At 36.1% G+C, this 72,089-nt stretch overlaps 2 protein-coding genes across 2 annotated transcripts; both read right to left on the bottom strand.

Annotated features, from left to right (window-relative positions):
• Nucleotides 1-14,105: 14,105 nt before the first annotated feature.
• Nucleotides 14,106-24,189, bottom strand: LOC145765334 (tyrosine-protein kinase-like). The gene is made up of 5 exons (XM_082577138.1): nucleotides 24,013-24,189; nucleotides 23,053-23,214; nucleotides 21,918-22,099; nucleotides 21,686-21,845; nucleotides 14,106-15,345 (listed from the first exon to the last, which is right to left on the bottom strand). The coding sequence occupies exons 1-5, from the start codon at nucleotides 24,041-24,043 to the stop codon at nucleotides 15,134-15,136; spliced, it is 747 nt and encodes a 248-aa protein (XP_082433264.1). The 5' UTR covers nucleotides 24,044-24,189; the 3' UTR covers nucleotides 14,106-15,133.
• A 6,878-nt stretch (nucleotides 24,190-31,067) lies between these two features.
• On the bottom strand, nucleotides 31,068-71,836 carry LOC145788362 (uncharacterized). Its single transcript, XM_082600136.1, has 6 exons — nucleotides 71,647-71,836; nucleotides 66,037-66,177; nucleotides 33,883-34,056; nucleotides 33,534-33,663; nucleotides 33,064-33,182; nucleotides 31,068-31,207 (listed from the first exon to the last, which is right to left on the bottom strand). The coding sequence occupies exons 1-6, from the start codon at nucleotides 71,834-71,836 to the stop codon at nucleotides 31,068-31,070; spliced, it is 894 nt and encodes a 297-aa protein (XP_082456262.1).
• Between the last annotated feature and the right edge of the window lie 253 nt (nucleotides 71,837-72,089).

The following is a 72,089-nucleotide window of genomic DNA, read 5'->3' as shown; positions in this document are numbered from 1 at the left end:
AAAATATGTTTTTTCATTCAACGTCACAATTACGTTTAGATAGATATAGGTTATATTAAAAATCTCTTATTAAAATTTGCTTTGACCAGTGTTACGCTTCATTCGATCAAAATCCAACCTCTTTTGTCAATCTTGCAAACCTTGTGGTTGGAAGCCTCCGTGAGTAGCCCATCCGAAACTGGGAGGAAAACTTTTCAGAGGTGTTTCAGTTTGAGGATAAAGATTCAAACATAACAATATTACCCAACGATTTTTTAATTGGATGAAATTAGCCAAATACAAAGTGTGACTCTTAGTTAGGTGAAAATACAGAATATTAATGAACAAAATACGCAAAAGCGACAAAAACAAGGTAAAAATTTCCAAAGTCTTCAATGGAGCAAGCTTCCCAGACCCCTTGACAGCTTTATAAAATAAAATCTTCTGCTTTCGTTTTATTATCGCTAAATATCAAGGCACAAGTCTGATAACTACTGCTTGGTGTCATCGTCAATGAAAATTAGACTTCCACAGCATGGTGAGATCTATCAGCGTCCAATTCGTGATTACATGGTCTGATTATATTAGATTGGATAACATATTTACATGGTTCATTTCGCTTGAAATTTTTATGTTATTGCAATTTTGATGCTCTTCAATTTTTTTTTTGTAGATACGCTATTACTTCAGTCCAAACCCTACCTAAGTTGTTTTTTTTGTTGCTTTAAGTGCTGAATGGCGAGTATGTAATAACAAATGTACCATGTATGATCAGAAGCTTATAAAAATTCCCATGCTTCAACAAATCAACAAAAATCAACTTCTCTGGTTGGGATTTAGAATACGACATCCAATAAACTCAGTTTACAATGAAACTCTACTATTATCAAAACTGATTTTCAAAACTATTTTCAAAATAAAGGCAAACAAAACCATGGAAGACCAGCACAAACTTTTATGCGAATGGTTCGATCCTTCACAGAGCACAGCCCGAAAGAACTTCGACAGTTGGCTTAAATTCCACAATGCTGGAGACTTTAATTGACGCCATTTGGCACCCAACTGGTGTAAAACAAACTATTATTAATTAAAGATGTAAACATGGTTAACATACTTTTATTTTATTTTTTTCATATACATTTACTTTATGCACAATATTCGTTTTCTAGAATTTTCTGGGGAAGATATTTTGCTTCGGTTGCTTGACGGCTATAAAATGCCTAAACAGCTAATGTCCCTGTGCCCTGACCGTTTATATAATCTCATGCTAAAGTGCTGGAACAAGCATCCAAGCGACCGTCCAACGTTTGCAGAACTATTTCTTGACCTTGAGAATTTTTGTATCACTGATACAGCTGATGCGTCACCACTTGTGCAAAATCCCACAGGCGATAGATACGATAACAGTTTAAATTCTGAACGTTCATAAGTAACTGGGAAGTTAATCACAACGAAGTCTACTTTCAAATTAACCTCTAATTTCTAGAGAAAACAAAAGCTAAGGAGCCATTGCAAAATGTAATCGTTCAGTCTCCAAATTAAAACTTTAAACAATAACAATGAGCGTGGTGTGAATAAAAAGTAAACCAGAAGAAGACATCTGCTGAGCTGTGTTTAATGTCTTCGGTTTAAAGTAAAATTAAAACTTATGCAAAAATCCATGCACTCAGGAAAAACTCACATCGTAAATAAAATTGTGGTAAATATATATTTCAAGTGTAAAGATTATGTTTATGGCTGCAACCTCCAAATTGCATCTGTCGTCTTCTAACTGTTGTTATCAACGTTCGTGCTATTCTTGTCAAGTCTATAAATTCGTTACTAATTTTCTTTTTAGTCCATGACATCCTCAACATTCTTATGGTAAATCATGTCTCACCAGCCTCTAGTCCTTTAGCCTATTCATATCGTTACTTATTGTTCAGCATGCGCACCCGTAGTTTAGACTTGATTACACGCATGATTGTAAGACGTTTATTTTGTTTTTGATTGTCATATTTCGATTCACTAGGCTCATTTGCTAAAAGTGTCCTTTGTCACAGCAATTCTCTTCTTATTTTCAGTGAAGCTTTATTTGGTAAATGTTATAGTGTACCAAACGTATTCAATTTTTTCAACATATTTTACTGTAATCCACAATATTTGAAATCATTATTCTGAAACCAATGAACCAATCGTAATTTGCTGTGGTGCATTTGTTCTTTCTAAGCTTACTATAATTGTTTCGTTGGGAATATTTTGTCTATCATTTAACTCAGTTTTATGGCATCTATTTATCCTCTTCAACTTGCAACACTGGATAAGACGATTTTTAAAACGACATAGCAGTTCTGTCACCCTTCAGAAAGGCGGCATACAGAGGTGGGCGGGAACGCGTTACTTTTTTTTCAATGTAGTGGTAGTGGATAAACGTTACGTTTACTTCTGTGGTAGCCTTTCGCTACCGGCTACTTTCAAATTAAAGTGAAAAATAAATCGTTTTTAGAAATTTTAGAAATCGTTAATGTAAAATTGACTCAGTGGTTATATTTTGAAATGCTAGTATTTTTAAAGGATGCATAAAAATAAAAGTTCATGTAGAACGTGTTTTTCATAACGACGTTGGAATGACAGTGCAAGCAAATGTGGTACTAAAACGTGATATCATCCGTTTTCAAAGTCTTTTCAACTTTACGAAGTACTAGAATATAGCTATCCAGTTCAAGACAAAAGTAGCGCATAGACGTAAAGGAAGCGCGCGCTACTTTTAAAGTAGTAGATGCCTACCTCTGCTGACATATGATTTGTAAACAACTCTTTTGGTGAGATACTTTTTGTTAAGACAATTTATTATTTTATGAGATCTTTTTCTAATTAGGCTATATTACTTTTCTATTTCACTATACAGTATATGCATTTGTAAATAAGTAAATATAAGCGATTAAGATTAAGGCCTAATTTCCATCGATGACGACACCAGGCAGTGGCCAACCAACGGATGCCCTGACATATAGCGACAATACGAGAGAAGAAGAAGAAGAAGAAGAAGCTTATAAAAATTCCCATGGTTCCACAAATCAACAAAAATCAACTTCTCTGGTTGGGATTTAGAATACGACATCCAATAAACTCAGTTTACAATGAAACTCTACTATTATCAAAACTGATTTTCAAAACTACTTTCAAAATAAAGGCAAACAAAACCAAGGAAGACCAGCACAAACTTTTATGCAAAGGGTTCGATCCTTCACAGAGCACAGCCCGGAAGAACTTTGACAGTTGGCAAATCCACAATGCTGGAGACTTTAATTGACGCCATTTGGCACCCAACTGGTGTAAAACAAACTATTATTAATTAAAGATGTAAACATGGTTAACATACTTTTATTTTATTTTTTTCATATACATTTACTTTGTGCATAATATTTGTTTCTAGAATTTTCTGGGGAAGATATTTTGCTTCGGTTGCTTGACGGCTATAAAATGCCTAAACAGCTAATGTCCCAGCAGTGCCCTGACCGTTTATATAATCTCATGCTAAAATGCTGGAACCAGCAACCAAGCGACCGTCCAACGTTTGCAGAACTATTTCTTGACCTTGAGAATTTTTGTATCACTGATACAGCTGATGCGTCACCACTTGTGCAAAATCCCACAGGCGATAGATACGATAACAGTTTAAATTCTGAACGTTCATAAGTAACTGGGAAGTTAATCACAACGAAGTCTACTTTCAAATTAACCTCTAATTTCTAGAGAAAACAAAAGCTAAGGAGCCATTGCAAAATGTAATCGTTCAGTCTCCAAATTAAAACTTTAAACAATAACAATGAGCGTGGTGTGAATAAAAAGTAAACCAGAAGAAGACATCTGCTGAGCTGTGTTTAATGTCTTCGGTTTAAAGTAAAATTAAAACTTATGCAAAAATCCATGCACTCAGGAAAAACTCACATCGTAAATAAAATTGTGGTAAATATATATTTCAAGTGTAAAGATTATGTTTATGGCTGCAACCTCCAAATTGCATCTGTCGTCTTCTAACTGTTGTTATCAACGTTCGTGCTATTCTTGTCAAGTCTATAAATTCGTTACTAATTTTCTTTTTAGTCCATGACATCCTCAACATTCTTATGGTAAATCATGTCTCACCAGCCTCTAGTCCTTAGCCTATTCATATCGTTACTTATTGTTCAGCATGTGCACCCGTAGTTTAGACTTGATTACACGCATGATTGTAAGACGTTTATTTTATTTTTGATTGTCATATTTCGATTCACTAGGCTCATTTGCTAAAAGTGTCATTTGTCACAGCAATTTTCTTCTTATTTTCAGTGAAGCTTTATTTGGTAAATGTTATAGTGTACCAAACGTATTCAATTTTTTCAACATATTTTTCAACATATTTACATAATTTTCCCACAGATGACATGCATACATTGGAGTACAATAAGAACGGAATAGAACATTTTTAATATCACTGGAGCACTTGTAAAATTTTGATTTTAATTTGTTGGCAGAACAGTAGATTGATCGCACTTGTCGATTTATATCCTTGTCGTCACACATTGCCGTGTCAAGAAAAACACCCAAATATTTGACACTGTCTACGAATTTGATCTCACTTCCATTGAGCCGTACAATTGGATTCAAATTTAACTTTAAGTGTTTGGTTTGGAAGTACATAGCAAATGACTTATTGCAGTTAAAAATGACATCGTTAGAAAGCGCATAATCTTCACACACATTCAAGATACTCTGCAGACCATGAACACTTGGAGAAATACAACAAATATCATCAGCAAACAAATAGATACGCCACTAAATGTTTTCCAGATAGAGCACGATCATTAAGAACTCTGAAGACATTTTCAGTGCCACCACACATCGGTTGATACGTTGTACTGTATCTCTTGCTTGCAAATACTTTCCTTTCATTATGCAGTGTACAACATTGTACAGAAAGTTCTATGTCTTATGGATGCAATTGCTCCTCTCTTTATGAGCCTTTGAGGTCGAGGGTCTACCCTTTTACCTCCATCCCCCCCAAGTTGTAAAATCAAAAGATTTCAAAGGTGCTATAAAAGTAGGAAACTTGAAACAAAAGAAAAAAAAATGGAATAGTTATTCTTAAAAAGTTATTCGTTAGCCTGCATATTATTTATTCTTTAGACTTAGTCTTGAAAACTAAAATTACTACGGTGTCTTATATTAGAACACCGGTCATGGTAGTTTAGTCTGTAATTGTTTGAAGTTTTTACTTGCGCCATTATACTCTTTAATTGTTCCTAAAACTTACTCTAGATCAGTGGTTCTCAACCTTTTTGTTGTCACGGACCCCTTTAGACAAACTATTAATTCTGCGGACCCCTACCTAAATTTTGCCTGAAACTCAATTAACATACTATTGACTATTGTAATAATTATGCTTCTCAACTACTGTACTGTGTCATATTGCATTGCGGCTATGACTCCTGCTGCAAATATCAGGTTAAACAATTGCTCAAATAAGAAAATGAATGAATTGTTCAAGAAATGTCACCAGTATTTGGATATTAAGGTGACCCAAAGTGGCATGCCGTAACGTTTTCAATGTAAGCAAATTTAATAAAAGAAATGAAAGTAAAACGATCGTTTTTCGTTTTTTTTTCTTCTAAAATTTATCAAGGTAATCACGGACCCCCAAATGCTTTCTCACGGACCCCCAAGGGGTCCGCGGACCCCAGGTTGGGAACCACTGCTATAGATGCTTTATCATAAAAAAATTGAACATTTTTAAATTCTTTGTTAGCGGTTTTGACCTCGTAGACTTTCTCTATTTTTACCAAGTCGTCTAAATGGCCATCTACCATTTCAGCTGCCCAACAAGGATGATTGTGAAGTGTAACATTCTCGGTTTAGTTTTATAAAGTGTTACAACTTATAGCTTCGTTTGTTTGATTGCCTAAATTATACTCAATTCCCAAAAACTTTTTTGAAATGTTGTTAGCACTTGTTTTTGTAATTTAATGATTATGTAAACTACAAATAAGTAATCAGGTTAGCGAAATAAGTTGAAAAGCAGTTGGCAATGTTACTTCTGACTGATACCACTTGCATTTGCATATAGCATAGCTTACAGTATGGTTGAAAAATAGTTTCAGTCAATAGTCTTATTATATGTTTGTGCGCTTTCACCAGAGAAAATTTTAAGTTCATCAAATAAAACTTTCAGGGTAGGTGCAGCTACAAGCAGCGGAATTACAGTAAGAGTGAAGTGGTAAGATTTTAAAAATTAAAAATAAATAAAGATTTAGAAGCAGTAGAACAATATAGAAGATCTACCGGTTCTAATATATAATTATATCATTTGTATTTATTGCATACCACTGGATGTGAAATTTGGACATGCAAAAAACGTGACATTAAAAAGTTAAAAAGTTTTGAAACGTGGTGTCACAGAAGACTATTACGCATCAGCTGGATGGAAAGAAAAACAAATGAATTTGTTTCCCAACAAATAAACGATAAATGGAGTCTGATTAATAACATTAACCTTAGAAAATTGAGATATTTCGGACACATAGCAAGAAGCAACTCGTTGGAAAATTCAATGTTGACTGGGATGGTGCAAGGCAAACGAACAAAAGGACGACAAAAAATGAAATATTTTGACAATATCAAGCAAATTACAGGAATAAAAACAAAGGACAGAACAAAATGGAGGCAGTTCATAAGGGAGATCACAGCTGATCAAACATGATCAATCTGTTGAAGAAGAAGAAGAACATTAAATTTTTCTTAAAAAAACAGTTCAATTTCTATATACCGAAGGTTTGCTTTTCTTATGAAAATAGCGGCTGTAAGGCAAACGATGGATGACGTAGTCCTTTGTATTTCTGTCTAAGACACTGATGATGAACTATCTGATGAAGAAAATGCAAAGCTATTTCAACCTGATGAAATGGCAAGTACTGTGAAAACAACAGTCAATATAATCATAGCTTTGATGATAGTTGAGATAATGAAAGTGATACTATGTCAAACTCAATTGAAAGGACAACTAGCTGGAGATTTATTAAGTAAAAGAAAAATTTTCATCCCAAAAAAGTCTCTTCCAAGTCAGAGTGAAAGTATGTTTTTAATGTGTTTACTGCAACTCTAAGAGTGTCTCGTGTTGTATCTAATAGCAACCCAACGCCGTATGGTGCGTGAAAGCATATGATTCATGAAACTATATCTTAACAATTGCAAAATACACAGCTGGAAAAGCTGGCACGGCAATATGATAATGATTTTTCACTGAGTGTATAGATGTGGTGGAAAGTATTATGGGACTTCAATTTATATGAGAAAAATCACTCTGCAAGATTTTTGCAGAAAAAAAAATTGGTAGCTTATGTTTAGTTTTCAAAAAGCATTGTTTTGCCACGTAACCAAATGACAAAAATTCTAAATAATTTGCTTTACGATGACAAGCCAATCAGAGGGTTTACTATAGTAGTATAAATTCTAGTAGGCCTACGCTCTTTTGGCATAATTCTAGTTGATTGTTGTGATCAAATGGCTTGCTTATACACCACAAAGTCATCTTTTTGCATGTAGCCTCTTGTTGTACAGTAGTATGTTGAATTGTTGGATATTGTTGTCGGAGAAACGTTCTGTATATTGCTGCAACCAACGCTCACATATTGATTTTGAATTCAACAGGGACTACAATAGAACGACGCAAATTTATTTTGCGGTTGATTGAATGCCTATGTGGACAGGCACATACGTGTAGGCCTATTTTCTAGCGTGACCTTGGTATCCATGAAAATCAAAATTTCCTCAATTCCAGCTCTTTTAAACAGAGGTGATGCAATCGTATTGTGAACTAATTTCGCCTTTTTCAATCAGCTTTTATTTTAATCCGCTTGTTCAATCCGATTCTTTATGTGCCGGAAGCTTGATGATTTGAAGTTTCCGGCATTGTTTTTTCTAATTTCACTAAATAGTTGATATAAAGATAAAAGCATAAGTTTTGACACAAAAAATGGAAACGAATGTGTAGGGGAGATGCAGGAGAGTTGAGCCACCACCTCTAGCAGAAATTCTAACATAATTGCACTCTACTGTCACTAGTGGTATGAAAAAACGTTGTTACAGCTTCACTGTTATAAAGAAGGCTTCGCGATATTGCCACGGAAAGTTAGCTTTGAAAATGCAAACAACGTATCAAAAAGTAGATTCGAAAAATTTCAGCATTTGCTTAAATATCTCTAGATATATAATATAATAATAATAATAATAATAATAATGTTAGTTTTTATATAGCGCTGTATCCAACGCAGAATGCATTGTTCCTCAGCGCTTTACAAAGCAGACAGTGTCAATGCAGCCGTATAGAGGCGCAACTGAGTACATTATTACCCGAATCCACTCCATTGCTCAGTGCCAAGCAGGAATTAGATTCAGTACCATTTTTAAAAAGTCTTTGGTATGACCCAAAATAGATCTAATATAGATCTATATAGATCAAAATAGATCTAGATCAAAATAGATAGATCAAAATAGATCAAAATAGAACAAAATAGATCAAAATAGATCAAAATAGATCAAAATAGATCTATAAAATATATTCAAATTACAAATATAGTGCAGGGTACCTTTGGAAAAGATGATTGTATGCAACAATTACCACGCAGCTTCTTAAAAGAGTTTTGAAGAAATCCGGGCTAAATTCAAAATGGCTACGATTAGGAGAGTTGAACCACCTGGATCAACTCTCCCTTTTATATAATAGATAAAAAAAAATTTCTCAAATCTACAATTCTAGCGTGTAAATTGTTGTTTTATGCTTAAAAACGATAGGCCTATACTTGCTTGAAACAGTTAATTGAAGCAAAAAGATCGAAGCAACTGGACTTTTGCTTCAACCCATTTGTTAAAACAGTTTAGCCAATCATGCAAATGTTTCAGGCATTGTGGTGAGTTCTATAAAAGAACTCGAGATATCTTTGCTGAATTATTTGTTATACTGTGATTGAATAGCTAACCTAACGGCTTATCTATTACAAGGGTCATCAATAATTAACGTTACAAGAGATCCAATTCAAAAACTGGCAAACAAGGCGAACTTGGCCTATGGAACCATGTTCACAGTTCTCAAGAAGGATTTGAAGATGAGCCCATTTAAACACATGAAGAAACCGTTGCTAAATGCCAATACCACTGAGGAACGTCTCTTCAGAGCCAGAATTCTGCTCTCACGTATTGAAAAAGGCACGCTGCCAAACCTTGTGTTCAGCGATGAGAAGAAATTTGATCTCTAGCATCATTTTAACAGTCAGAATGATCGTATTTGGTCAAGAAATGGTGACATGGAACCCTGGGTAGTCACTCGGAGACAAGGGGCGGCATCAGAAGTGATGGTGTGGGTCGCAGTTAACGAATCAGCAGGAGTCCATTGATTTTTGTGGACCAAGGAGTGAAATTAAACCAAGAATAGGCTACTACCGAAATGATATTCTTGAGGGTTCATTATTGCCTTAAGCAAAGAAACACTTCAAAAAACATAATTGGTCATTCCAACAAGATTCTGTCCCTTCACATGGAGCTAAGAGAACGCAAAACTGGCTTTCCGCTTATGTGCCGTTCTACATTTCCAAGGAAGAATGGCCTCCTTCATCCGCAGACCTGAACCCCCAGGGCCCAGACTTTATTGGCATCTGGTGTTACCTGGAGAACAAGGTTTCGACTAAACAGAACCAAAGTTTGGAAGCGCTGAAGGCTAATCTGAAAAAAGAATGTCCCTAAATACCTCAAAGAGTTATTTGTGACTTTTGCAGGTCCTTTTCGAAGAGTCTCCGACTTGGCATCGACGGACACATTGCGGACACATTGAGTAAAACTTGTTTTTCCTAAATACAGTAGTCTATATGTCTTGTGGCTGGAAATGATAGCGATCTATTACAGTTGCAAGATTATCGAAGAAGGTAGCCTACCAACAGTGTACGGTATCTATTAAAGCTGTTGCGCTTACTAATTATGTCGCTTCAGGAGTAGCCTAGGCTACGCATCGACAACTTTTGGAGACCTTCGAATCCCAACCAGAAGCTTTGTCCTGCTTTCTTGTCCTCTTTCCAGCTATTGGCAATAACAACGTTATTTCTCAGAGAAAATTTGTAGGCAAGCATGCGACATTTGTCGTTTGATATAAGCCGTGTAGAGGCCAAGTCTTTCATGTGATTGGCTAGCTCAGTTTCCATTTCCCTTGTGACATTGCCATCTGACATTTCTACTCCTTCCAAACCTCCTCCTACGGTCAGAAGAAAGAAGAACCAGTCGAGATCCACTCTTCAACTGCCCTCTCAGTCGTCCTCGGTGATAGGGATGACTGATTGCAGCGGTGGGTCTCACTAGCACAGTACGGTCGTAGATCATCTTTGAAGAATTTTAGACAGCCAAGGGCGTAACAACCCACCTTTAACCCGTCCCTCTCACTCATCTGCAACGGCCTGATGCCGGAAGAGTGATTGCAGCGGGAGATCTTTAACCGTCCCTCTCCGTTGTCCCACTCGCTCTGGGATGACAGGATTGCAGCGGCCCATTCCAAGACGACTCTGGGGTCAGCGAAAGCTACCCTCCCTCTGGCATCTCCGCCAAATGAGGTGTCAGACTGCAGTGGCCCGTTTCCCACAAGCAGGTGCCCTTCTTCAAGCGGGCAACAAGAAGATACACACACACAAACAAACTCAAATAAAATTTAAAAATTAATTATCTACCAAAACGCGCTAGTTCTCATGCTTGACCCGCCATCTCCTTATAGTCTGCTCAAGATCAGCAAGAGGAAAGTCGAGACAGGCAGATCATCTTGAGGCAGCCACTAACCAAATATTTACATCCACAGATTACCATCTACCGCGGTGGGTCCCTTCGGTCGTAGTGAGTCCCTCGCCTCCCTGGTAGGTATCTTCCATGTAAGTATGGTGTGCCTGCTGAGTGTTTGGGTGTGTGGACGGCTCCCGGAGCGGACGCACTAATGATGAGACAGGAAACAAATCCATTCCATATAGACAATTTGTAAACCTGCAAGATGTAGTGGTATCCATCTTGAACTCTGAGCGTTGCGCGAAGAGTAACGAAAAAAAAAAAAATTTCCCTTGTAAATATCATATAAGCTGTTTTACATTTCTTGTATCCAAAATTGTCATGACGTTTTTCTTTGCGTTTCTTAATATATCGCTCTAAAGTGGACCTGTTGTGGACCCCAAATTCGTTTGCAGCTGGTCGAATCCAGGTGCCACGTTCATTTGCTTCAGCAGCACGCTGGAGATTTTCTTCAGAGCTACTATGAGTAGAAATCCGAGTGTATTTTGTGGCATAGGCCTACTGCTTACAAGAATGATGTTTTCTTTTAAAAGAGTCTACACTCATAAAATTCTGTGGTGCATAAATATACAGTACTTTAGGCTTACAGATAGCTTACTATTCAACAGAAAAAGTCATTCTTAACTGCGCTGATTGTTTGTCGAAAGCAAAAATTATAACTCGCAAGGTTTATGAGGCTTTTGCAGAACATGCTTAGATCTATGCTACTCTAACTTTGAACATCTACATTACATGGATCAACTCTCCTTATCCGGTTCAACTCTCCTTAACACTATGATCAACTCTCCTGTAGGTGGAGGAGAGTTGAGCCATTTGGCAAAACTTTTTTAAAGTTAAATTCTGAAAATACTTTTGATATTGACTAACATTTAATCAGAGCGATTGGAATCCAATTGGTTCTACTGTACTTCAACATAAGCACACAATATTTGGATCAGCAATCATACAATCGGAAATATGGACTCAAAAGCAAAAGTTGGCTCAACTCTCCTGCATCTCCCCCACAACTTAAAATACGTACAGAAGAATAAGATCTTGATCAACGTTATGTAAATACTTTTAAATAAAAGTTCATATCAAATATTTTAAATGGTCACACCATGGCCACCTAAAGATGTAGTCTGATTTGTCACATTTTGCAGAAATTTCCAGGTTTTTCTAACTTTGGGCGAACGTTACAATAATTTTTCTTAAAAATTAGATTTTTACGCTTTCTTTTCTCTTTTTCCTAGATGACACAATAGGTTTTAACATCCTCACATTTTGAAAAACAAAGAAAATTTGATTTCGAAGATTCTAGTCAGACTGTTAATTTTTCAATAACAGTCTGATTTAGCGTTTTTCAACTTATTTTTTCTCATTTGCTACTGCTTCCCCAAGACAACAAAAAAGTTTTCTGTCATTAGGAAACCGCAAAAAGTAAAAACAGCTCAAAAAATGTCAGTCAAGCTCTAGCAGTAGCTGTAATCAAAATCTGCAAAATATGACAAATCGGCCGCATCTCCAGGTGGCCATGGTCACACCTTTCTCAAACATCAATACTTTAATCAAATTACAATATCAAATAGCTAAAACTGAAATAGAGTTTTCAACGCAAAAATGGAACAGAATGTCTGGAGTATATTGGATGGAAGGCATGATATTCTTCTGCACTATGTGGCAACAGATTCTTTGCTTAACGTTGGAAAATACAATCGATTGATTAAAAAATACGACATGCATGACGTATGACGTACGTACAGTGAATACTTTTCAGATCAAAAATGACTTAAAAGTATAACTAGTTGCTTTTTAACATGTTCAGTTCAGTTTATTTTTTGTTTTGTTAGCGAAAAAGAAAGACACAAAAAGCAAAAACACAATAAACACAAATCATTCGCACAACAAGGATGGCAGCGAAAGACCAAAAGGTCACCAAAGTCAGCTGCCACCCAAACATTTAAACAAAAGACCCAAAATTAAGAACATTAACACATACGGTATATAATATATAGCACAATACCAGCACTTTAATTTGTAAAAATTAACAATGGAATTAACAATACATTAACAATGGAATAACACAGGGCAACATAAAAAAAACATTGTGTAGAGAAATAAGCGGATGATACGTTTCAGGAGTGATCATTGTACAAATTCTTTAATAAACATTTATATTTAAATTTAAAAACATTGTAAGACTTTTCTTTTATTTCTTTTGGTACTTGATTCCATAGTTTCACTCCATTAAAACATAGCATCTTCTTACCAGAGTTTGACGTTGTAGAAGGCAAATATAAATCATTTTTTGGGTTCTGACTGGTTTTATGATGGTGAATTTCATTTACAAAAATAAAGCAGCCAGCAAAGGCTGGGGCAGCATTTTGTGCACATATTTGTACATAAATTTTGCAGTTTCTAATTTAATAATATCGTCAATTCTGAGCACATTAAATTGGTGATAAAGAACAGTTGTATTTGTTGACCTCGGTAAAAATAAGCAGGATCGAATGAACTTGTTTTGTAACACTTGTAGTGGAGCAAGCAATGTAGAGTTTGCTCTACCCAATTTATAATCGAGTATTGGATCTTGGATTGAAACAAAGCATAATATAAAGCCCGTAATACTGTTAAAGGGGCAATGTATCTCAGCTTAAATGCTATGCCGCAGACCTTTGCAAGCTGCTTTCTAAGATTAGTAATATGACTATCCCATGTCAATCGCTCATCCAAAGTTACACCTAGATAGTTTATAGGCCTACATTTTTCCTTTCGATGGATCGGCCACTGATGGACAGACTAAAATTTTCTGCTGCACTTTTTTTGTTGCAGAGGATCATATAAGTAGTTTTACTATAATTTAATGAAAGTTTATTGGATTTCATCCACACATCAATTTTTTCTATTTCTCTATTGACATTTTTTTGGAGAGATGACAGGCATTTATCTGACATATAAAAGTTTGAGTCATCAGCAAAAAGTGTAGTTGAAAAAGAAGATGCATTTGGAAGATCATTCACATAAAGAAGAAAAAGCAATGGACCAAGGATTGACCCCTGTGGGACACCACATTTAACAACATTAAAATTAGAATTCTTACCGTTAATTATTGTACTTTGCACTCTATTTGTTAGATAAGATGTTAAAACGTTTAAAAACTTTCCACGAAAGCCATAATGGTGAAGTTTTTTTTAAAAGTATGCCATGATCAACTGTATCGAAAGCTTTACTTAAATCAACAAAAACCGAGCATGTGTATTTATGATGATTCAAGTTAGAAAGTAAATCATCATAAATTTTTGTCAATGCTAAGCTTGTTGAATCATTTTCACGAAAACCATGTTGAGCTGGGGTTAAAATATTATATTTGTCAATAAAATTCATCGTCCGTTTATATAGAATTTTTTCGAAAATTTTGGCAAAAGTTGGCAATAACGAAATTGGTCGCAAATCTGTAAAGTGTAAAGGTGAACTAACTTTTTGTACAGATATTATCAGACTCTTTTTGAGTACATCAGGAAAGATTTCTTGCAAGGCACATTTATTCAGTACTTTTGTTTATGTTTCCGACTGATGTTTTTTATTTTACCTACATAACGCAAAAACTAAAAAAATTCTATCTTTTTAACGCCTCTTCACGTGTTTGAGCAAGAGAATGTTGATAGCATTTAACCATAATAGATAAAGTGCTTGAAAATAAGTGATAGCTAGATCAAAACAATTTAAATAATTGCAATCTGTTTACACACAGTGACCGATTACACAGAACCATGGATGACAATGCTTTTGATGTGTGGCGACATAAATTGTTTATTTGTGCCTTGCACACTCTTCTATCGCTTTTTCTTAGACTAATTTTTTAAGAAAAAAATGTGGCAATTTCAAAACTAAGAAATAGAACAAGCATTGAACCATCGTTGAAGATCAGATTATTGGGGCAAGCAAATCTACACTTTTGTTCGTGCTGGTATTGATGTTGATTAAAAGTTGTTCTAGTCATCCACTTGGAACACTGATCATGTCATAAGATTCTCAGCTGCCTAAACCGAGAATCAAACCACCGTTCTAGGATCTTGAATTTTTGCTCAAAATCGATCTTCAACGTTTTATGAAATAATAAAAATAAAGAAGATTAAAAGTTCTCAACAACAATCAATATACAGCGCTTGATAATTTTACATTCTTTGTTCACTAGCAGCAGGCTACAAGAGAAAACATATGAAATATTGCAACATATAGTCAACAAGAAAAGAAGCGGCGTGACTTTGTTCATGTATTTTAAATGGCTTTCACTAATTTCATCAACTACTTGATTTCGCACAGAATTCACTTTTTTTTTATTTCATATTCAATTTGAATTGAATGAATCATATCCGTTGGTTCCATAAAAGTTTTCCATTTTCTCAAATAAATCTGCAAAGGAAGGACGAAGCTTCGGATTCCCATTCCAACAATCTTGCATAATCTTGTACAATTTGCTTGGGCAAGTTGGCATTAGTTCTTTAGGCATTCTATAGCCTCGAAGCAACATAGGCAAAATTTCGTGGTTGTTTGCAATTTCTGTAAAGTGCAATTTTTAGAAAGTAAGTAAACGCATTTTCATTTTTATGCAACGAGTAACCTTGCCCTAGAGTCAGGGCATAGCCAGCAAAAAAATTCTAGTAGGCCTACATGTTGGTGATCCGGTTTAAGAATACTTTCAGCCTAATTCAGTAGTTTTCCTGGTTGCTTTTCCGACTTAATCAAATTCGGAATGCGACGTCATATTTGCCCAGCTTTATATCGTAACCACCTATGAAGCTTGGCAGTGCCAACGGATGATTTAATAAAAAAGCCGGTAACAGCAAAGTTGTGGTGTTGTCTAAAATGTAAACGCTGCATAAATTTGATTATAAAAATATTTCATTTAATAAACTTTTGTACAATTTTCCAATAGCAATATAACAAATTATTTCGTTGGCTCTTTTGCTCTCCCTCACCCCCCCCCCCCCCCCCCTAGACTACACCCTTGCCTAGAGTATATGTTTTTATTTTGCAAAGCCTTATAAAAAAGTTACTAATAAAAGTCAGTCTGCTGAGGGAAAGCTATTGTACCTTTAAATAACCGCAGTGCATATAAAATGTTAGAAATGATTTATTTACATGGCTACATTTTAAAAATTAAAACGCTTTCTGGCCTGTTTTCCTTTTGATAACTGTTTGAACTACAGAGCGTCAATCTTGCAAAACAGTTTATCTAATCCCAAATTTTGCCTGATTGCAGAAGTCCAGGTCCTACTCAAAAAAATCTCAACTCATGAACCAGCTGCTGCAAATTTAGACGCAAAGCATAAATCAGCGTGATAGATCATCTGAATGCTATCTATAAAACCCTTTCAGTGCCACGCTTTTTTTGATAAAATTTTTAGGATTTAGCTTGAGCAAAGGCTTTGATTTTGAACTGCTGTATTTTGAGAACCGTAACTGCTAGAAAAACAATCAAAACATGAAAGTTGTTGCATTTTCAACAGTCTTTTACAGTATGTTTACAAATTTTGTGTATTTTCTTTTTAAAATGCTAAAATTTCTGACAAACTACAAAAATTTTGTGTTTTTTTGACTTTTTTTCGCTTCCGTTTAGATATCGGAAAAAAATTTTCAAACTGCGATAAACTTCACCGGTAGATGTCAGGCAAGTACTACGCTTGTCACACAAAGGTTGTCACGGAGGTATTGAAGCGTTTGCGAAGAAAGAACTGGATATACCTCACTTTACACAAAAAATGACAGTTTTTTGTAAATAATTGATAATTGCAGAAAAAATTTAAATACAAACCTTGTAATTTCTTTCAACTTTTAGACAATACAAGTCTTCCTCTTTCTAAAACAGTCAGACTCATGCAGTTTGGCAAACAAAAAGACCAGATTTATCTATTTTTCAAATGACCAGTACGGTCCAGGGGTGACCGCGTGTATACGCGCGGTCGGCACTGGTAGTTGGCGAATCAAATATACTGTAGTTACTATTCACCTAAAAACCTGTTTCACCCTTATTGGGGTCACTAAAATGTTCTTATTCAAACAGAATCTTTTAAACTGAAAATAATTTCTATTAGGCTAAATAAATTCTAGTGCGTGTATAAAAACTAATGATCCCAATAAGGGCCAAAAAGACTGTTAAGGTATTTATGTGTATGTAGCGTCCTGCGGTCTTGTGTGTTTTCTATGTCTTGTTACCGTCATGAAACCTGTTTAGGACATTGTGTCGCTCAGATGTATGAAACGTTAGCTGGGAATTCTTCAAGCTTCTAATACGTACTATATTTGTTCAATTTTGTTCATTTCTTCAAGTATTTGTGCTTTAGGAGTTTAAGACGTGGTTAAGTACTTGTGTGCTTCTTTTAGAAGTTTAGAATGCCAATAAGTTAAGCGGATTCTTGAACCGGTAATTTAACACTTACGTATACGTAATTTTACGTCTCTTTAACGTCGTATCCCACACGTTGAATGCCACAGCGCTTACAGTATGTAGGCTATATCGATTGCGAGCACCGCTCTGGCATTCCTAGCAACTTTGAAAGCCTTTAACCGTATTAAGACTGGGGCTGGTATAATGTGCCCGCGCCAATTTCAAACGATTGTATTTTAATGGGCATACGTGCTACTAAGCTGAAATTCCTAAATATTACTTGGCTAAACGTATTTAAAGTTTCGTGGCTATACCTGATTCGGTTTGGGAGATATTTTGCCGTTTTTAGCATGTACCTTGACATTGATTTGCTCCTGGAGTGAGAGCAGATTGCGCCTGGTTGGTTTCTTTTATAGAAAGAGTGACAGATTAACGATTGTTTATTCAAAGCTGCCAAGCCGAGTCGCCTAATGAGCTTATCGCGCGTGTAATTTGATTAGTTGTGAAGAAGACACTGCACTGCATGATATCAATTACTGATTTGCGTCTGGCGTAAATTGCATACAGTTGCTTCCAGGGCCGTAGCCAGACCGCAGAGCAAGGGGGGGCCGACTTTTCGTTAGGGGAGGCCGAAAAAATTTGAATGATTTTGGCATTTTAACCTCTTAAACACCGGTATCCACAAAAATTGCATTATGTCAGTTTAGTGTTAAGACCAGCAGCGTAGCCAGAAATTTTGAGAGGTTTTGACGACCGGCGGGCGAAGCCCGACGGCGTGTTCGCCTAAGACGACACCCAGCGACGGGGGGTCTGGGGAGCCTCCCCCAGAAAATTTTGAAAAATTACTTTGAATTTAGTGCATTCTGAGAGCATTTTCAACAAAAATGTGGGTATGAATATTCCTGTAAAATGGTGCTGTCAGGTGGCATAGCAAAAGGATAAGATCATGTTTTCTTCAGCATTTTTCTGAAATAAAGCTAAGTCTCTATGTTTTCTTGTTGCTAATTCCTGGCTGAGATGTTTGAATGTTAGGTATTGGCACAACTCGCTCTTTTAATGCAGTTTTGTTTAAAATTAGGCAAATTTTTTTAGACTGAAAACATCATGCTCAAGCATAAAGAGACTGAAAGCATCATTTTCAATATCGTGACGTCACACGCGTGCCAAAGAGGGGGAGGTTGTAACCCCCCCTCCCCCTTTGGCTACGCCACTGGTTAAGACCAACACTGGTCTCTTATCACGGCAACCATATTACAATGACCAACATAACAAAGCAATTGTTGACTTGTTGTATAAATAGCGGTACTTGTTACGAGCAAAAACTTTAACTGGCTCGAAGAAGCTAGTGCCGAGGATTTTGATATATATGATTACATTCCGCCTATACAACCGTGAGCTAGTCTATTGCAATTGCAGTCGCGGATGTTTGGATGCAAGCCGTCTCACAAACAAGTCTAAATCGATAGATTTCGATACAGAATGTTCAAAGGCCATAAGCACTAAGTTTGCCTGTCTTGGTTGTAACATGCTCCGTCTAGTGGAGCGTCAGCCCTTGTTAACACTGAGAATCTACACTCACAAACGGCAGTGCTAGATTCAAATGTAGCAATATCTGCTGCAAGGTTGAACACTTCACAGATCAGAAAACTAGAAACAAAATTTATTTACACTGATTGGATTGAAGAAAAAAAAATAAACACTGCTTAACTGCACAAATTTGGTTTATCACTGCACAGATTGGTTATCACTGACCCTTAGAATTAAGTATGGTAAGTAATGGGTATGAATTAAGTATGAATTAAGTATGAATTAAGTATGGTAAGAATTTAAGAATGGTAAGAATTAAGTATAGCCTAATTTGTACCGGTTTGTAGGCCTGCTGGAAATCCATTCCCTCTTTGTTAGGTTATCATTCTTTCCCAAAACATTTTTATTTTACACAGTTTCTGACAATTTTTTTACCAACCTAACACGTGTTGGCCTTGGTTGAATTGAACCTGTTGAGGTTGCCAAAAGAGGAGTTAGGGGGAGGGGGGCGAAATTGTTTAATCATCATAGCTGTTAACTAAACATAACAATTGTAGTTAATTGGGCCAGTTGGAGCTGTGCAACGGGAAAATGGGCAAAAATCATTATAATTGCAGCTGTTGCTCAAGAATGTTGGGATTTTGCCAGGAGGGGAAAATTTTTTTCAGGGGGGGGCGAGGCCCCCCCTGGCCCCCGGCTGGCTACGGGCCTGGTTGCTTCTGTCCGTGACTGAAACAAAACCATTTATTTTACGCTGATCGAAATAATTGCACAATAAATCAACGCAAAAATTGTAGCATTACAAGCTGGGAACAGAGTAGATTGATTGATTACATGGAGAAAACTGGATAGTCAAAATTGATGATATTTTTGATAGTAAAATTGTTTCATTTCGCAATCGGTCAACTTTAAAAGTCGAATATTTATAAGTCGAATTTTGATGTGTTTTTTTCTCCACAATTTATACAGCATCCGCAACCATTTTTATTCAGTAATTTTCTAGCCGACAAAACTGCGCTGTTAATTCGTCGATTCAACGATGAGCGACAGCTATTTGGTGTAAAAACATGAAGATCGGTTGACGGATGTCATCAGTGACTAAGCATTGCGGCATTGTCAAGCTGCAAGCAAATACAATTTATTATTCCAGTTTATTGGGACTTGATTCTAGGTGGCAGGTAATGCTCAACATTGCCAGATTTCAATGTCCTCAGTTATTCAACTTACGTAAATATAACTGATTTTGTCGGCGGACATATTCTTCCTACAATAACCTACTTCAAAGTTTGGTTGCTTTGTCTATATCAGTTTTTCGTCTTTAGATGTACCTCTAATTTGAAATTGCGAAAATGAAGCAAATATTGACAGAAATCTGCCTACATCTCAAGCAACAGCTTTTTCCGATCTTCGCATCTTTCCAAACAAACTGAAGTCAAATAAACAATTTTCACGTCTAAGCACTGTGGTCAAACGTTGAGTTGATATAATATTGGCGCACTTTTGCCTGCTGGAAAATAACAGAATAAATAGATTCTAGGCAGTTGATGAGCCGTTACGGTTGTTAGTGTGAGAGACAGAACGCAAAGTGTGACGCGGGATTACAGTGACGTCATTATCTCAAGCAGAGCAAGCTTTGTTTCTTTATTATAATTTACATCTAACTTTAGCGATTTGACTGCTGTCTAATAAATCTATTACAGCTATAGATATACACATGATTCGAAGACAAGTTTGAATTTGTTGGAAAGTCAGATAAATTTTCTTTCACTTTGTAAAATATGTAAGTGACAGCATGCATATCAAAGGCGTAACAAACGTTCAAAAAAACGCGGGCGCTTTATGCTCCCCCCAACTCAAGGAATCCCTTGAGAACCCAGTCTGAATACGGTTAAGCAGACTCGTCTAGCGTCGAGCCCCTCAGAAAGAGAACAAAAACAGAAAGAGAGAAATATTTTCCAGTATTGTTTTTTTTTTTGGCTCGGTCTCTCATCGGCCCAATCTTTCCAATACTATTTTTGTCAATCGTTCAGTTCTTTTGAAATTCAAGCCATGATTCTAGACTAGTAATGGTGACGAGTTTAATTTATGATTTGAGTTGCGTTTTATTCTTGGAAAGATGGTTGCAACTTGCACTCCTTTAAGTTTAATGTGATGACTTGAAAGATTCATTTCTACAATAAATCCATACGTATACCCAAGAAGTCTAGACATTGTTCTTTGTTCATTCCGCCGCACTACCGCGCTCGGAATGTTGCTGTAGGACACATATTCACAAATAGGTATGGGCCGATAGTCAAAGCTATAGGACGTCCGCTACACTATACATTAACTATATTTGATAGAAGTTGCCCTGCTTGTCTGTTTTGCTGGACTTTGAGCATATTTGTGTAGTAGGCTATTGGTAGTATTTATTGTGTAATCATTGCTGTAGCCTATAGGCTATAGATGAATTTGATGAGGCACCAAGGCGTAACAGTCTGCCACTGTCTGTAAATAGGCAAATAGATAAACATATAGTCTAGATAAGCACAGCAAAGAGAAAGGATAAGAAGTTGTTGGCCTGTGTTATTAGTTAAAATCTGCTGCATTAAAAACTGGATATCATGAAGTCGACAAATTCAATCAGTACCGTTGGAAGGGGATTCTATTGGGGACTTTGTAGTATCCCCTCCAGCGATGAAATTAAGGGCTTGCAACTTTTCCAAGGATTCCAGAAATTTGAAGAAATCACGCATATTTTTGGATATAAAGCATTCTTAAAAGTGTTTTGATTTTGGGCCGAAGGTTTCATTGGTACCGGGAACAAAGTATTCTCAACAGTGCTGAATCCAATACTTTGGTTTCAAGAACTGATGTCTATCACACCTTTGAGTACTACGTACTCAATTTTCCATACTTTATGCTAAAAGTTGAACACTAGAAATTCTTCACCTAGGCACAACAATGAAGCAACCATTTCCTAGTACAAAAAGAATATAAGATTACCTGGATATGGCATCATTCCTTTTACAATGACTTCTGTGAGCAAAATTCCAAACGACCAAACATCAGATTTAGTTGTGTATGTTTGATGCATTAAACTTTCAGGTGCTGTCCATCTCACTGGAACTTTCACTTCTGGGTTACTTGCCTTGTATATGTCATCCTATAATAGTTGTTTCAATTTGGTTCAAAAACAAATTTATCAATGTTTAATTTTACATGGACGAAATCTAACCTGGATTGTTAGTCTTGCAAATCCAAAATCGGAAATTTTGCACAGATTGTTTTCCCCAACCAACACATTCCTTGCCGCCAAGTCTCTGTGAACGTATTTGTTGTATTCCAAGTAAGCCATGCCTGAGGCTACTTGTGCTCCAATCTCCACTAACTGAGGAACATCAAGATATTGTCCATCTCCTGCAAAACCACTGTGTTCAAAGATTAAAAAATGGTTTTGAATACTAAACAACTGTTATAATGTCTCATGGTAACCTAAACTTTAAACTTTAAAGCATCTGTAAGATTAAAAATAATTAAATCACATTATCATAATAATTTCGAATCGTCTGGGACAGTTTTTTATTATCTACTATCAACCTACACTACGCATATAATGCAATTTGCTTATATAAACGGCTTGACTTGTTTCTGCTGAATTAAGTTTCCGTATTGGATAATGGTGTAGCATGTGCTGTAATAAGTTGGGTTAGTATTTTTACTGCTCAAGTTCACTTTTGACTTAATTGTGGAAATTTGGATCAGTTCCTTCGTTGCTAGCACCAACCGTTAAGTACAACGATTTCTTCGACTTCGAAACGCATGTTGTAATAAAAACGCTTCAAGGCAGTTACAACATTTTTGAACAATATTTGGTTTCGTTATGGCTGAAACGTATTTATCTCGATTTAATTCGTTTCAGGATAAAAAGTTATTTTTGTTTTATTCCAATTTTTCTTATTCATGCAAAAAAAAAATACTCTGCTCATTTATAAACTTGTTTTAATTTCTCCTATTCAATATTTTAATAATTTTAATTTTTTTCTTGACGATATTTTACTTTAATATCTTGCTTTAATGATTCATTGGTAAACAGCTGATACAATAAATTGTCATTTTCTGAAACTTTTGTTCATTTCATTCAACTTTGTTTGGTACGCTTACCAACACTTAACAAAAGCCACAGTAAACAAAGTTTACCAACTTAATAATTCGGTTTTTCATTTGTGAGTAAGAATTTGTTTAAGCAGAAAAATTAAGCATAACCAATCGTTGTAAAAATTAGTACTTCGTGTTGTGATTATTTCCTTACGTTTTCACACCGTGCTGCATTTAAAAGCAATAAGACGATATTCTTATAGCTACAAACTTACCTTTCTTGAGATAATTTTTCAAGTCACCATGTGGCAATAACTCGGTTACGATGTAGAAAGGATCTTCATCTGTGCAAATTCCGTACAGCTGAACTATTCTAGGGTGAATCAAACGCTTCATGACGTCAGCTTCGTTCAAAAAGTTTTCAGATTCCAAACATCCTAATCATACAATTACAAAATATTTAACTGGAACTAATCTAAAACTGTTGGCATAAGATTTTTTAAGGTAGAATGACTGTGGGTAGGCTACCTAGCAAAAAAGTGAATACAACTTCTGTCCACTTTACATTGCTGAATGATGTTCAAGGAAGTGAAATGCATATTGCACAAAATATTTATGCAAGTTGCATTTCAATTTCTTCACTGATCTGTTGTCACATTTTAAATTTGATTTATCTTTTGCAGCACAAAAAAGCCACCACCTTGCAAGTCCTAAAACTAATGTTAAATAATTAAGCTATAAAAATGACAAGACTATTTTATCAAAATAATCTGCTATCGACTAGTCACTAGATTCATTAAGAATACTTCAATAATTTTTTATCCAGCATATAGTACTGTACAAGTGCAGCAAAATGCTCTATTGTATTGAAAAAATATATTTTACAGGCCGGAAGCCGAAACGGTGTTCACTGTCTGCAGTTATGGACGCTTTTCACTTTATTGGAGGCACCTTGCTATGCATTGTGCAAAACTCACGGCTTGCAGTTTGATAACTTTGGCAAGTTTGGCAGTAGTACTATTTTTGGAACTTAGGCACCACAAATGGGAAAATGTCACATGGAGGTATATATCTCCATGACGATACCCAGTTTACCTACTGCACTGAGGAGGCCGGAAGGCCGAAACGGTGTGCACTGTCTGTAGTCATTTTACAAAAGATAAACTTGCTGATATCTGATTGCACATAACTGCAAATCATCAGCTTCTTGTCGTTTATGTGGCTTACTGGAATACCTTTCTTCAATGTTTTGACTGCAACTTGCATGGTTTCATGGTTTTTGACTGCAACTTGCAAAGTGGCTTTGTAGACAGAACCAAAATGTCCAGAACCTAACAGCGGACCAAGATTCAAAAAGGATCGTTCAATTTCCCACTCATCCAAAGTCTACGCAACAAGCAAAAAAATATCATCTTTTTAATCAATTTAAACGGAAAATCAATATGAAACTCAAAAAGCAAAAGTACTTAGACTACTAACATTAGTTTAAATGTAATTATGATAGCCTACTTCTCAAATGTAGATACAAATGATCTGATTTAGCCTGATCATGCATCTAAAAACAAAACTCAATCTATTTTATCATTACAATATCATCGGGTATTACCAGTGCGCTAAAAATGAAAAACAACTTTAGTTTGTCTAAAAATTCATTTTGTTTTGGCCTATGCATTTCTATTAATCATGTTTCAAACAAGTGAATTCTTGGACCCTTCCAGTCATATAGGCCTACTACGTTTTCTCACATTATAAGCTGCATCCTAATTCTTAATATTTTGTATCCTCTATGTTAGCTTTCTTCCTAGCTTCAAAGATTTACTCTACGACGAGTTGGGCTATCAATGTCATTTCTTACCAATTTTTACATTATGATATCTTGCATTTTAGTATTTTGTTTCTGAAAAATTAATTTGTCAAGCATTCGCCACAATTCACTTTAACAGCGTTTCGTGTGGCCACGTTTTGAATGCAGTTGCTTCTCATGGTTATAATTTGTCTTCCAGTTTGTATTTTCGTACTTTGCTTTTCAGAAAGATATCAATCTTTTTTTTGTTTTTCTCACGTCTGCAGTTGGGCGTTATATGCATAACCTACTTCTAACTAAGGTGTAACATGTTTTATTTAAATTAACCTTAACCTAAGCCTGCGAAGTGTAGTGAAGTTTGCACTCATTGCTTATTAATTCACAGCTAAATGCCAAGGTACTTTGCATAGGGAAGAAATCGCTATTGCACATGTTATGAAGTAATTTATTTGCAATCTACTACTTTTGCTGTGCCGTAGAAGAGGTGTTAATTAATGTTTTCACTGTTCTGTTGGTTTGGGAAATAATATTATTCTATTTGAATAAGAGCCTTTTGATAATCGCATTAAAGATGAAACAGGCTATTAAGGTTTTTAATGAATAATAGCTGCATGTCACAATCAATATGTGTGGTGACACATTGACTGCCGCGTCACCCATATATGGATGACGGCCTATGTTTCATTCAGGTTTGCGTCACCCATATATGGGTGACGTCTCATGTCATTTTGGTATGCCATTTGTATTTTGGCCTGCGGGTCTATTTTTGGAAAATAGGCTTGGCAGTCAATGCGCTAGACGGCAGGGTACATTTCTGTCCTTCAATAAGAAGGCTTATTTAAATGTCTAATTCTTGTGAAGTGTTATTGTCAATTACTGACCTAACGTAACCTTTAATTATGCAGTCTTTTATTGCGAAACTTGCTTCCAGAAAATTTTGCGTTCGTGCGATTCTGGAAATGTCTCTGATTTGATCGAATGTTCTGACGATGTGTAAGTTGTTCTATTATCACTTATAGGTTAGGTGTTGCGCAGTTTGACTAGAAGAATGAGTTCCTATGATATAATATTACCATATAATTTCTGGAAGGTGGTAAAAAAAAACTATTATAAATAGCCACGTGATTTGAGAATGATTTTTAATAGTTGTGTATTATGTATTATTAAAACTTGTAACGAAAAGTATGCTGAAGGCGATTATAGAGTTTTAGACGATATTGAATAGTTTGTAAAAGTGGAAATTATTGCTAATTGTAAAGTTGCTGTTGCAAGTAGTGGCGTATATCTATTTTGAAGTCGACAAAAAAGTTTGCTGTTTAAAATTTGATATCTTTCCGTGCTGGAAGTGCTGAACCATTCATTGAAGGATTTTTATTTATTATCTCACAAGTGGAATTATTCGACCATTTATTTGACTGTTTAACATTTGATATCTCAATAAACTATGCCATCAATCTTTCCAATGTCTCTTTACGTTTTGGTGTATTACTATTACGGTATGTATTATGTATGTATTACAAACACCACATGCCTTACAGTATATTAAATGCGGAGGGGGGTAATTTTCTTTAGCCCTGATTTTAGGATACAACAATATATTCTAAGACCTCTGGTATATTTTTTTTAATTGTTTGTTGAAACCCTCCCCCCTCTACCCTGAAAATTTATTTTTGAGTAAAGTTGTCTTGTATTCGATGGATTTCATTTTTTATTTATGGTATTTAAAGATCAAATATTGCTTGCTACTGTAGATTACTAAAACACGTTAAAAATGTTCCAAGACAGCCGAAAGCACGTTTTTGGTCTTGGTTTCATCATAAACCAAGTTAATAAGGACATTTCGATTTGTGCGCTTGTCTACACGCATGCGCAAATGCTTACCAAAAATGCAGATATTCTGTATTAAGGAAATAGAGAGTAGGCTACCACATTGAATTAATCCAAGGGTATTGCACAGCTTTTTTCACACAACAACGACTTCGTAAGTATATATCATTCTTGTAAACACGTAGGTTTCACCGTATTCAAACTAAGCAATTTTCGGGAGGTAATGGCCTGACGTGTGGACTTATTTCATATACACTTTCATTTTTTAATTAGGGTGGTCCCGAAATGTATGGGAAATTTTTTTTTTTATTCGAAACATTCCGACCACCCTACAATTTTTTTACATAGGCTAAAAGAAGGTAACAAGCTAAATTTCAGAAAAATTGGTTAATATTTAGAGGTGCCACATGAGGTTGCAAATCGGGTTAAGGGTGCTTATTTCAGTATTTCGATTTGATACGATTCCCTAATGATTCGAAATCTTATTTTGGTACTGCCGATTTGAAATAAAAATTCCCCAGTGCAGAATTTTTCTCTTCAAGCAAATTCTTTTTACACCCAAATCAATGAGTATTGCGTAATTTCTTCGATGGCTAGAATTTGAAAGCGAAGCCAAGAACTTGCAAGATAGCAAGCATAGCGAAAAAGTTGCAGTTCTAAATTGAATATGCTACTTCTATGAAAAAGAAGAGGCAGGAGGAGTTTATACACTGACAGAAAGTTAACTTTCATGCACTAAGGGGTCCTTAAACGATAAGCACTGATCGTAGTGTACTGATGAAGTTGTGAACGTTTTTCTTTCTATGTTTTTCAGATGGCTAGCAACAGTAATAATAGTAGGCTATTAGGCTTATCGGTGGTGCAAGGTCCAAAACCAGAAAGGACAATTATGTTTGGTTGATTGGTCCCACTTCCAAGGAACTGTCTGGGAGAAAGCTTCCTTCTGCTAGGGAAGTCCTTAGCGTGTTCTTCTATCTCCACAAGATTGAGAAGGTAACCATCAAAGAAAGTTGCAAAGAAGTTATCACATTGTGTATTCCATTCTGGGAGAGAGCCAGGATTATAACATGCACAGAAATCCATGCAAGAGAAAGACTGAAAAAGTTATTTCTGCAATGGAAAGGACTCCAGAAGGCGGCTTTAAGGAGAACAGATACACAGATGAAGAAAGAAGAAAAGTTCAGTGCCGATCTTGACAAACTGTGTGACATAGCACACGCGAAAGCACTGGACCTGACTACTATTGAAGAAGACCATGCTTTTCTGATGGCACAAAGAGATGGACGAAGAGGTTTCCTAGGTTGAGTTGATCAAGAACTTGCTGCTAAAGAAGCACAAACTGTCAAGCGGAAACAAGAGGAGCAAGCTCGAGCTGAAAAGGCAAAAGTATCATCTTCTGCAGTGCAAGCATGTTATCAAGAAGATATCTCAACATCATTATCAGAGTCTGAAAATACTGAACAGTGTGAACAGTCCAGTTCTTCAGAAGTGCAGACACCAAAAAAACGGAAATGTACAATTACAGCTAGAGCGAAGAATGTGATCTCTCCAGGACTAGCACAAGCTCTGGACCGAACCAAAGTCAGTGACAGAGCAGATGTTTATATCATTGCTGCAACAGCTCAAAGTTTAGGCCACAATGTGGATGAATTGGCCATTAATCGAAAAACTATCCGTCAGTCAAGAAGGTCACTAAGACAAGAAGCTGCTATTTCCAGTAAGGACAATTTCAGTCTTGACATTCTTGACGGGAGTAAAGGTTGTTGTGCATTGGGATGGAAAGCTAACCCAAGACACAGCAGGGTGTCAGGACAAATACGATAGGTTACCAGTGATTGTATCGTATGATTGCACAGAAAAGTTGCTTGCTGTACCAAAGTTGACAAGTGGATCTGGACAATCGATGGCTTTGGCAGCCAAAGAAGTCCTGAATGATTGGGTACTAGAAGACAATGTTGTAGCAATGAGTTTTGATACAACTAGCAGCAACACAGGAAAAAGGAATGGAGCATGTCATCTTCTTGAGGTCCAGCTAGAGAAGGAACTTCTATGGTTGCCGTGTCGGCACCATATATTGGAACTAGTGATAGGTGGAGTATTCAACAATGCAATGGGACCGTCCTCAGGGCCTGACATCGAGATTTTCAAGCAGTTTCAAGCGCGCTGGCCACATCTCAAGCAAGATAATTATAAAACCGCAGCAAGTGAACCTTCAGTGGAGATTTATATCGCACCAGAACGTGATTCTTTGTTGATGTCTGCAAAGAAATATCTATGCAAACAACAACCAAGAGAAGATTACAGACAATTTCTGGAACTGATCATCCTCTTCCTTGGTGAATTGCCAGATCAGGGTGTTTTGGTTATCAGAAAGCCCGGAGCTTTCCACAGAGCACGGTGGATGACAAGGTCCTTTATTCTCTCACGATTTGGATGTTCCGGGCACAAGTAAAGCTGACAGCAAAGCAAAAGAGAGGGCTTGCAGAAGTTGTTCTGTTCGCAGTGTTGGTTTATTTCAGAGCCTGGTTTGATGCACCGGTAGCAGTTTCAGCACCAGCCAATGACCTGGCCTTCTTGAAGAATTTGAAAGCTTATGCCTCCATCAACAGCAGTGTCTCCAAAGTGACATGCAGAAAATTCCTCAACCATCTTTGGTACCTGAGTGAAGAAGTTGTGGCATTTGCATTCTTTGATGATGGTGTTGCTGAAGAGAGGAAGCAAAGAATGGTTAAGAACCTTAAAAAGCCTGGAAAGAGTAGTCGTGCCGTGAAAGCCAGCTTGAAGATGGAAGAAATTGAAGCAAGTGAGATAGAAGACTTTGTTTCAGTAAAATCTATGCAGTTCTTTAAAGCTCTGAATTTGTCGACAGATTTCCTGTCATTGCCACCGTCACTGTGGCTGTCAAATGATGGTTACATTGCAGGAAAAAAGAAAACAGCACAGTTTCGAGTGCTCAACGACACAGCTGAGAGAGGAGTGGCTTTAATTCAGGAGTATATCCATGTTCTGACAAAGGATGAGAAACAAAGACAATGCCTACTTCAAGTGGTGGCAGATCACCGCAAGAACTTTCCAGATCCAACAAAAAGAACTGTTGTTGCTGGGCTAAAAAACTTGGTTAAAGCTGGCCCAATGCTCATGGAATAAACATTTGTTAAGGTCGTGATGACATTGCAGTATAACATAGTACAGAAGGGTTTAGAAACAGTTAATAAGCCACACTATTTTATATTGTGTCTTGAGAGAAAAATTAAATGGCTTTGTGGCACCTCTAAACATTGTTCAATTTTAACCAAATTTTGCACGTTAACTTCTTTTAGGCAATGTAAAAAAAAGGTAAAGTGGTTGTAACAAAATTCTAAAAAAAAATTTTCGGGACCACCCTACTAGTCAGTGGAGAGGAACCTCAGACAAGACATGCAAACACTATCAGCATACATACGGAAATGGAAGCTACAGCTCAGCAAGTCAAAGACAGTGTCGGCGGCCTTCCACCTTAACAACTGGGAGGCACAGCGTGAGATAAACATCAAATTGATGGTGAGCGCCTGCCCTACTGTGCCGAACCCACTTATCTCGGCATAACCCTGGACAGGTCACTCACGTACCGCCGACACTTGGAGTCACTGCGCAAAAAACAATCTACACGCGTCGCACTTTTGAGGCGATTGGCGGGTTCCGGTTGGGGAGTTGGTGCTAAAACTCTTCGTACAGCTACCCTAGCCCTTGTTCATTCCACCTCTGAATTGGCTACTGCGCACCAGTCTGGTGCCGTAGTTCTCACACCTACCACATCGATACCACCATCAACGATGCACTGCGTACTGTGACTGGATGCCTGCGTCCCACTCCGACGGACTACCTACCCATCCTAGCAGGCATCCAACCCCTTTGAGCTACCTCGTAAAGGAGCCACGACTTCTCTCGCTCGCCGTGCTCTGGACCCCGACCATCTCCTCCATGCAACATTCAAGCGACCACCACCTTCAAAGCAACGGCTGAAATCAAGACGCTCCTTTGTGCCTGCCGCACAACAACTACTTCAGAACAGAGAAGAACTTGGTTTAAGTGCGGAACACTGGATGAACCACATGTGGAACACGGAGTGGCAAAACCACACCTCCACGCTCCGTGACTTCATACCCGACGTCGATACCCGTCCACCAGGGATGTCCCTCACAAGGCTTGCGTGGGTCAGGCTTAACCGCCTGCGAACTGGCGATCGCAAAATGTTTAAAGTGTTTTGGTACAGTTCCAAATAATATTTAAACTTTAAATGACACAAACAAAATTGACGCTTCTACAATACAATTTTAAGTGAAAAGTAATTTACAGGGTAGATGGGGGAGGGAGGGGGTTTGGATGGAAATTTCAATTTTTTTTACCAAAGGTCTTAAGAATATACTGTTGTCACTTAGTCAGGGCAAAATTTAACTTTGAAAAAAGCCGATGAACCTTCCTTTTCTTATTTGCAGTTATCAAAGCAATTTATTTTACAATACAGTTGTTTATTTTGTAAAATGCCAATTGCTAAAAATTGTGAACTAAAATACACTAAAAAAGGCAAGTATAGGCCTACTTCCATAATTCCAAACACCGTTATGGTATATATTTGTATGTCGGCTAGAGTGGTTTTCATAGCAATTGTTAACTTACTTTCTATACTTTACTCACATAAGCATACCCTTGTCCAAGCTTTTCCATGGCATCACACTCATTATTCTGGTAATATTCTATAAGCAGAGGCATAGTTTTTCGTTTGATTTTATTATCAATGGAATAATCTTCACCGTTTTTATCTATCAAAAAATGTTTCACCGTTGTCCCATGTCGAACTGTAAAATATACAGTACTGTATTGTACTTGATTTTTTATTATCTTATTTAGACTGAAGTTTGGTGGTTTTGATTCAAATTAGATGAACTGAAACCCAATGCTTATTTTTGCTTACAAGCTTATCATAGGTATTTTTTTAAAAACACAACTAGATCTAGACATTCTTGATGGAGATTTATATGTTTTCTAACAGTTTAATCCCGGCAGTTTTACATACTCATACAAGCTGTGAAACATCAACTCAGGCCCGTCAATTTGATTGACGTTTTGAAGTTTTTCTCTAACTATTGAAGTGTTGCTGTCTTTAAATTACTCTATCTACAAGTGCCGTTACATGGAGAGATATCCATAAAATGCGTTGCTTAAGTGCACATCTGCAGGTATATTTACAAAGGTTTTCTATCTCGAAAACTGACCAATCAAAAGTCGCGTTAATTTACGACATTAGCGACGTCGCTAAATTGCACGAACAAGACCCATACGAGCAAGTACGTCAGCAGACCAGTCTGTGTTTCCAGCAGGTGGTAGGCTACCGTAGAAACCACTATACCAGCAATTACTGTACATAAGCTAGCTATGCAAAAAGAAAAATTAAAGCTGCAGCAACAACGCTACATTTTCCCAACGTAGCCGTAACGGAGAGACTCTACATTTGCGTCAGTCGTACTTTCGCTACTCTCCGATTTAAAGTGAAAAAAGATTAGGTTTTAAAACTTTTTATGAAACACTGGCGTGCTCAAACTAGCTATTAGTATAAGTTTAGGTCTAGGATAAAAGTAGCGCGTAGAAATAGCGTAGCCCGCGCTATTTTTTGTTCGAGTTGCGGTAGCAAGTTACTTTTTACTGACTGGTAGCGAGTAGCGGTAATGCAACTTTTTTGGTACACTGTAGCGGTAGCAACTTGCCGTGGACTTGTAGCGGTAGCGCACTTTCAAAGTAGCGGATGCCCACTTCTGCTGCTAGCTACTAACAGTTTTATTGACTATTAACTGCTAACAAATTACAATGACTTATTTTACTTTGATACTGATAGTTGTTTTATATGCGCTTTTCTTTATTTCAGTTTATGATCTGCTATGTAGCCTACCCAAGTTACGCTAGTAAAGTATAGAAGGCTTCATTACTACCTTGCCAACCTAACATACTAGCCTGTTAGACAGCGAGCAAACTACAAAGTCTTTTTCGAGATGTGAAGACGCAAAACAATTTAGCAAGTGCATTGACGTAACAAACCGATACGTTTTCTGATTGGTAAATTTTCCAGTTAGGACACAAAATAGGAAACCTTGTGTAAATATACCATCCGGAGAGCTGAACTAGCGCTGCCTGGTTATGCCGTGTCTTCGTTACAAAGTCAGACGCTTAAACAAAAAATCGTTCATTTGAAATCGTCATACCAAGTAACGACGGACAGTAGGGCACAACCTTTACGATACGATGTTATGTGAACTATTAAATATCGAGCTTTTGTGAGAGTATTTTCGATGATTTTTTTTCCAATAGTCGATAATCGTAAGCGTAAAATGGGTGAGATGCAACCTTGTGTAATGTAGGCTATTGGTGTGGTCTGCTGGAAATTGGGAAAATATTTCTATCTTTTTACTTTTCAAATAGCCAAAAAAGATTAGACATACTAAGAATAAGTGGGCCCTTAAACGAGCATAGACACTCTCTGTGGGAAAAATACAAGACATGGTTAACGCGGCCTTGATTATAATTCTTAAAGTTTGGTACTTTTTTTAAAGCAACTATTTATTTATCTCATAAAGACTCCTTAAAATCCAGTCTAGGAACCGTATAATTTTGGCAATGTAATTACCTGATAAAGCGAATTTTTGATTTTGACTGCCGCTGGCACGCACAAGAAATGTTGAAGTCGCTTCAGAAGATAGTAATAAATCTTCTGCCTCTCTTCGGCTAATTTTTCCGTAGAAATATCTAAAAAAAATACAAACTAACTTGCAATTATGAGAAGAAAGTGATATGTGTTGGAAAGTAATAAAAGCGTTCATTCATTCAAATAAAGGAATGTGTTTTGCTTATTCTACTCGATATTAGGCTAGCAAGTCTTAGATTCTAGGCTAATATTTGAATGCAGATTTTAAGTTAGCTGCTTGAGAATTTGGTTTCAATACAACATTTGTACATTATTTGAAGACATGTCTTGAAGAGTCCAGGTAAAACATTTGCTCGGTTGCAACAGTCTACAAGAAATATCATGGGTGATTGCTTCTATGCATTATGCAAAGAAAAAATTGAAACAAAACCTAAGTGAAGTTTTAAACTTACGGCTGAGCTTCAATAGACCCTTTTTTGGCAATGTAGTTGTATGGCACCTCTCCTTTAGTGTACGGTGGGTTCAAGAGTTGTGCATCTAACCAATTATCCTCCATGTTACCAAAAATTTGCATTTCATCACCTGCAAATTTATAATAATGTGATATATTTCTTTGTTAGTCTCAAATCGTACGATTTAGTTACATGTGTACAAGAAGATTGGAAGAAATAGACAATTTGTATTTAACCAATAAATTTAAGGCACTTGTGGAAATAAAACAAGTTTAACAAAGAGAAAAAAACATTGCTTTACTCAATCTGGTCGATTAAAATAAAATTAATTTTAGTAAAAATAACTTACCTATGTTAAAACTTAATTCGGATGATATCCTAGCTGTGTGGTTGTATAATGCCACAGCTATCCAAACATTTTCATAGATTCCATCATCAACATTTCTTTTATGCTGCGCATTTTCCTCACTTGCCAATCTTGAAAAACGGTAGTGGTTGATGCGAGAGTTTCCGGTATCTTTTTCTGAATATAAAAAATATTTTGCCTTTTTTGCTGCTTTTAACTTTCTAACTTCCAACACAATAGTATCTTTATTCCGTTTAAAGAAGAGCTGTCGAGTCGAGAATGAAATAGCCTGCACGACTTCGACTGCGATTTTTCAACTTATAACTGGCCGGTTCCAATTTGTCAGTGTTTTTCATTTAATTTCATTTAAGTTGTTGTGGAAATTGAAACAACTTTCACAAAAACTGACAAGTTTTAAAGGGCAATATGGAAGACAGTAGTAGGGAAAGAGGAGATCGATATCTGCTGGCAGTACGAAAAAGCAGTACCTGGCAGTACGAAAAACCTGGCAGTACGAAAAACCTGGCAGTACGAAAAACCTGGCAGTACGAAAAACCTGGCAGTGCTAAAAAGCAGAGCCTTGGCAGAGCAGTCTGGCAGAGCCTTGGCAGAGTCTTGGCAGAGCAGGGCAGAGCCTTGGCAGAGCAGTCTGGCAGAGTCTTAGCCTCTGTCCTGGCAGTATTTCTTGTTTGTTTATTTTATGAGAAAAGCAGTGCTCTGGCACTGCCCTGGTAGTTGTCTTGTTTGTTTATTTTATGAGGAAAACAGCCCCCTTACAATGCTACGACTGGCAGTACAGAGCAAGAAATAGTGTGACAAAGCAGTGAAAGCTGAGTATTGTTTCTTGTTTGTTTATTTAATGCAAAATTGTTATTATTTATTTCTTGTTTGTTTATTTTATGAGGAAAACAACCCCCTTACAATGCTACGACTGGCAGTACAGAGCAAGAAGTAGTGTGACAAAGCAGTGAAAGCTGAGTATTGTTTCTTGTTTGTTTATTTTATGTGAAGTTGATATTATTTCTTATTTGTTTATTTTATGCGAAATTGTTATTATTTATTTCTTGTTTGTTTTATTTTGTGAGAAAAACAACTCCTTACAATGCTACGACTGGCAGTACAGAGCAAGAACTAGTGTGGCAAAGCAGTGAAAACTGGGTATTATTTCTTGTTTGTTTATTTTGTGTGAAGTTGATATTATTTCTTGTTTGTTTTATTTTATGCGAAATTGTTATTATTTATTTCTTGTTTGTTTATTTTATGATGAAAAAAGTCCCCTTACAATGGTACATCTGCCAGTACAGAGCAAGAAGCAGTGTAAAAAAACAGTGAAAGCTGGGTATGATTTCTTGTTTGTTTATTTTATGTGAAATTTATATTATTTCTTATTGGTTTATATGATGAGACAAGCTGAGTCCTAACAGAGCAAGAGTCCTGACAATGTCCTTAGCGTCTGGTAGCAGTGTAGAAAAGTAGTAAAAGCTGAGTATTATTTCTTGTTTGTGTATTTTATGTGAAATTGAAATGATTTATATCTTGTTTGTTTTATTTAAGCAGGGTAACTAAACAGAGCAGTGTAGCCAAGCAGAGCGGTGTAGCCAAACAGAGCAGTGCAGCCAAACAAAGCAGTGCCTTAAAAGCTGAGCAACGACATTATATTAGTTCCACCGCGTCATCGTTCATCGGTGTCACAACCATTGCGTAATCTTAATTCGTCTGGATAAATGAAAAAAGAAGTTGGTACTTTCCCTACTCATAATTTTGTAGGAAATTTGTTGTTAATTACTTCCTTGCCTAGGTATGTTCACAGTTGCCTCAAATTATATTACAATATTGATTTTAATTCATACTCTTTAACCTTAGAAGATTAGTTGAACTAAAGTTTTATTTTAGTTTCATAAGAAAAAAAAAAAAAAAAAATTATCATCTAAGGTACATTTGTTAGGTAACAGCTTTTTGGTTGGTTTAAGTTTATCGTAATCCAAGGTTTTAAAGGATTCCTTAGTCACTTATCATTTAGTTTTGGGATTCATTGTTATCTGTAACCTTTCGCAGTTGCCTCAAATTATATTACAATATTGATTTTAATTCATACTCTTTAACCTTAGAAGATTAGTTGAACTAAAGTTTTATTTTAGTTTCATAAAAAAAAATCATCATCTAAGGTACATTTGTTAGTTAACAGCTTTTTGATTGGTTTAAGTTTATCGTAATCCAAGGTTTTAAAGGGTTCCTTTGTCACTTATCATTTAGTTTTGGGATCCATTATTATCTGTAACCTTTCGCAGTTGCCTCAAATTATATTACAATACTGATTTTAATTCATACTCTTTAACCTTAGAAGATTAGTTGAACTAAAGTTTTATTTTAGTTTCATAAAAAAATCATCATCTAAGGTACATTTGTTAGGTAACAGGTTTTTGGTTGGTTTAAGTTTACCGTAATCCAAGGTTTTAAAGGGTTCCTTTGTCACTTATCATTTAGTTTTGGGATCCATTATTATCTGTAACCTTTCGCAGTTGCCTCGAACTATATTACAATACTGATTTTAATTCATACTCTTTAACCTTAGAAGATTAGTTGAACTAAAGTTTTATTTTAGTTTCATAAAAAAATTATCATCTAAGGTACATTTGTTAGGTAACAGCTTTTTGGTTGGTTTAAGTTTATCGTAATCCAAGGTTTTAAAGGATTCCTTAGTCACTTATCATTTAGTTTTGGGATTCATTGTTATCTGTAACCTTTCGCAGTTGCCACAAACTATATTGCAACTCTGATATTAATTCATACTCTTTAATTTTTATCCCTCTATATTCAACAGTTTAACCCAAAGACTTAACAAATCCTATATTCTTTCTAGTCTGGTCAGTTATGCACATTTCGGTGCAAACTTGGGTAGACATTTTTCACCTATATTTTCGAGTTCCTTAGGTGCAGTAGATGTAAAAACCGTCTGGAGCCCAAAAATTTTGGGGGTGGAAGGTGCCCAAACGGCTACTCCCACTTTTGGGGCTACAAGACAATGAAGCGCATACAAGAAAATGTCAAAATATTTTAAATCATAGCATGTGGGTGATCAATTTGAGGTAATTTGGCCCAAAAAATCGTTTGAAAGCACCTATTTCCATCTAAAATCATCACATAGCCAGTTATTTACATAAAAATAGCAAAAAATTGCAAAAACAAAAAAAAAAAAAAACAGTCAAAAAGAACAATATTTAGCAAATAGTTAGTTGGTTACCGTACCGTATACAGTTGTTGTTTGATTTACTCAATGAAATAATATACCCAAGCAGACAGCCTCTCCTAAATGATTGTACGCAGCATTGATGGAGATGGTCTGCCTGTGTTTTCCGGAGCCAAAGTCGACAGTTCGTGGGGTGTTGGCATTCCAATCAATAAACTGCTTCATGAAAGCAAGGAGGATGATAATTGCATCTGTATCCACAGTCCATACACATAGTGTTGGCAAACCACTTTGCAACATATCCTTAATGTGGCAAACAATCCTGTTATCAGCCTCTTCTAAAGCCAGGTGATCACTATTGCTTGTATCATAATCGCCAAAATTGGCTCAAACACTACTAACGCTAGTGATGCAAAAGTCTTTTTGCCATGACCAATGATGCTCCTTGCTGATGTCAGCAATAAGTTGGTTCAATCTCGTTTGTTTGCCGAGTTCTGGGCTAGTGTCCGACCCACGTTGTTTCCTTGTAATGCTCTTTATGCTTAAGGCGTGGTGGTGGTATTGGTCTGCAATCAAGTCAATTCTGTTTTCCACAAGCTTTTCTGCTATGCTGGCTCTGGCTCTTTTCTCCTTATTTAAGGTCGGCAGCAGTGGCCGAGTGGTTAGCGCGTTGGACTCGCAATCGATAGCCTGCATGTTTGACTCCAGCCACCCGCACTTGCTGTTGTTTCTCTGGGCAAGTAACTTTACGATAATTGCCTCAACCCAGTGATTGATTTCGAGTAATGAGGAGTACCAAATTTAAGTCATAAGTAGAGTAGACAACCGGAAACAGACATTGTCGTCGGCTGCAGCGTGGGTCAAGTGTATGTCGGAAGGCGTACACCGATGCATAGCTCTCAAGTTTGCTTTCCCGCAATGCAGGATAAAGATAAGAAGAAAAAAAATAAAAAGAAGACCATTACTGCAAATTCCTCAAATGTAGAATTCTTTTCCACGGTAGCAGCCTTGGCTCGAATGATGACAGAAAGGTCAACCACAAGCCTATCTGCCGTTTTTGGATAAGTGGCTGACTTAATTGTCAAGCAATCAATGATCCTTGATTTTTGGTAGTGATATAGTAAGCCATCTTTGGTTGCCAGGCACTCTGGTAATCCTTAAAATACAGACAGAATTGTGCGCATATTACGAAATACTTTCAATTAATTTGCTGGCTAACAATAAAACTAAACTACAGAAAAAGTAGACATGAAAAATTATAAAAGGCCTTCTTTCAAGCCTGTAAATTCAAAGCAAAAAACATCCATGACAAGTTCTTTCTTGTTCCAACAGGCATCACAAAGCTTGTTCATCATTGCAGGATTAAACATCATTGTGGAGCATTCTATTTGAATTTTCCCAGCAGTGCTTGGCAACTTCAAAGCGTTCTTTCTGATTGGTGTTTTTATTACATCATCTGTCCTTTCAACAAAACGGGTCTTCTTGAATTTGTTGTACTGTGCCCAAGTCAAAGATTTTCTTACAATCAACAGTAAGCTCTATTGAAAAAATGGCCGACAAATTCAGCTTTGTAAACTGTTGTTGACTGCTGAATGGGTTAATGTGAAGCTTTTTGTATAGCTTTTTACAGTCCTGCACAAACTGCTCGATAAATGCCGCTGAACAATTGAACATTCTTTGTGTTGCTTGGCCATATTCTTACCATCGACTTTCTCCAGGTAGTGAAGCATCTCTGGAAGACATATCTCGATCTTGCGTAGAAAGTCTAGACTCTAGACCAGTGGTTCCCAACCTTTTTGACCTTGCGGCACCCTATTAAAGAGATAAATAGTTTGCGGCACCCTGGCAAAACTGGGTCAATTTTATGAGATTTCTGTATTTCAAATAACTGTATGAAATAACACAGAATGAGTTGTACAGTATAGCGCGGGTAAATAAATGTATTTATTTAAAAGTTAGTGTGAAATTTGGGCTTGACTTCTTGCACAAAGTCCCTGAATATCTCGAGACACATTCGACAAAGCCACCCACATTTCTTCCTCGACTACTGTATAAGCTGTCGTTCTTGTTTTTTAGTTTTAATGTTCGTTTGTACGGAAAATCCACTACTTTGGAGACCCAATTGTAATCGCAAAGCAATTCACAAAATATATTCATAAGTATAAAGAACAAATCAATTATAACTTAGCCTTTTCTCGATTAGCTATGTAGGCTATCGTGTTTGTATGCGCAGGTATCCCCCACGCAAAAGTTTCTATTTTATAATGGTTCCCAAACAATCGTAAAATTTTATAATCGTGCTGGGTCACACAATCCGATAATCCATCACTGCAATCTGACTTTGTGCACCGTAAAACGCAAAATAAAATCATGAAACCTGGCAATGATGATGCGTTTTAAACGTTTTTATGGAAAAAAACAGCAACGAGTCAAAATCTGTTTCACGCTGTTTTTCCTGGGCGAGAAAACAAAGGCTTACCGTGGATTAGAGTTAGAATAAACAAATAAATTCCACACTTAACGGGTTAAAGTTAAAATAAAGAATGGGCCGCAGTATTGCAATATCTCGCGGCACCCTTGAGCATTACAATTGGCACCCCAGGGTGCCGCGGCACCCCGGTTGGGAACCACTGCTCTAGACCTTCCTTGTTGACCAGATCGATATATCCTCCTTGGGATGTTTTTACTTGTTTGTTGTTTTGCTCGTGGCACGGGTCAAACGCTACTTTGGAGAATTGCTCTCGCACAGAATTTGCAACAGAGTGACCAGCCATAAAGTGTTCAAACAATGGACTGTGTAACACTTGGATTTCCTTTAAGTCTTGTATGAAGACTGACGACCACCGAGCATAGTTGATGTGATCCAATGCAAAAAATAGAGGTATTAATTCTTCCATTGTACCTATGAAAAGTGGAAGGTTAGCCTCTCGCAAGGATCCCACGTATAGTAGAACTGTTTTTTGATTTGTAGAATGCTGAACCAATACTTGAACATTGTACTTTCATTACTTTTAGACAGCCAATCTTGGAATGATTATTGTCCGTCTTCATGTTCTGATAGTTCATAAGCATCCTTTAAAAGTTTTTTCAAGCATACTGCTGTCACTTGCAAAGTGTATCTTACTTTTTTAATGTGGTTCGCATGACATAGGCTACGGCATTGACCAATCTGACAGTATGTAAAGCAGTCGAGTTGATAATCGTATCAAGACCAGTGCCTTTCAGCAGCTGTTCTACACCTACACAGAGTAGAGCTGTATGTTCAATATGCAATCCACCCAGGAAACAAAATTTATCGTCTTTGAACTGGTTTGTGTATAACCACTGTATCTGTTTATTCATTGCGTACAGCGGTTGATCTGAACAACCAGCACTTCAACAGTGACCTGGCCTGGATTCAGATATGCTGTATAATCTTTGGCAATGCTCATAATGTGCAGTTGCAGATCCCAGCTATGACTCACGTGGTCAATTATTGGAAGAATGCTATTCATTGTTGTGATGTTTGCAGTTTGATCTGTTGCTTTAATTGTATGGTATGCAAACCATGAAGGAGAAGTACAGGTATTGTAATCTTCTTCTTCCCTTTGCGTTGCAGTAACTGCTGACAGCATCCAGTCATCTTTTTCCCAGCTTTGTTGTAGGAGTACCAGTTGAATGTTTTCTTTAAATGATTCTTCAAAGTCATGCATAGTGTATTGGGGGCGTTGTGCATGTTTAGGCAGATTTGCAAGTGATGCAATGAGGAATGTATCATGCGAACATGTGTTATTTGACTTCAGTTGGTGTACCTCGTCTGTGGCCATGTCTGCATACTTTCTTTTGACCCGCTGTTCACCTTGATCATTATGCAATTGAAACGGATGTTCCATGCAGGTGATGACTGATGAGTTGCAGCAGAACTGGAGCTGTTTTGGTCGATGTTGTCATCAACTACCACAGTAAATACACCATGTCGAAGGGCAGTTTGCAATACTCTTCCACCTGATCTGCAGTAAAGGTCTTTTACTGTAACTGAGAGTTCTTCAATGAAGCGAAGAGTGCTATAGTAAGATAAGGTTATCCCATGATGGAGCAAGGCTTGCATCAAGTTTTTAGACCTAACCATAGAGTACAACTTAATTGATCGTAAGGTGGCAGTTGATAAAACCAGCCTTGTCCTTTGTGCGTCCATGAGACAGCTGTGACTGAGTTGCAGGGGTGCGACAGGGACGAGTGAAAGTTTTGGTGTTCTTTACAATCAACCCAAATATAGTTTGATAAGGCAAACAAATTTTGTCATATTCTGGCAGCTTCTGACGAATTATTATAACCAGGATAGTGAAATGATTAAAATGGTGAAACAACGTTGACAACTGTCGTACAATTACACTTGAAGCAAGTCAGAACCACAAAACTGATAGCTTGTTTATTCTAACACTAATCAGTTTTGCTAGCCTATTGGATAATTCTAACACTGTCTGGTTTGTACCAATATTCGGTCATATTATAGGAGACAAACAGAAGATTTACCGTACCGTACTGAAACTCAAAAAGATTAAAACTGTTGCAATGGTGTGTCTATTGACTGAGTAGCCTAAAGGGAAGTCAAACTTTTCTATTCCCTGCTGGGTATAGACTAAAAGAAAAGAAGAAGCCAATTTTTCTATTCCCTGTAGGGAATAGTATAGTTGGATTTCTCTTTGTGACAGACCAATCACAATGTTTCTCGAAGACTGACTGATTGCTTAACAATCCTACTCTTAAAACTCAAAAGTTGATCTGTCTGGTGCAAATGCAATTCAAAACTAAATTCGCATCTCTTTCACTGCCCAGGTTACTGTGAACCTGCCTCCCGCTTTCACGTATTAGCACAAAGCCTACACAAAAACGGTCATTTTATCCATACGGTTTTAGTGTTTTGGACAACTATTGTCCATTATCTGGTTCAATGATTGTTTTAGGTTAAAACTTATGCTTCCAAACAATTTTTCAGGCCAAATTACCCCCAAACAAGTACTCATATGCTATATTAAAAAAATAAAACAATTTTTCTACATGCGCTCTAGCCATCACTACCCCCCAAATGGGAGCGCCATTTTGGGGACCTTCCACCCCCGAAATTTTCGGGCTCCAGACGGATTTTGAGTCTATGGTGTCCAAGGAACTTGAAAATGCATATGAAAAATGTCTACCTAAATTTGCACAAAACAGCCCTAAAACGTGCATAACTGACCAGACTATTCATCTTGTTTTAGTTTTATACTTGTATTGGTAAACCTCCATTAGGTCTTCGTTTAGTGAAGGTTAGCGCAACAACGGCTTTCGTTAAAAGCTTGATACCAATTGTTTGTAACTGTAGTAAACCCTGAAATTGTTACAACCCAAGGTTTGCAAAAGTGATAAATTTGTCGCAATGACGTAAGTTTAAGTTTGTAGTTTTATTTGTATTGTTGAAAATAACTTTTTTTGTCTTACTGTATGATGCTAACAACAACTAAGCACTGACATGATAATATAACAACACGACTTGGTAAACGATCACTCTCTTTTACAATAGCACCTATAGCCTCCAAGACATTTTGTTTTTTGTAAGAACACGCAATCACACCAACAAAACATACCATAAGTCTACAAAAATTCATGTATTCTGAGTTGATTTTTTTTTTTTCTTATGAAGTTGTTCGGTTCAGATTTTGTAAGATACTTACCTATCAAGTGTCCTCAGGTGTGATTCTACATGAGGTGATCACAAGAGATGTGTTTGAAATTATCAGGTGAGACACTATCGATCTATGACATACTCAAGTGATTGTTACCAATAGGGTTTTTAGATAAACTTCTGAGTGTTGTAGTCATTTCAAGTTTTATTTTAAATTATTTGTAATGATAAAGAGACAAGATTTTCTAAATATGAGAAACAAACGCAAGTGTAGACAATCCCTTTTGCATAAAGAACCACACAAATGAACACCTATCACAAGTCACATATAATGCTTTTATAATGATGATCAAAACAATCAATTTTTAGCACAAGGTTTACAACGCATGATTTGACAAGTGGACGACTTTATAACAACTGCAAGTTTACTTTTGGTGACAGAGCACAGAGTACGTGTCCTTAATTAAATTTTCTTTACAAATTTATAAGAAATTTTATAAGTTTTAGTCTGTAATTTTATTGAGTAGACCTTTATAAGTTTTAGTTTGCGATTTTGTAAAACAAAAGATGAAATGTGCGGGCATATGTTGAGAGGATCGTTAGACCAGATGCATCGATTGGTTGTTGAAGGTAGGGTAGAAACAGAAAGGTCCAGGGAAAAAGAGACGAACATGGAGAGCTGTTGTACAGTGTACACCTTGTCAAGCATGGAGAAGCTAAAAGAATAACATAGGTACTAACAACTGAAAGTTTCTTTTTTGTAACAAAACACATATTGTCCTTTGCTTCAGTTTCTCTTTTAGTTAAATTTTGTAGAATAAAATATGAAATTTAAAAGACATATCTTGAGACCATTGTCAGATCAGGTACATCAATTGTTTGTTGGAGGTAAGGTGAACAAAAAGATGCAAGGGAAAACGGAGACGAACTTGGAGAGGTGTTGTACAAATGTGAGCTGACTTGTCAAGCATCGAGAAGCAAAAAGAATAACAAAGGTACTAACAACTGAAAGTTTTTTGTTTTTTTTCAGTTCAATTTTGTGAAACAAAAGATGAAATGTGCGGGCATATGTTGAGAGGATCGTTAGACCAGATGCATCAATTGGTTGTTGAGGTAGGGTAGAAACAGAAAGGTTCAGGGAAAAAGAGACGAACATGAAGAGCTGTTGTACAGTGTACACCTTGTCAAGCATGGAGAAGCTAAAAGAATAACATAGGTACTAACAACTGAAAGTTTCTGTTTTGTAACAAAACACATATTGTCCTTTGCTTCAGTTTATCTTTTAGTTCAATTTTGCAGAATAAAAAATGAAATTTAAAAGACATATCTTGAGACCATTGTCAGATCAGGTACATCAATTGTTTGTTGAAGGTAAGGTGAACCAAAAAGATGCAAGGGAAAACGGAGACGAACTTGGACAGGTGTTGTACAAATGTGAGCTGACTTGTCAAACATCGAGAAGCAAAAAGAATAACAAAGGTACTAACAACTGAAAGTTTTTTGTTTTTTTTCAGTTCAATTTTGTGAAACAAAAGATGAAATTTGGGAGACATGTTGAGACGATTGTCAGACATCACTTGGGTGTTGAAGGTAAGGTCGTCGTCATCGTTCGTATGAAGCAAAAAGTTTGTGGTCGGTCGAAAGGAAGGACTTGGAGCCAACTTTTCGTCAGATCGTCAAGTGTACGGATGACTGTTATTCCGTTGGGAGGGGAATAGATGAGACGCCTAAAGATGATGTGGTTGGCTGTTTGTTCCGTGGCACTGCGCTAACACACAGCAGAGTCCCTCATACCCCAGGGTGTCAAGCAAGCATTGAAGTGCCAACTCCCGTTCTTAATCGTAAGGCAAGGTGAACGAAAAAGATGCAAGGGAAAACGGAGACGAACTCGGAGAGGTGTTGTACAACTTGTCAAGCATCGAGAAGCAAAAAGAATAGCGTAGGAACTAACAGCTAGAAGTTTCTGTTTTATAGCAAAGCACAGAGTTGTCCTCCAAATATATTTTCGTTTCTAAATTTATAAGAAATTTTATAAGTTTTAATTTGCGATTTTGTAAAATAAAAGATGAAATTTACGGACATATTTTGAGAGGATAGTCAGGCCAGCTACATCAATTGGTTGTTGAAGGTGTGGTGGAGGAAAAAAGATGCAAGGGAAAACGGAGACGAACTTGGAGAGATGTTATACACCAGTGACTGACTTGTCAAACATCGAGAAGCAAAAAAAAAAAAATAATAATAGTACAAACGTGACATGTGGAAGCAAGTGACAACCAACCTTCGGTTCAAAGACGACACATCACGATGGAAAGTGATAACAAGGTTTATTAAATAGACTGGACAACGAGGGGGTATAAGGTGTCGGTCTTAAAAACCAATTGGTTAACGTCCGCGTGGATTCGAATCTCACATCCAACATTGATGACCATTCTCTTTCACTTCATTTAAAAAACTTTTATTTTTAAAAAGCTTGAAATAATGCTTTATTACGAAGATAAAACGGTTAAAGAATTTTGCTTCCAAGTTTCATTATTTAAGAATATTGTGCCCAATATATCTAACTTACAAATCCACTTAAAGCAAAATGTAATACCGGTACCAATAAAATTTAGAAAAAGCTTATACATGTCATTAATTACAGATCACAAGATATTTTATGAAAGTGCGGATTTACCTCACGTTAGCTTTCAATAAGAACAGTCCCCACACCACTCATAGGTTACCTTTCATTCATGTTGGCTATATATCAAATGATATCTTACGCATACAAAGAAAACTTAAGAAGAAACTAACATGAGTAAAATTACCAATGTTTATAGAAAGCGATACGAAACCGATAAAATTATAGTTGTCATACGAAAATTAACGACTTGCTTTTAAACTTTTGTCCGATAATAGGCTATGTCTTTGGCAACCCTTTTGTAACCGTAATTATTTTGAGTTTTTATGATTGTAGCAGTATTAATCTATCTTTTGTTTGAAAATGTCGGATGAAAAGACTCAGTTTAAAATGGTGTACGATACCCATATACCTTTCAAATAACTTTCTTAAGTTTTATTATATTTATTCTTCAGGGTATCAACGTTAAACTTGACAACAATTTCGGTCTACACGTTAATTGTATTTCATTTGCAAATAATAACAAAAAATAATTGTTAAGCAAAAAATAAACCTTCCTCATTCTTCTCCGATCATAAAGCATCATCTGTATACTGTTACACTCGACACAATCTACTTTTTTGAAACAAGTCTGAACATGCTTTGTATTTGCATTGATTGCAACATTGTTTCAACTTTATGCTGTAACAAGGTTTTTTAGATTTCGATAAATGTCACGTATTTACACCATGGAAAGGATCATTTTTTTTTAATGTCACTGTATTCTTTGGTGACTATTTTAATCTTTTTGTGTAACTTTAAATTGTTAAACTTGTTGAATGATCAGCTTGTGTGAATGAAAATACGAACTGGTTACAATACACTTGTTTTACTTAAGTAAAATTTTGTCTTCCTAAAATTTTAGACATAGTTGTCAGTAGCATTTAAATGTTCCAACGCTTTAAAACAACCGCAATGTACTTTTTCCACTTTCAACTCTATCCTTATTTTCTGTATGAAGAGACGGAATTTCTTCATAAAGTTGTATATTTTAGTAAAGAGACCAAAAGGCAACCAACCAAATGTTCAAAAAACTATAATATATATATAGTATATTGATATGTATATATATATATATATATATATATAGATATATGTATATTATACTATATAGATATTACTATATTTCATAGGAATAGGTATAATATGAATATATATTTTATATAAGTTTTAATATATTTTATTATATATCATAAATAGCTATAATTTTATAGGATAACCTAGTTATAATAACTGTTTTTTGAACATTTAGTTGGCTGTCTTTTGGTCTCTTTACTAAAATATACAACTTTATGAAGAAATTCCGTCTCTTCATACAGAAAATAAGGATAGAGTTGAAAGTGGAAAAAGTACATTGCGGTTGTTTTAAAGCGTTGGAACATTTAAATGCTACTGACAACTATGTCTAAAATTTTAGGAAGACAAAATTTTACTTAAGTAAAACAAGTGTATTGTAACCAGTTCGTATTTTCATTCACACAAGCTGATCATTCAACAAGTTTAACAATTTAAAGTTACACAAAAAGATTAAAATAGTCACCAAAGAATACAGTGACATTAAAAAAAAATGATCCTTTCCATGGTGTAAATACGTGACATTTATCGAAATCTAAAAAACCTTGTTACAGCATAAAGTTGAAACAATGTTGCAATCAATGCAAATACAAAGCATGTTCAGACTTGTTTCAAAAAAGTAGATTGTGTCGAGTGTAACAGTATACAGATGATGCTTTATGATCGGAGAAGAATGAGGAAGGTTTATTTTTTGCTTAACAATTATTTTTTGTTATTATTTGCAAATGAAATACAATTAATGTGTAGACCGAAATTGTTGTCAAGTTTAACGTTGATACCCTGAAGAATAAATATAATAAAACTTAAGAAAGTTATTTGAAAGGTATATGGGTATCGTACACCATTTTAAACTGAGTCTTTTCATCCGACATTTTCAAACAAAAGATAGATTAATACTGCTACAATCATAAAAACTCAAAATAATTACGGTTACAAAAGGGTTGCCAAAGACATAGCCTATTATCGGACAAAAGTTTAAGAGCAAGTCGTTAATTTTCGTATGACAACTATAATTTTATCGGTTTCGTATCGCTTTCTATAAACATTGGTAATTTTAATCATGTTAGTTTCTTCTTAAGTTTTCTTTGTATGCGTAAGATATCATTTGATATATAGCCAACATGAATGAAAGGTAACCTATGAGTGGTGTGGGGACTGTTCTTATTGAAAGCTAACGTGAGGTAAATCCGCACTTTCATAAAATATCTTGTGATCTGTAATTAATGACATGTATAAGCTTTCTCTAAATTTTATTGGTACCGGTATTACATTTTGCTTTAAGTGGATTTGTAAGTTAGATATATTGGGCACAATATTCTTAAATAATGAAACTTGGAAGCAAAATTCTTTAACCGTTTTATCTTCGTAATAAAGCATTATTTCAAGCTTTTTAAAAATAAAAGTATTTTAAATGAAGTGAAAGAGAATGGTCATCAATGTTGGATGTGAGATTCGAATCCACGCGGACGTTAACCAATTGGTTTTTAAGACCGACACCTTATACCCCCTCGTTGTCCAGTCTATTTAATAAACCTTGTTATCACTTTCCATCGTGATGTGTCGTCTTTGAACCGAAGGTTGGTTGTCACTTGCTTCCACATGTCACGTTTGTACTATTATTATTATTTTTTTTTTTGCTTCTCGATGTTTGACAAGTCAGTCACTGGTGTATAACATCTCTCCAAGTTCGTCTCCGTTTTCCCTTGCATCTTTTTTCCTCCACCACACCTTCAACAACCAATTGATGTAGCTGGCCTGACTATCCTCTCAAAATATGTCCGTAAATTTCATCTTTTATTTTACAAAATCGCAAATTAAAACTTATAAAATTTCTTATAAATTTAGAAACGAAAATATATTTGGAGGACAACTCTGTGCTTTGCTATAAAACAGAAACTTCTAGCTGTTAGTTCCTACGCTATTCTTTTTGCTTCTCGATGCTTGACAAGTTGTACAACACCTCTCCGAGTTCGTCTCCGTTTTCCCTTGCATCTTTTTCGTTCACCTTGCCTTACGATTAAGAACGGGAGTTGGCACTTCAATGCTTGCTTGACACCCTGGGGTATGAGGGACTCTGCTGTGTGTTAGCGCAGTGCCACGGAACAAACAGCCAACCACATCATCTTTAGGCGTCTCATCTATTCCCCTCCCAACGGAATAACAGTCATCCGTACACTTGACGATCTGACGAAAAGTTGGCTCCAAGTCCTTCCTTTCGACCGACCACAAACTTTTTGCTTCATACGAACGATGACGACGACCTTACCTTCAACACCCAAGTGATGTCTGACAATCGTCTCAACATGTCTCCCAAATTTCATCTTTTGTTTCACAAAATTGAACTGAAAAAAAACAAAAAACTTTCAGTTGTTAGTACCTTTGTTATTCTTTTTGCTTCTCGATGTTTGACAAGTCAGCTCACATTTGTACAACACCTGTCCAAGTTCGTCTCCGTTTTCCCTTGCATCTTTTTGGTTCACCTTACCTTCAACAAACAATTGATGTACCTGATCTGACAATGGTCTCAAGATATGTCTTTTAAATTTCATTTTTTATTCTGCAAAATTGAACTAAAAGATAAACTGAAGCAAAGGACAATATGTGTTTTGTTACAAAACAGAAACTTTCAGTTGTTAGTACCTATGTTATTCTTTTAGCTTCTCCATGCTTGACAAGGTGTACACTGTACAACAGCTCTTCATGTTCGTCTCTTTTTCCCTGAACCTTTCTGTTTCTACCCTACCTCAACAACCAATTGATGCATCTGGTCTAACGATCCTCTCAACATATGCCCGCACATTTCATCTTTTGTTTCACAAAATTGAACTGAAAAAAAACAAAAAACTTTCAGTTGTTAGTACCTTTGTTATTCTTTTTGCTTCTCGATGCTTGACAAGTCAGCTCACATTTGTACAACACCTCTCCAAGTTCGTCTCCGTTTTCCCTTGCATCTTTTTGTTCACCTTACCTCCAACAAACAATTGATGTACCTGATCTGACAATGGTCTCAAGATATGTCTTTTAAATTTCATATTTTATTCTACAAAATTTAACTAAAAGAGAAACTGAAGCAAAGGACAATATGTGTTTTGTTACAAAAAAGAAACTTTCAGTTGTTAGTACCTATGTTATTCTTTTAGCTTCTCCATGCTTGACAAGGTGTACACTGTACAACAGCTCTCCATGTTCGTCTCTTTTTCCCTGGACCTTTCTGTTTCTACCCTACCTTCAACAACCAATCGATGCATCTGGTCTAACGATCCTCTCAACATATGCCCGCACATTTCATCTTTTGTTTTACAAAATCGCAAACTAAAACTTATAAAGGTCTACTCAATAAAATTACAGACTAAAACTTATAAAATTTCTTATAAATTTGTAAAGAAAATTTAATTAAGGACACGTACTCTGTGCTCTGTCACCAAAAGTAAACTTGCAGTTGTTATAAAGTCGTCCACTTGTCAAATCATGCGTTGTAAACCTTGTGCTAAAAATTGATTGTTTTGATCATCATTATAAAAGCATTATATGTGACTTGTGATAGGTGTTCATTTGTGTGGTTCTTTATGCAAAAGGGATTGTCTACACTTGCGTTTGTTTCTCATATTTAGAAAATCTTGTCTCTTTATCATTACAAATAATTTAAAATAAAACTTGAAATGACTACAACACTCAGAAGTTTATCTAAAAACCCTATTGGTAACAATCACTTGAGTATGTCATAGATCGATAGTGTCTCACCTGATAATTTCAAACACATCTCTTGTGATCACCTCATGTAGAATCACACCTGAGGACACTTGATAGGTAAGTATCTTACAAAATCTGAACCGAACAACTTCATAAGAAAAAAAAAAAATCAACTCAGAATACATGAATTTTTGTAGACTTATGGTATGTTTTGTTGGTGTGATTGCGTGTTCTTACAAAAAACAAAATGTCTTGGAGGCTATAGGTGCTATTGTAAAAGAGAGTGATCGTTTACCAAGTCGTGTTGTTATATTATCATGTCAGTGCTTAGTTGTTGTTAGCATCATACAGTAAGACAAAAAAAGTTATTTTCAACAATACAAATAAAACTACAAACTTAAACTTACGTCATTGCGACAAATTTATCACTTTTGCAAACCTTGGGTTGTAACAATTTCAGGGTTTACTACAGTTACAAACAATTGGTATCAAGCTTTTAACGAAAGCCGTTGTTGCGCTAACCTTCACTAAACGAAGACCTAATGGAGGTTTACCAATACAAGTATAAAACTAAAACAAGATGAAAGAATATAGGATTTGTTAAGTCTTTGGGTTAAACTGTTGAATATAGAGGGATAAAAATTAAAGAGTATGAATTAATATCAGAGTTGCAATATAGTTTGTGGCAACTGCGAAAGGTTACAGATAACAATGAATCCCAAAACTAAATGATAAGTGACTAAGGAATCCTTTAAAACCTTGGATTACGATAAACTTAAACCAACCAAAAAGCTGTTACCTAACAAATGTACCTTAGATGATAATTTTTTTATGAAACTAAAATAAAACTTTAGTTCAACTAATCTTCTAAGGTTAAAGAGTATGAATTAAAATCAGTATTGTAATATAGTTCGAGGCAACTGCGAAAGGTTACAGATAATAATGGATCCCAAAACTAAATGATAAGTGACAAAGGAACCCTTTAAAACCTTGGATTACGGTAAACTTAAACCAACCAAAAACCTGTTACCTAACAAATGTACCTTAGATGATGATTTTTTTATGAAACTAAAATAAAACTTTAGTTCAACTAATCTTCTAAGGTTAAAGAGTATGAATTAAAATCAGTATTGTAATATAATTTGAGGCAACTGCGAAAGGTTACAGATAATAATGGATCCCAAAACTAAATGATAAGTGACAAAGGAACCCTTTAAAACCTTGGATTACGATAAACTTAAACCAATCAAAAAGCTGTTAACTAACAAATGTACCTTAGATGATGATTTTTTTTTATGAAACTAAAATAAAACTTTAGTTCAACTAATCTTCTAAGGTTAAAGAGTATGAATTAAAATCAATATTGTAATATAATTTGAGGCAACTGCGAAAGGTTACAGATAACAATGAATCCCAAAACTAAATGATAAGTGACTAAGGAATCCTTTAAAACCTTGGATTACGATAAACTTAAACCAACCAAAAAGCTGTTACCTAACAAATGTATCTTAGATGATAATTTTTTTTTTTTTTTTTTTTTATGAAACTAAAATAAAACTTTAGTTCAACTAATCTTCTAAGGTTAAAGAGTATGAATTAAAATCAATATTGTAATATAATTTGAGGCAACTGTGAACATACCTAGGCAAGGAAGTAATTAACAACAAATTTCCTACAAAATTATGAGTAGGGAAAGTACCAACTTCTTTTTTCATTTATCCAGACGAATTAAGATTACGCAATGGTTGTGACACCGATGAACGATGACGCGGTGGAACTAATATAATGTCGTTGCTCAGCTTTTAAGGCACTGCTTTGTTTGGCTGCACTGCTCTGTTTGGCTACACCGCTCTGCTTGGCTACACTGCTCTGTTTAGTTACCCTGCTTAAATAAAACAAACAAGATATAAATCATTTCAATTTCACATAAAATACACAAACAAGAAATAATACTCAGCTTTTACTACTTTTCTACACTGCTACCAGACGCTAAGGACATTGTCAGGACTCTTGCTCTGTTAGGACTCAGCTTGTCTCATCATATAAACCAATAAGAAATAATATAAATTTCACATAAAATAAACAAACAAGAAATCATACCCAGCTTTTACTGTTTTTTTACACTGCTTCTTGCTCTGTACTGGCAGATGTACCATTGTAAGGGGACTTTTTTCATCATAAAATAAACAAACAAGAAATAAATAATAACAATTTCGCATAAAATAAAACAAACAAGAAATAATATCAACTTCACACAAAATAAACAAACAAGAAATAATACCCAGTTTTCACTGCTTTGCCACACTAGTTCTTGCTCTGTACTGCCAGTCGTAGCATTGTAAGGAGTTGTTTTTCTCACAAAATAAAACAAACAAGAAATAAATAATAACAATTTCGCATAAAATAAACAAATAAGAAATAATATCAACTTCACATAAAATAAACAAACAAGAAACAATACTCAGCTTTCACTGCTTTGTCACACTACTTCTTGCTCTGTACTGCCAGTCGTAGCATTGTAAGGGGGTTGTTTTCCTCATAAAATAAACAAACAAGAAATAAATAATAACAATTTTGCATTAAATAAACAAACAAGAAACAATACTCAGCTTTCACTGCTTTGTCACACTATTTCTTGCTCTGTACTGCCAGTCGTAGCATTGTAAGGGGGCTGTTTTCCTCATAAAATAAACAAACAAGACAACTACCAGGGCAGTGCCAGAGCACTGCTTTTCTCATAAAATAAACAAACAAGAAATACTGCCAGGACAGAGGCTAAGACTCTGCCAGACTGCTCTGCCAAGGCTCTGCCCTGCTCTGCCAAGACTCTGCCAAGGCTCTGCCAGACTGCTCTGCCAAGGCTCTGCTTTTTAGCACTGCCAGGTTTTTCGTACTGCCAGGTTTTTCGTACTGCCAGGTTTTTCGTACTGCCAGGTACTGCTTTTTCGTACTGCCAGCAGATATCGATCTCCTCTTTCCCTACTACTGAAGACCAGGAACGATATTTTGAAAAAAGATTGCAAACAAAAAAATTATTGTTTATCGTTTTGAATCTTGCCTGAGTCGGCCTTTTCCCGACTTCGACTCGGTACACGCCAAAACCTCTTCAACTCCGACTTCACGTCATCGACTCAGCGACACAGGTCTATCAGCGCAATATTCACTTACGAAGCTACATTTAGTTACAGATGCTAAAGCGTGCAACAGACTGCTTCGGAATGATATAAAGTATTTACTGTGCATTAGTTTGCTCTAGTGATGTCGCGGGCAGAACAAAATCTGTTCCTTGCACGCACTGCAGTACCAGTGTCTTCCCACACACTGCACCGCACAGCAAAAAATTGAAAGTATCAAACTGTGCTGGTACTGTGCTGGTAGTATCTTACTGTACTGTTGCGGCTTATCAGTTGCACCTAGCATTTTTTCTCCTTTTTGTTGCTTGGAAAACGAAAAAAATTGTTGCAGTTATCCCTTTGAGATTGATGACTACAATCAGGCACAAAACATTGAACCATGCTTCTGTTAACGATGATACCAAACGAAAGAAGATCAGCCGGTCCGCACTGCTGCAATGGCTGAAGTTGTTTGGAACCAAGATGGATGCAATGATCGCGTTGACAGAACTGAAGTGCAATGATCGCGTTGAACCAGATGCAATGATCGCGTTGACAGAACTGAAGTGATGTCAACGCGATCAGCTGATTGACATCAGTGTAGGGGAAAAAACCTATATTTTCAAAATGACGTAACACTGTACGCATGAAAACCGCAAGTAGTGTAAACGCGAGCTGTTTGAGAAAAAACGCACGTAAATCGCAACGTAACAAAAACGTGCGAAAAACGCTCGTAGTCTAAACCCACCCTAAGTCGTTTTGCTTGAATTACTTAAATAAGTCGTTTTTCAGTTGTGTGTAGAAATTATTCAATTTTATTCTTATTTATAGCCGTTTAATTGATGGCAATTAATTTTTTGAACAATGCAAAAAACACTTTTTTGAGTTTAGGCTGCTGTAATTATCTCGATAGCTGTTAAAGGAACCAAACAATTATTATCCAGACTCTTAATTATCAAGCTTTGGTGGTGAGTTTGCTTTGCTGAACCATAGAGAAATAAAACAAAGAAACTTCAGCGGAATCATTCCTGTGTCACTCGTTCAGTTTGTGCTTTTCAGTCTGGAGTGTCGTTAGTATACAGTTACAGCTACAGTGCAAAGTCAAATTTACCTTGCAATTTTCATTTTATGTATATTGCAGATATGTAATTCCTGATGAGGACCCACCTACGTGTCGAAAACGTTAGAGTTTATTTTTAATTATGTTATATTTGTGTATGTAATACATCATGCTAAACCCGCTAAAGTTACTTTGTTTTATTTTTCTTAATTATCAGATTAACCCAAAAACTGGATTTCTATTGGCATTAGGCATTAGCATGCTTGAAAGTCTTCTTTTCGCGCCGTCAGTTTAAACCAGAGGTGACGAACCCGCGGCCCGCGGGCCGCATGCGGCCCGTTAAAGAATTTTGTGCGGCCCGCAAAATAATTTGACAATCGCTCATGCATTAAAGACAAAAGACATCTCAAAGCTGTTTTATGCCCTCACTGGTACACCTTTCCTTTGCTATTTTCTTGCCCTAAAGTCCAGTGGTTCCCAACAGGGGAGAATTCCCTACTAGGGGGGAATTTTGCAATTTTCAGGGGGAATTTGGTTTTAGGATTGTAAGCCTTTTAAGCCTCGTAAGTTGGCCTTGATTAGAGCGTTAAAGAGGAAATTATTATTAGATTAACTCCCGATTATTTAAGCAACTGTGCACTGACAATCTTACATGGATGCAATCCATCAAGTAGGCCTACTTCTGTTTCATGCAAATACTAGATGGCTTTTAAGAGGAAACGTAACCAAACGAGTGTTTGAGCTCATGGACGTGTTTAAATTATTGTTTGACTTTTAAATAAACTTGGAATTTGTTTCATTGCTGAATGATGACAGATGGATTAGATTCTTTGCTTATTTGGTTGATATGTTTGATGCATTGAATAAACTAAATCTGAAAATGCAAGGGAAAAACACCAATACAGTATACGGTATATATTCAATTGCCATCTCTGTTTAAAGCAGATTGCTCATCAACATGGGTTATCTGTATCCATGAGCCATTGACATATTCATACCATGGGAATTTACAAACTGTAAGCTACTGCTTCCATTATGGCTCAAGGAAGATTGGAAGAGAGTGATTGATTTATGTCATCGTCATTAGGAGATTGCCTTAAGGTACTAGAAGGCTCTGCTGTCTTGGTCGCGAGGGGAGTACGTTTTGTCTGGCCTCTACATTTCGACCAGCCTGGTTTGGGTGGCCCTTCCAGGAGTAGATACCAGTACCGTTCAGCGCTTATAGATGCTTTTGGAAGCTTTCACCAGCAAGCTTGATAATAATTGAAAGAGAAAAGTTAGAATGAACAATTGAACATGTTCCCATGTTTAAAGAATTATCATTGGTGCTGGTTGTTGATGGCAAAGAACAAGCTATTCCAGAGTTGGAAAAAGAATTGATTTTGCAAAATCTTACAGCTTTAGAATTAGAACTGGAATTCATTCGATGTTTTCCTAAAACTTATGACGATGAGCTTGATTTAATACAAAATTCATTCACATTGTTGATGAAAAAACTTCCCGATAAATTGCAGGATGAATTTTTAGAACTCAAAACGGATTCTTGCGCAAGAGACTTATTCAGAAAGATATCAATCACTGGATTTTGGCCATTGATGTGTAATTCCTATCCCAAAGTGGCAGAGAAAGCTACTCGAAGTAGGCTATCTTTCTGTTTGCTTCCACTTATCTATGCGAATCAGGTTTTTCAACTCTTGCAAACAAAAACAAAACAAAGAAACAGATTAGACGTGGAGAATGATAATCGTTGTGCTCTTTCCAATACTCTTCCACGACATTCATGAGTTATCGAAACAAAAAAATCACAAGATTCACACAGACTGTTAAATGCATTGACTCTTAGGATTTTGAATGCCTATTCTTTGAATGAAATACTTTTCAGCTACGTTCTTCTTTAATTAAATTATTTTAGTTTGAAAAGGAATATTACCAGCTAAAAAGCTTATTACTAGTGAAAGTTTAGTTTATCTTCCAAAACTTAGATTAAAATATTAATGTAAACGAGTTTTTAACAAAGTAAATTTATAGGGGGGGGAATTTAGATTTGAATACCGTATCGACTAAAAGGGTCCACCGGATAAAAAAGGTTGGCAACCACTACCCTAAACACTAACTTTCAGGGTTTAAAGTTAGAAAATAGGAAAGCTATAAGGTAAAGGTGTGAAAACACTATTCACCAATTTTGGTCGATTCCAATCTATGACGTCATGGAATTTTGACGATTAAAAAGTTGTGTGACCCGATAACTCATGTGTAATTGACAAAGTGGCCCGCGACAGCAAAAAGGTTCGTCACCCCTGGTTTAAACTGACGTTAGGAATATATATGTTAAGGCCTACACTTACTTAAAACAGCAGCGAGTGAAGTTAATCAGAGTTGAGTAAGATTAATTGATTGTGACTCAAGCTATTGACTTAAATATCAGTTTAGTTATACACTTTCATTGAATAAACTCTTCCATTATAGTAGTATTAGCCCAGGTTTAATCCAGTGACGTCCCGTTACCGAAGGTGAACGGATCCACTTCAAAGTGCCGCTATCACCTTCACACTCCACCTTTATCGACTTGTCTAAAGCATCCTCTACTGCAGGGGTCACCAACTGGCGGCCCGTGGGCCGCATGCGGCCCGCCACACTGTTATGTGCGGCCCGCGGAAGGTATCAGCGCACGAGTATAACCAAAAATGCTTTTCTTGAGGAGTTAAACTGCGTGAAGGCAAAAATACTTTCCGAGAAGCATATTTTCGCTTTGCATACGATTCCACCGACCGACCAATCAGATTGTAGTTCTAGGTGGAGGTCGCTTAAAGTTATTCCAATGCGATGTCCAGCCACATTGTCCCAGTGGTTGATTAAAACGTCTGTTTTCGAGTTTCGAAAATGTTTGTGAGCATAGGGTTGCTTATTTCAAGTGTGTAAATGTCCTGTAACACCACTGTGCGCTTCATCGTTATTGGGTTTCACGAGCAATTTTCCTTTATGCAAGTTTTTGTTGGCAGGATAGTTCGGTGTGCCAACTCAATTTATAATAAATTCGAAAAATATTATATATAAATTTAAAGACTTTTTCTGATTGTATTATGAAAATATTTAGCTTAGTACTGCAAAATGATGTTAACAATTCTTGCCATGCTAATAAGCGCCGCAAGTGAAATTTGTCTAGTAATCAAGGAAAGACGGTTTTATAGACTCTCACAAAAAGGATGAAAAACCAACTCATTGCTTTTTTAGAGGGAGCACTGTTCATGAGTTACGATAGAAACGTTTTTTCGGTGATTTTCTCAAGCGTTTGTGTCATGGTGCCAGGTTTCTTTCTCCCTGTTATTGGAGCCTATTTTTCGCTGATATGTTTGCAGGTCACTATTGCTGCCTTTATTGTGTCACACATTTCCATGTTTACTGAAACTGTTAGTTGCGAGATATCTTTTGTGAAGCGAAGTGACAACACCACTCTTGCTTCGCGATGAATATTCTGATGAAACGCTCGCCTCGCTATATAAGGGCGCAAAACAAGTGACCTCGTTTATTAGGCATTGTTAGAAGTCAAAAGTGTTGTCAAAGGAGCTTAGTCTGGCAGCAGCGTTGTTCGACTAATTTTGTTGCTGCGGTCGACTAATTTTGTTCGACTAATTTGTTCGACGTTCGGCTAATTTTGTTTCGTTGCTCGACTAATTTTGTTGCTTGGCCTGGCAGCAGCGTTGTTCGACTAATTTTTGTTGCTGCGGTATTCTAAGCAGGCCTAGATTAACAGGCTTGTCCATGGGAAATGTCCCATGGGATGGGATGGGATGGGACAGCACGAATTGCATTTCTCATGGGACAGTAGCTAGGCATTTTTATTTAAAAATATTTTAGACAGATTGTCAGAAATTTTTCTTGCAAAACTTTAAAATTAATACGATATGTTATGCTTGAATTGCTTTCATAGTTTACTTCACAATCATACAACACTCAAGTCCGAAAGCCATGTGGCCTGGTGTAAGGTGCTGCAGTAACTTTTCTGAACTTTAAAGTTAACAAAGTCAATAAATTTTGTCGTTTTGTATTTCTTTTTGTACATTTAGTCCTATCTAGTACACATTAGACTTAAATTTCCATAAATTTAATAACATTTATTGAATTGTATTTTGATGGGAATCCCATGGGATGGGACGGGACAGGCATGAATTGCTATGGGATGGGATGGGACAGAAAAAAATGTCCCATGGACAAGCCTGTAGATTAACCATTGTGCTAGGGTGTGCTAAAACACAGGGACCTCGCAGACAGAGGGCCCCACTTTTCCTAAAAATGAAATAAATAAAATAAAATAACAAATTTTTTCAAAATTAAGAAAAGTGGCGCCCCTCTGTCTAAAAAAAGTAGCACATTTATCAACATATCTCCCCCTTCACGTGAAATAGAAATATGGTTCTTGTGTTTTTTTTGGCAACAAAGACTTTGCAGCAAAAAAAAGCAGAAAAAGTCGTTCGACTGAATTTCATGTTAGTTTTCTAAATCTTATTGGTAGTTAGTAGTGAATGAAAGAGCAGTTTAGAATAGAAATTCAGAATAACCTTTCATTGCAACTTGCAGTGTAGTGTGTAGTACTAACAGTGGTCCCTTGCTACAATGTTTTCCCTTGCACGGTTTCGTTGATTTAATGTGTGTGATTTTGCATCCATCATAACGTAAACATTGTTGACTTAATTTGCACATGCTTATTTAATCATCGATCACGTGCTACAGTATTTCAAACTAAGCAAGGCTCGGTTTCCTTTGCAAGCGAAACCAGCTCACTTCCATTACGCTCCACGTAAGCTGGTAAGGGCCCCCATAAAATTCATTAGCCCATTTGACCTTCCGAGCCTGATTCTAAGATAAATATTAACAACATGTAACGCTGGATACTGGGTACAAAATGCGTTTTTTTTTAGCATAAGAGGCAACCTACCTAAAATTTTGTTAGTGCGGCCCGCCACAGCTGTCCTAAGTGCCAAAGTGGCCCGCATGCAAAAAAGGTTGGTGACCCCTGCTCTACTGTATTGTCAGCATTGCTATTCCACAATTATGGAAAACAAATAGCTGCAAACTAACTATGGTTGGTTTGTGCGGATGATATTTTTACAAAATAAAAAAAGTGTGAATCGTTGTTTAAAAGATTTAAAAGTAGATTTTATTTGAATAAAATTACTGATGACTCAGCCTTTACGGTAGCGAAATCGCTACTAATAAATTTTATTTAGTTGCCAAACCTGCTAGTTTTATTGATATTCAATTGCCATCTCCGCTTGCAGCAGATTGCGCATTATGGGTTATCTGTTTCCATGACTCGCGGTTTTTAACTACTCGCCCAGTGTCGTCAAATTGAGTTCGGTCCATACCTGGATGTTGTCATCTCATCGCCTTGGTGGTCTGCCTCTTTTTCTCATTTTGTTAACTTTACCTTCCATGCAGATTTTGCTGACTCCGTATTTTGATCTTTTAGTATGGTCAAAAGTTTTAGAATTTTTTATTTTGTTGTTACTGCGATTGGGTGTAGCTTCGTTGTAGTCAATAGGTCTTCTATTTTCATGTGGTCAAATAGTATTTTGTTGGTCATACTTCTCATGATGTGATTTTGGAAAGTTGTTAAGGAGGTCCAATTTACACATTCTAGACTGCATAGCACGACAGGCAAAACGTAAAATGTTAATTTTTTTTCATTTTAGTGTTATTGGGTGTCTATTGAAGGTTAAGATCTTTTTATTTTTTTCAAATACTGCCCAGCCTAGACCAATTCGGTGTTTTAGGCCAGTGCTTCTTAAACAGGTGAATGGTTCACCCCAAAGTGAATAAAATTTTTGCAGGGGTGAACCAACCAAAAGGGGTGAGGGTGAACCGTTAGAAATGGATGATAGCTTGAGAGCAGGGCGGATATTCCGGGTGTTCAACCTGTTTAGTGAACAAGTGAGAACTTCCAAAAACAAAATCAATTCTAATTTTTTCTTTTTTTAATCAAAACTAATTGTTTTTTTTATAAATTTCAATATTTTTTTATAAATATCAAATCAAAATATATAATTAAAATATTTTGTTATACGGCATATAGACGAGACAGTTTTATCACATCATGAGACAAGGGTGAATGAAATCTGGAGATAGGCTCTAGGGGGGAACAAAACTAAAAAAGTTTAAGAAGCACTGTTCTATAGGCTACTGCAGTTTCTTCATCGTTGGTCGAGGATAGTTTATAACCAAGATATGCGAACTCTACTACTTGTTCTATTTGAAGCCGTTTGCAGCAAAAAATTGATAAGTCACATTTTGGCATTTTGAGAAAACGATGTTTAAAGTTTTTAATTATATGCTAAAAAGTAGGCAATATAGACCTACATTAAAATATTTTACTGAGAGTATGTGGGTTTTACGGAGATTTTGATACATTTTAAGTGTGTAAGGTTTAACTTTTCAGGTTGTGTAGTATTTCTGATTAAGACTAAGGCATCTGCAGCTAATAAGGCCCGGCCGGTAATAAGGCCCACCCCCGAGATCTCCGTTGTTACAAATCTTTTAAACAAAAGTGAAATCTCTGGTTGCTGCCATGGTGAATTGAGACTGACTGGTAAAGTTTCACAGCCTAAAGTTTACAACTTTTTGAGTTACGGAAAGTTGAAGTTTGGGGGGACTGAAATTGAGTGGTTTTCTTAATTTTCACATATTTTAGACTGCTCTGGAGTTAACAAACTGCTTTGACTTCGTTTTTTTTGCATTTTATGTGAAAGATATGTGCATGCTGATGCAGAAAAACCAATAAATTTAAACTTTTTTTTCTAATTAAAGCAAGACTGATAATGATGATCACGACTAGGCTAATGTTGGTAATAAGGCTCATGGGCACATGAGGTAGGAAAATTGTACCGTTGTGCACCCCTAGTTAAGAAAGTGACGGTTAAAGACTTGAGTAACCCAAAAAATTCTTGTTACACCATTAATCCAATTTGTTATTGCAATGGAAATATCATAATTTAAGTATCAAAATACTTTAGTATCCCTACCACATCTAAAAACACCATGTCGCTTTGAAAAAAATGGAGCATGGGAAAGGAGGGAATAGTTGTCTCTGTGTATTTACTTATTAGTTCTGTGCCTGTGTTGCCGATTAGAAGTTGTTTTGTGGTGTTGTTATTGTGAAAAACACTTTTGAAAATATACCTTTTCTATCACTTTCGGTGCAAATTCAAACCGGGCCTTATTCACAACGCATGCATCTAATAAGGCCCGCTTGAGATTTTTTTTATTTTTTTAATATTTCACAACTCCTTTTACTTAGAAGCTTGTTTCACAGATATGTTGTTCAGATAGACCCAAAGTATCCGTATTCCAAGTTTCGTTCAAAATTATGCAGTATTTAGAAAAATATTGAGGTTTGAAAATTAGCGGCCTTCTTAGCTGCAGGTGCCTTACAAAAACTGAAAAGGAAGAAAAGAACTATTCACTTCAACTGGAACGCATGTAAAGAAGACAAAACCAGTAAAGAGAAATTCCAACAAGCTTTCACAATGCAAATGACAAGTAGTAATATCGAAAACAAAACTGAAACGACGACCACGGAAGAACATTTTAGCATTATCAAAGATTCGATTAATAAAGCCAATGAAATAGTTCGTAAAATGAATTACCAACGACATAAAAACTGGATGACAGAAGAAATCTTAGAGATGATGGAAGAAAGAAGACAAAAGAAACACAATAAAAGTGAATACCAAAAGTTGAACAAACAAATAAAGAAAGCATGTAACAAGGCCTGTGAAAAATACTTGAATGACGAGTGCACATCAATCGAAAAACTGTATAATCTCAGTCCAAGAGAAACACATCAAAGAATCAAGACGTTAACTGCAAAGCACAATTCTAGGTCAAAGTCAGGATTATTGAAGAGTGAAACAGGTGAAATACTAATGGAAGAAAATGAAATACAGAAAAGGTGGCAAGAGTATTTATCTGATTTATATGACGATCCAGATCGAACTGTAAAACCTTTCAAATTCAGTGAACCATTGTCAGGACCAAATATTCTAAAAAGTGAAATTGAACATGCCACAAAACAAACTAAATTGAATAAGGCTGTGGGACCAGATGAGATCAGTACTGAGATGCTAAAAACACTGGAATATGTAGGTGTGGATGCATTGCGTGGACTCTTCAATAACATATATGATTCAGGAGAGATGCCTACCGACATGAACAAATCAATTTTTATAGCATTACCTAAAAAACCGGGAGCAAAGGAATGTGAAAACCACCGCACAATCAGCTTGACATCAAATATTACAAAAAATTTACTACGCATTATCATGAACCGAATCAAGAACAAAATCAACGATGAAATTGCTGAAGAACAGTACGGATTCATGCCAGATCGCGGCACAAGAAATGCTGTATTTGTATTAAAAAATATCGCTCAAAGATCAATTGAAATGAAGAAAGATCTGTACATCACTTTCATTGATTATAAGAAAGCTTTCGACCGAGTAAAACATACCAAACTACTGGAGATGCTAGATAACATTGGAATTGACGATAAGGATCTACGTAGCCTATTATTCAAAACCTTTACTTTAATCAAATTGCAGCAATAAAGATTAATCACAACATCAGCGATTGGATATCAATCAAGAAAGGCGTTAGACAGGGATGCGTGCTCTCTCCAAGTCTTTTTTCATTATACAGTGAGATCATCCTCCGATGTCTTGATGATGAAGCTGGCGTAAATGTTGGAGGAACTAACTTTAACAACCTGAGGTATGCTGATGACACTATCTTGGTGGCTGATTCGGAAGCAAAATTAAAAAATTTGTTGAACAAAGTAAATGAAAGAAGTAAAGAATTTGGAATGGAAATGAATGAAAAGAAAACGGAAACGATGGTAATCACAAAGAAAAAAAAAAGTGAAATTCCAATCTGTCAGATTAAAATGATAGGAACAACCATAAAACAAGTAAAAAGTTTTCGATATCTTGGGACAACAATAAACTGGGACGCCAAAGATGATAAGGAGTTCAATATACGTATTGCTCAAGCAAAAGCCTCTTTCCAGCAAATGAAAACAATATTATGCAACAAGAACATATCTTTTGCAACCAGATTCAGAGTATTGAAGTGTTACATTTATCCAATTTTTAAATACAATTCAGAAACCTGGACAATTACCAAATCAATTAATAAAAGAATAAATGGGTTTGAAATGTGGGCATTCCGAAAAATGCAGAGGATTTCCTGGGCAGCCAGAAAAAGCAATCAAACTGTTTTAAATCAAGTCAAACAAACAAACAATTTACTAAAAAATGTCAAAGAAAAACAACTTCAATCTTTAGGACACGTGCTGCGAAAAGGAAAGTTAGAACATCTCTCTCTCACAGGCAAAATTGAAGGGAAGCTTGCCCAAGGCAGACAAAGATTAACCTACTTAAACCAACAAACCGACAAAACTAAAACCAACATACACCTAATACACAAAGCAAACAACAGAGAATCTTGAAAACTTTTCATACAAGAAGCAGTCAATGCTTGGAATCAAGTGCGACAATAAAAGAAGAAGAAGAAGTATTTCTGTATTTTCAAATAAAATGTAGACTTATCAACTTTTACAACTACATGGGAGACTGTAGACTTATCAACTTTTCCCCCTTCGCATAAAATGAGTGACTTATTAACTTTTTGCAGGAAAATTTCACATACCAACTTTCTACCTTTTCTACCTTCTATAGAAAGCCGAATTTAGCAGCTGTTTTTTGATAGATTTATGATCGAGGAATTCTTGTATTTTTTGTTTAGAGCTGTTGATTATTGCTATGTCATCTGCATAGCTTAGGTTTTATTTACCTTTGCTTATAAAGTTGAAAAGCAGTGGTTTAAACGATGAAACCAGTCTGCATTGGGGTTGCATCAAAAAATACCTTAAGTAATACTACATTAATATACACCAAGAAGATTTGGAGCCAAACGCTGTATCTTCAAAACGTTTTCAAAAAAAGGATACATAGTTGCAGAAAGCAAACAGTCACCCACACAGCAATAGGTCCAATACCGTATCTTTTAGTATCTCCAAAAGTACATGGTTTAACGCAGGTCTATATTTCTCAACAGATGAATATCAGTAGCCTACCGTACCCTTTTAGTGTGCTTTATCATAGGCCTACTTACAAGATAGTTTTAAATTAAAATAACGCATTTGGGGCCATTACCAGATATCTGAAATAAAAATAGTTTGACGTCCTATTCTTGTTTTGGCTACTTGAAGTGACAAGAACGTAATTTGGATGATAGACTCAAATGAATTAGAATGAACAAAACTCAAATACATTTGTACCGACTGCAACTTCGTATTCTCACATTATTGTATCGAATTCGACATCTCAATCTCATCAAGTACTAATAGTCTTAGACCCTTAATACGATATCGATAATGTTTCTTGTTCTGTCACTTCGTCACTAGATGTCACACTCTCGTTTGGTATAAAAGTAATTGCAGGTTTATTATCTTTCTTTTGAAATGGACACAATTCAACAAACGTGTTGCTATCGCTTGGCTATCTGGGCGCATCGCCATAGGGTAATCAAAAAATAAACTGTTTTTAAACGTAACTAGAGTGTCTGATCGATGTATTCAGTTAATTAAGATGACTAACAACTTTGCCATTCCCTGTAGTTAGCCAGCAGAAATAAGCATCTTGTTAACTTCCTTCTGCTGCATTATGTCAACAGTTGGTTGTAGTCCACTTCAACCATGCACTGTTACAAATTCATTCTTAAGTAGAAAACTATCAAACATTTTTTCTTACACAGTGGTTGCTGGAAAAGCTTATGAAAAAGAAGAGAAGGTAGGCTAGTCAAATTTTGTTGTGTATTTACATTTTTATAATCTCCTTCCTTCACTTACGTTTTGCACATAGCATAATGTAGTGGTTTAGTTTCAAACATATTGCCTTATTTAAACATTAGCCTACTACCGTTCTTTGATTCCTATTTCAATTGGCGTTGAACTTTGCCTTTTATAATGCACAGCTGTCCTCTTATGTGATTAAAAAATGGTTTGCATTTAATTCGACATAATTGCTAAAGTTTCAGACTCTCTTTTTTAGTAACGTTTTGACTGACGTAGAAAACAATAACGTTGTACCTTCGTTCATTAATTGGATACGAAAAAAGTGATGAAGTTGGCTTTAAAACGACATAGCTAAGGAATGGTTGATACAAGTAACACTGTCGAAGTATGACAAGGCAAACAAAACGATGACGAATAATAAACAGAATCTGACAAGTTCAAAGTAAACGTTAATCTACAATAACATACATTGGTGTTTCGTTTGTATAAAGAATGACATAAAATTTATAAACAGGCAAGAAAGTAATCTTGTTTGAAAGATGTTGTGCCCTATAAAAATCAAAAATGATAAGGAAATAAGTGAAGAGATTATGATTAGTTTTTGCTTGGAAAAGATTGATACAAAAGATTTATATACTTGTCCAAGATCAATGGCATACACAGAGAGAACTAGTAGTTTTCCAGCTTAGTAAAAAAAAACAGGACTAAAAAATGATAAAAGACATAGTCTACGTTACATTTTTGTATTCTCATTATTGCATTTTCATTAACCACAGTAGCCTAAACTTTGTTCTAAAATAAAAAATAAAATAAACCTTTGAAATAGGCTACGATGGAATTTTATGAAAAAATTTTCAACTTAGCCTACATTTCGATCAAAAACTTACCTAATCCTGGATTAACACTTCCCTGTTGCAGTTTCTTTTTTGGAATGTTTTCTTCTTCTTTACATCTTCGACAGCAACACAACTTGGATAGGCATGTCCCCATAATGAAGCAATAATCACTAATCACTGTTATTGTAGTTTCTAACAAAAAAATCAATCAGTTTATTTGTTATACAAATTTTTTTTAAATGAAAAGAATGAATAATGTGCTATATACTATTGTGTGCCATATGACGAGGAGACAGCGAAACGGCCAGGTGGTTATCTGGTAAACAGCCACTTCAAGCTAAGTAATGTAAGTAATATTCACCATAAACAAACAAACACAAAAAAATCAAGCATTTGCTGATACAGATGCATGTTTCCATTTTGTAAAAAAAGCAGTTGCATTTGATGCTGATGCTCACTAAACTTATAAGTAGATTCACCATGCTATTAATGAATTAATTGTGAGCGGAGTTTTTAAGATAGATATTAATTGCTAAATTATTCGGTAATACGCAAAAATTAATGTATAGCCTACCAATGGCATAATGCAGGGGTGTGCAACCTTTATTACAGGAGGGCCAGATATAAATAACTGGGTGACACCGCGGCCGCACGTTTATTTAACATATGATTTCTAGTACTTGCAGGTACAAAAAAGGATTTTTTTTGTTATTCATGTTATTCTTATGGCTTAATTTATTGTCACACCGTCTTTAAACGAGTTCAGTGAGAAACTTGCAGCTGGCTTCTTTTCCCAACGGCATTTTTCCAAATTTACTTTTATGGAAGTGCTCGCAATTCGAAGTATATTTTCCAAGTGTTCGTCTGTCAGAACCGATCGATAGGGTGATGTTATGACGCCCATTTTACAAAAAAAAATTGTTCGCACAAATACGTTGAGCCAAAAAGAGCCATTTTTGAAGCCATGGATTTTTTCAAATGTAGAAAGTCATCTTAGTTGAGATGTTTTCGGTGAAAATCGCCAAGATTCATTTCTAAATACTTTGCTTTCAAATCCGTTTTTCTCTTGAAGATCAATAAGTTCAAGTTATATCTGCTGGTGCTTTTGGTCACAGCGGTAGCCTAAACCATAATCTCTTCGTGGGAAAATTGTAACATAAGATTCCCGGATCCGTTCGTCTGTATGTAATGACCGAAAGAAACACTCTTCTGGAAACGTCTATTCAAGAATTGTATTTCTGTAAAAATAGCCTCAAAGCTGTCGAAAATGGGGTGCAACGCGATACACCACTAAAAACTTGTCACTACAATACAAACTACTTAGATAAAAGACGGAAATTTTGTCCAGCTGGCAAGCACTTAGCAAAACAGTTAAATTTTATGCGACCAACTTGTTCAAGCAACAATTTTAAAATGACGAGAATAAATTACGATATAAACGCACGTAAGCAGTTACTGTGACGTAATAATCTATAGGCAATGATAAGATATTCAAGCAGCTGTTCAAGTCTAGCTCACACCTGCTCAAGTTTGGCCAACACCTGTTCAAGTAATTAAAGATTTAACGATGATGTAATGTTATGCTGCAGCTGCAAACGGTTGTGCAATTCAAGATTTGACAATGATGTAATCTTTGCTATTTTCTAGCAACAGTCTATGCCGTAAGACGTCAGGTTTAGTAGACAACGGTTCTATGTGACGTCAGGGTTGTCAGACAGCTTTTGAGAAAAAGAGCCAAATAATGCCGAAAAAAGGGCCAAACTGGGTCAAAAAGAGCCAATTTGTTCAATAATGTTAATAACGTTGCTAATAAAACATAATATCGTTTACAACGTAAATAACGTCACAACATTGTAACAACATAGTCTAGTGAGTCTACAAGACTCGACATTCTAGTACAAAAACAATTCCAAATCTTCATCTTCTACAGTGTTTCCACTCGAATCTTTAGCATTGGCATAAATATTGTCAGCTAAACACTGTCTAAAAAATCGTAATTACACTTTTCAGTCTCAATTTCCGAAAGACATTTATTTAAATAGCTAGTTTGATAGTATGTGCCAACTGCTTCCAAAAAGAGCCAAATATTGAAAACTAAGGGCCAAGGGGCCAAACAATTTGTTTGGGGGCCAACTACTTCTAAAAAGGGCCAAATTTCACAAATTTGGCCCCAAAAGGGCCAATCTGGCAAGCCTGTGTGACGTTTGATATGAAAATTGTCCGTAACAGCTTTGTCAATATCTGTGTTGAATGGCGAAGAGAATATACCAAACAAATGTTGATGAGATTTGAAGTCCTTGAAACGAGCCAAAAATTCATACAATGTGTTCAAGTAGGTCTGCAAATTCAGTTTTCTTCTCCGGATGCATTCCATGGTCTCTCAAAGTTGGAAAGTGAAAAAGATTTTCTGTCTGTACGTGAGCTTTCCAAAGTCGTAAATTGTTCATAATGCCTTTTATCTGACCATACATTTTATTACTTTCCACAAATAATCAAATAGGCTACAATGGATTAGGGGTGACCGGTAGAAGATTTCTAAAATGGTTAACAAAAGGTGTGAAATCTACAATAACCCGCTCCACAATGAATTTTTCACACGTGCCAAACTAAACTAAATTGTAAACACGTTTCGCGGGCCGGACACAATTCAAAATTGGCACATCTTCGCGGGCCGCATTTGGCCCGCGGGCAGCACGTTGCACACCCCTGGCGTAATGTAATTATATAGACAAAACAGTTAGGGAAAGGCGGGGCAAAACAGACATTTGCAAAACAAACTCCAAATAACAATAAGTTATCAATTTTTTATTCTATCTTCTAAAACTACTTGAATGAATATTTCACACAAAAAATTTGAAACTTTCGTGCGACACTCGGTGGCAAAAAGGTCGAAATAGCTTTTTCAGTAGGCTATACTGTGTTTTCAAAACTTGTCTACTAAAATGTGAAGATATTTAGGTATTTTTGAAAATTTCTGTTTTCTTTTAGTCTTGAACATTGGTGAACCATGGATCACAATCTTCCAAAAAATGTGCCTTCTATATATTTTAGTTTTTTATATAATTGTAGACTTTATAGGTAGCTTGTTCGGGGCAAAACGGATAATGAAAAATGGACATATCAATATCACTTGCAACACGGCCTAAAATAATAATAGCTTTTTAGCTTGAAAGTTGTTTTCAAACAGATACCTATATTATTTTGAAGACTTGAAACAGAAAAGATGCATTTGTCAAACAGTGTTTGACAAACAGTTACTTTCATTCTATTTGAATAAGACTACCGAAGAAGTTGGCTTTATGGAGGCGAAAGCTATCTTTAAATAACTTTACTGGTCGCCAAACCTGACTATTTTTATTCATGGATATTTATTCTGACAAGACATGGGTTGCCTTTTTTCCATCACCATCACCATGATCACTATCGTCTTTCTAGTTCCCTTTTACTTCATTGAATGACGCGTACTGTATATCATTATTTTCGCATATCCTTACAGTATTTCTGTTGAAAAATATAGTCTGTGCTGTTTGCTATTGTTTACTTTGAAGTGTTTGTTCACTTACAAATTATTAGTTTTCACCATTCATTATGCAGTTTGGTAATACAATATGTCTAAATGTAAGGTCAGGCACCTGTTAAATACATTAAAAACGCTTAACAAGTCTGAAAAATATCTGCTTTGTTGTACCCCATACCAGTAAGAGCCGTATCTTTGTTAGTCAAAATTTCAAGTATTTCTTTATCGGCCCGTTGTAAAATAGCCTTTATATGTGACATAGCCGGCCATATTCTACTAGTTGGCCATGCTATAGCATAAACTAAACTAAAGCTACATTCATGAATGATAGTATAAAGCAGGGACCAACTGGCGGCCCGCGGGCCGCATGCGGCACGCCAAGCTGTTATGTGCGGCCCGCGGAAGATATCAGCGTACAAGTAAAACCAACAATACTTTTCTTGAGGAGTTAGAGCATGAATGTTTGCGAAATGTTGCAAATCAACAAATCTTGCCGAGCTGAAAAGCACCGCAAGTAGGCCTAACAGTTGTCTAATAATTAATCAAACAAAGACGGTTTTATAGACTCTCACAAAAAGGATGAAAAACCAACTCATTGCTTTTTTAGAGGGAACACTGTTCATGGCTTATAATAGAAACGTTTTTTCGGTGATTTCTACAAGCGATTGTTTCATGGTGCCTGGTTTCTTTCTCCCTGTTATTGGAGCCTATTTGTCGCTGATATGTTTGCAGGTCACTATTGTTGCATGTACTGCGATGTGTCAAACGCTTCCTTGTATACTGAAACTGTTAATTGCAAGATATCTTTTGTGAAGCGAAGTTACAACAACACTCTTGCTTAGCGATGAATATTCTAATCAAACCGCTCGCCTCGCTCTAAGTGCGCAAAACAAGTGGCCTCGTTTATTAGGTATTGTTAAAGAAGTCAAAAGTGTTGTATTAAAGGAGCTTGGCCTGGCAGTAGCGTTGTTCAACTAATTTTGTTGCTGCGGTATTCTAAGATATTAACAACATGTAACGCTGGATACTGGGTACGAAATGCGTTCTTTTCTAGCATAAGAGTCAACCTACCTAAAATTTTATTAGTGCGGCCCGCCACAGCTTTCCCTATGCTAAAATGTCCGCATTCAAAAAAGGTTGGTGACCCCTGGTGTAAAGCATTGATAGAAAACTTACACAACGTGACAACGCCATATAAAAGATAGCCTAATTATTATTATTAAGCCTAATTATTATGTTACAATGTTATATGTTTAAAAATTATAGTGTCTCAACTGGCTTGTCTACAAACGGTATCCCAGAGAAATCAGTCCAGAGTGCAGATCTTTTTATTTGTTTCCACAAACGACCTTCCAAAATGAGGTTTTGCCACATAAGATTTTGATACAAGATAAGATATAAAGAAACTTGAAGCGGTTATGTAGGGTTGGGCACACATAGACTTTTTCTCTGTTGTCCTATTAAAAGGAGTGTTTTTTATGGCCATTTTTCACGCTGATTACGAATCCGTCGAAATTTTTGATCTATGATGATGTTTTAGGTTGGTAAAATGCAAAAATTCAAAATGGCCGCCAAATTAAACATTTTTTCAGCTAAAATTTGATAATTATGTCTTACTAGGTCATGTAATATGTCATTTCTTCTATTTTCAGGGTCACTGATATCGATAATCATGTTTTAAAAGTCGCACAGGTCAACTGGACCGCTCCAGATACATATTGCGATAAAATCTGCACAGAAATGTGAGAAAAAATTAAGATATAAATTTCCATAAGCTACTTTAATTTTCACTTCAACATCTGGGTACCAGCATCTCAACAACTTTGTTTCTACAAGAGTCCTTTGAATTTCAAAGGACTTCTTTCAGCAAGATATTCACATCAACAGAAATATTGTCTTCTGGTTTGATAGCATTTCTGATGGATGTTTGCAGTTCGTCTACACTGAACTTCTCAAACGTGAATGTTTTTATACCGCCGGCTCATTTAACTCTACGCTTTTGGCGTATATCGGGCGCCACTGTCGATCTAAGCCTTTCTAAGGTAACCAATTTCCTTGAGCAGTTGTGATTCATTAAGTCTATCAAGAGAGTCAAGGGTATTGGGAGTCGCCGGACCTCCATGCTTCTTACACTCCTCAAGTACCAGTAGCACTCTGGACATTTTCTTCGCTTAGAACTTGCTTCTTCAGAAGCACAAGTTGTTGACTTGTTTTTAACTTAACAATAAAGTCTTGTTCAAGCTTTTTCGCCTGGGTAACTTCTTCTGAGCACCTTGCCCATTTCCATTTCTTCAACTTCTCATCTTCACTGAGATCTGTAAACGACGAATCCATGAGAAATTTATCCGTTGAAACTACATTCTTCCTTGAATGAGTTCTCACTGTCGTCGATCTACCACTGAAAGTTATACGGTTATCAAGTTTGGCGAATTCGGATTCTCATCCTAAATTTGTCAATGGTGCATGTTTCAATTTGACGTCGTCACTACTTTGACCTGCAAAAAGTTCATCTCGGACAACTGTCTGTCCATTGCATCTAGAACTTCATTCAGTACAGCTCCATACAATCGGACTTGACCCCTCTCCG

The sequence above is a fragment of the Aplidium turbinatum genome, chromosome 2, assembly GCF_918807975.1.
Source record: "Aplidium turbinatum chromosome 2, kaAplTurb1.1, whole genome shotgun sequence".
NCBI lineage: Eukaryota > Metazoa > Chordata > Ascidiacea > Aplousobranchia > Polyclinidae > Aplidium > Aplidium turbinatum.
This window is presented reverse-complemented; position numbering and strand designations above follow the sequence as displayed.

Coding starts and splice junctions, on each gene's coding strand:
- LOC145765334 (XM_082577138.1), bottom strand. CDS start 24,043: ATGCAAGTTGCAGTCAAAACATTGAAGAAAG. Junction 22,100..23,052: donor GAAAAATTATCTCAAGAAAG/GTAAGTTTGTAG, acceptor GTGGTTTTGCAG/GAGATGGACAATATCTTGAT. Junction 21,846..21,917: donor TTGCAAGACTAACAATCCAG/GTTAGATTTCGT, acceptor CAACTATTATAG/GATGACATATACAAGGCAAG.
- LOC145788362 (XM_082600136.1), bottom strand. CDS start 71,836: ATGGATTCGTCGTTTACAGATCTCAGTGAAGATGAGAAGTTGAAGAAA. Junction 33,664..33,882: donor CGAATTAAGTTTTAACATAG/GTAAGTTATTTT, acceptor ATAAATTTGCAG/GTGATGAAATGCAAATTTTT. Junction 31,208..33,063: donor TCAAAAATTCGCTTTATCAG/GTAATTACATTG, acceptor ATTTTTTGATAG/ATAAAAACGGTGAAGATTAT.